The 72,089-nt window shown below is 42.4% G+C and overlaps 1 protein-coding gene across 3 annotated transcripts; it reads left to right on the top strand.

Annotated features, from left to right (window-relative positions):
* The first annotated feature begins 21,763 nt into the window (after positions 1 to 21,763).
* Positions 21,764 to 54,052, top strand: Eif4e (eukaryotic translation initiation factor 4E). Of its 3 annotated transcripts, none has more exons than XM_021158454.3 (8): positions 21,764 to 21,991; positions 22,954 to 23,000; positions 39,606 to 39,712; positions 40,990 to 41,085; positions 43,548 to 43,611; positions 44,177 to 44,290; positions 46,879 to 47,018; positions 48,866 to 54,052. In XM_021158454.3, the coding sequence occupies exons 2-8, from the start codon at positions 22,983 to 22,985 to the stop codon at positions 48,978 to 48,980; spliced, it is 654 nt and encodes a 217-aa protein (XP_021014113.1). In that variant the 5' UTR covers positions 21,764 to 21,991; positions 22,954 to 22,982; the 3' UTR covers positions 48,981 to 54,052. The 3 variants fall into 3 exon arrangements, with proteins under 3 accessions (XP_021014113.1, XP_021014112.1, XP_085691614.1); XM_021158453.3 differs by lacking the exon at positions 21,764 to 21,991 and adding an exon at positions 22,132 to 22,327; XM_085835488.1 differs by lacking the exon at positions 21,764 to 21,991 and having other exon boundaries at positions 22,764 to 23,000.
* The last annotated feature ends 18,037 nt before the right edge of the window (positions 54,053 to 72,089 follow it).

Genomic DNA, 72,089 nt, shown 5'->3' with positions numbered 1-72,089 from the left:
TAGTGAATTACTACAATCAAGAGCCACAGATAAACTCACATATCTAGGTGATGTCACAGTTTGCTTTCTAAAATGCCTATAAGATTTTAAAAATGTTCCTGCTCACTTTTTAAAAGATTTATTTATTTTATCTTATGTATTATAGAAGTGTTTTATCTGCATGTATATTCTCCACAAGCATGCCTGGTTGTCCTGATTATTACCCTAATGGTGATACACAGTTGTGCACAAGCTACAACCAACCTCTTATGAGGACTACTGCCAGTATCTTGTTCATAAACACAGATAGTTGTTCTGGCATCAAACACACAAGAGAGCTTTCCCACACAAGTATTCTTGTAAAATATCACCTATTATAGTTGGTGTTTGTTGGTTTTTTAAAAGATTTATTTATTTTATGTATATGAATATACTGTTGCTATCTTCAGACCCACCAGAAGAGGACATTGGATTCCATTACAGATGGTTGTGAGCCACTATGTGGTTGCTGAGAATTGAACTCAGGACCTCTGGAAGAGCAGTCAGTGCTCTTAACCACTGAGCCATCTCTCCAGCCCGCTCTGTGCTTTTGTCTGTCTCAAAAATATGCATCCTTTGAGGGCTGGAGAAAGGGATCATGGTTAAGAGTACTCATTGCCCTCAGAAAATTGGACATAATACTACCAGAGGATCCCACAATACCTCTCCTGGGCATATATCCAGAAGATGTTCCAACTGGTAAGAAGGACACATGCTCAACTATGTTCATAGGAGCCTTATTTCTAATAGCCAGAAGCTGGAAAGAACCCAGATGCCCCTCAACAGAGGAATGGACACAGAAAATGTGGTTCATTTACACAATGGAGTACTACTCAGCTATTAAAAAGAATGAATTTATGAAATTCCTAGGCAAATGGATGGACCTGGAGGACATCATCCTGAGTGAAGTAACCCAATCACAAAGGAACTCACACAATATGTACTCACTGATAAGTGGATATTAGCCCAGAAACTTAGAATACCCAAGATACAAGATACAATCTGCAAAACACATGAAATTCAAGAAAAATGAAAACCAAAGTGTGAACACTTTGCCCCTTCTTAGAATTGGGAACAAAACACCCATGGAAGGAGTTACAAAGTTTGGAGCTGAGACAAAAGGATGGACCATCTAGAGACTGCCATACCTGGGGATCCATCCCATAATCAGCCTCCAAACACTGACACCATTGCACACACTAGCAAGATTTTGCTGAAAGGACCCTGATATAGCTGTCTCTTGTGAGGCTATGCCAGGGCCTAGCAAACACAGGAGTGGATGCTCACAGTCAGCTATTGGATGGATCACAGGACCCCCAATGGAGGAGCTAGAGAAAATACCCAAGGAGTTAAAGGGGTCTGCAGCTCTATAGGTGGAACAACAATATGAACTAACCAGTACCCCCAGAGCTCGTGTCTCTAGCTACATATGTGTATCAGAAGATGACCTAGTCAGCCATCAGTGGAAAGAGAGACCCTTTGGTCTTGCAAACTTTATATGCCTCAGTACAGGGGAACGCCAGGGCCAAGAAGTTGGAGTTGGGGGGGGGTGAGGGGGAGGGGAGTGGAGGGGGAGGGTTTGGGGGACTTTTGGGATAGCATTGGAAATGTAAATGAAGAAAATACCTAATTAAAAAAATGTAAAATGCAAAAATAAATAAATAAAAAAAAAGAGTACTTGTTGCAGCAGAACCTCATGGTGCATGCCTTTAATCTTAGTGCCTAGGGGTAAGAGGCAGGTAGGCCAGTCAGGTTTACAAAGTGAGTTCCAGACTGTTTGTTTGGTTTTTGTCTTATTTATTTATTTATTTTTAATTTTTAAAATTTTTTTTTTTTGGTTTTTTTCAAGACAGGGTTTCTCTGTTTAGCCCCGACTGTCCTGGAACTCACTCTGTAAACCAGGCTGGCCTCGAACTCAGAAATCCTCCTGCCTCTGCCTCCCGAGTGCTGGGATTAAAGGCATGTGCCACCACTGCCCAGCTAGAAGAACATTTTTAAAGATTTTAAAATTATTTTTAAATTTCATTATATATATATATATGTATATACATATATACACATATACATACATATATATATGTCTTCATGCACACCAGAAGAGGGAATCAAATCCCATTATAGATGGTAGTGAGCCACCATGCAGTTGCTGGGAATTGAACTCAGGACCTCTGGAAGAGCAGCCATTTCTCTTAACCACTGAGCCATCTCTTTAGCACCTATGCTGGAATTTGTAACTGCCTTGCTCTTGGGTTGGTCTTGGGCAGGTAGCCACAGCTGCTAGGAGGCCGTATGTAACAGCCATGTCCTGTCCAGAGGACAGTATTCCACAGCACTTGTCCTTATCATCTGGCTCTTAATTCTTCTCAGTCCTCTCCCATGGTGCTCCCTGCACTATGATGAGATGGGGGGATGACACGGCATGTAGCCCTAGTCTCAGCAGTCTGAACAGGTATGAGTCTACATTATCTGTTACCCACTGTAGTCAGAAGCATCTAGGATTAATATCGAGATCAGCAGAAATCTACTACCTTTTAGAGAGGAGCTATGTTTTAAAAAGGAGTATGGCTTCACTTGGACTCTTTCCAAGCGCTGGGTCTCCTTCATACCTCATAAATCAGAAATTTTCAGTATTTCTTTTCATTTTCTCCTCTCAGTCCTGTAGTCATAAATTTAGCTTTCTCCCTGTAACAGTGATTCTCATCTTTTGAGGACCTACTCCCTCCCCTCTTCTTCTAAGCATGGGATCTTCTCACAGGACCCTTATCCTGGCCTCAGACAGGGAGAGACACAGGGAGGTAGAAAGGGAAGCGTCAGTGACACTGTGGGCATAGAAAACTGACCTTATGCCAGTCAAAGTCACCCTAGTGACTGATGATCCCGCGGGAGCTGCTCCCCCAATGACCAACAGACTGTTGGCATTTGAACGTAGGGACTGAACTGTACATAGTAGGGTGTTTAATAGCATCTGGACAGTCCATTCCGAAGATGCCAGGGACAGCCTTCCCCTGAGTGCTAACAGCTGACAGAATCTCTCAATTGCTCTCTAGAGAAGACAAATAAATAAATAAATAAATAAATAAATAAACAAACAAACAAACAAATAAATAAATAAATAAATAAATCAAACAAAAGCAAAACCCACCCCAGGTTGAAACCTGCTAGCCTGGTACTTTTGCTAATCTTCCTTCTAGTGTGAATTTAAGAATGAACAGCCCCAAGTAGCCTTAAGTGGATGTCCACTAGAGGGCCACCGGGAAGAACCCCTTATTCCAAGGTTAGAGTAAGAGCATCTTTTTCTGACTAGCATGGGGTGTAAGTACTTAACTGCTCCAGTCAGTGTACACAAGCTTCAGGATGAAGAGCATGGAGTGGGGGTGGGGGTGGCGGTGGGGGTGGGGTGGAGAAATGCATTTAAGGTGGGAGACACAAGGAATGTGTGCTCTTTACATGCTGAACTGAGGTTCTTGCATGCATCTACAGCAATGTGCACTAACAGCTTTGTGTGTGCGCACGTGTGTGTGTGTGTGTGTGTGTGTGTGTGTGTGTGTGTGTGTGCTAGTGCATGCATCCAATATATACATATACTCAAATATACTGTACACATTTTAGGTTATAATGCTTTTTGCATAATATTTATAAGAAATAACACCAAACACTATCAGCTGTCTTCTTTACAATCTCTATTTATTTTACATCTTTATTATGTATTTATTTAGAATGTAGCGGTCAGACAGCAGCTCGTGAGAGTCGTTTCTCTCCTCCCACCAGATGGGTCCTGAGGATGAGGTTGACAGAGATTGGCTTCACACACAGAACCATCTTGCCAGCTGAGGGCTATCTCATTTTGTATTGACTACAAATAATTCTGTTTTGTAGATAAAGAATAATTTATGACCAGTACTTCGGAGTCTTCAATGTGCTTAAAAAGCATATTTTAAGCTGGGCAGTGGTGGCTCATGCTTTTTTTAAAAGGTTTATTTATTTATTGTATGTGAATACACTGTAGCTGTACAGATGGTTGTGAGCCTTCATGTGGTTGTTGGGAATTGAATTTTAGGACCTCTGCTCGCTCTGGTCAGCTCTGCTCACTCCCAGTTGGCCCCACTCTTTCAGTCCCTGCTTGCTCCAGCCCAAAGATTTATTTATTATTATATGTAAGTACATTGTAGCTGACTTCAGATGCACCAGAAGAGGGTGTCAGATCCCATTACGGGTGGTTGTGAGCCACCATGTGGTTGCTGGGATTTGAACTCAGGACCTTCAGAAGATCAGTCAGTGCTCTTACCTGCTGAGCCATCTCACCAGCCGAAAGCTGTACCTGTTTTTGTTTGTTTGTTTGTTTGGTTGGTTGGTTTTTATTTTTGGGTTTTAGGTTTTTGGGTGTTTTTTTTTTTTATTTGGTTTTGTTTTGTTTTTCAAGACAGGGTTTCTCTATATAGCCCTGGCTGTCCTGGAACTCACTCTGTAGACCAGGTTGGCCTCAAACTCAGAAATCCACCTGCCTCTGCCTCCCAAGTGCTGGGATTAAAGGAGTGCACCACCACTGCGGGGCCTAGGCTCATGCTTTTAATTCCAGCACTTGTCGGGCAGAGGTAGGGGGATCGCCAGATTCAAGACCAGCCTGTTCTGCAGAGCAAGTTCCAGGACATCCAGGCCTACACAGAGAAACTCTGTGACAACAAAAATGAAAGAATGAGAGATAAAGAAAGGATGGGAACATTTTTAACAGGTAGAATGGTTCGATATACACAAATCATCTTACACGTGGGTGTGTTGAATAGATTCCATAAGAAGACTTGTTAGGTATACGTGTCAGTGTGCATACAATTCTCAGAGACTGTGAAACATCCTGGACAGATACCATACCCATCAGCATACTCCCTGCCTCCATTCTCTGTCAAACAGTTAGTTGTCAACCTCTTTGTACTGCAGTAATTTCACGAACTATAATGTCATTTTAGCTTTTGTATTTTTGATGAATGAGGTTCAGTCCTTCACAGTGTTTAAGACTGTGTAATTTCTCCCCTCCCCTTCTTACTTTCCTTTTCTCTCCGTGTCTTGTTCTAGTTTTTAAGATTACATTCATTTATCTATTTTCAGTATGTGTGCATTGTGGTATCACAGTGTCCAAAAGGAGGCCGTCGGGCAACTTTCAAGACTTGGTTCTTTCCTTCTGCCAAGTGGGTCCCAGGGATCAAACTGAGGTCCTAAGGACTGGCAGCAAGCACCTTTCCCCTTGAAGCCATCTCGCCAACCCAATGCCTTGGTCTATTTACTTTTGAGTATTTCATTTCTTTGCCCATTTTTCTATGACTAATGGTCATTTGTTTATGACGTTGGAAACTTGTTGCATGTTGGAAACTACCTACAGCAGTTTGCATTAGTTGCTGTGTGTGTGTGTGTGTGTGTGTGTGTGTGTGTGTGTCTTAGGGAATTATTTTTTGTGCTATAAATTGTACCTTCTATTTTTAAAAACCTCTTATTTGTTTATTCTGTAGGTTGTTGGTGTGTGCTACAGTGGTGTTATGTGTTAGTCAAAGGACAATTTGAAGGAACCAGTCCTCTCCTTCTCACTCTGTTCTGGGCATCAAACTTAGTTTTGTTGCACCTGGGCAATTCTATACAAGTCTGAGTTTTACACACACACACACACACACACACCAACATTGCTGGTGAATAATGCTGAAGAATTCTTGACTTCCCACCATCGCTTCAAGATCCATATTATCAAGGATAGATGCTTGCTTTCTCAGAATGGCCAACTGCAGCATATTGCAACACATGGTGCACAAAACCAACTTCTAAAACAAGAATGTCCGGTTATTCTGTCGTCTGTTAGCTGTATGCCCTTGGGCTTACTAATGTCTCTGTGAGGCTCAGTTTCCTTATCTGTAAAGTGGGGGTTTTAGGACTGAATGAGTTAATCCTTGTAGCAGGCTTACAGTGGAGCTTGTCATCCAGCCAAGGCTCTGCAACCCTGGGCTGTTAGCATAATTGCCTCTGTGAGACTGGAAGCGACAAAGTGATGAGACTCTATCCCGTTTGGCAATTCTGTAGGCCTTGGCATGTCATTTAGAAATCATCTCAGTCTTGCTGAGAGATTGAATTCACCGCTAATGCTTTTTCTTACTTTTTCTCCAGTTTAGTCTATATTTGAGAAATATGTTTAAAGTTAAAGATATTATTTTTAATGTGGAAAATTATCTAAATATCATAAGAGCATCTATAAAACAATAAATTATGTTTACCATACCCCAGTGGTGTAACTATTATGTTCTTATGTCAATCGCGGATTTTTGAAGGTTTATTTACTTTATTATTTTTATTTATGTGTAGGAGTGTTTGGCCTCCATGAATACATGCTCAGTATGTGTGCTTGCCTGATGCTGCAGGTGAGATGAGGGCATCAGATGCCCTGGAACTAGAATTACAGAGGGTAATGAGCCCCCAGGTGTGTGCTGGGAATCAAATCCGGGGCCATTGTAAGAGCAGTAAGGGATCTTAACTTCTGAGCCATCTCTTTGATCCCTGTTTTTATTATTTTAAAATGGTGTGTTTGTGTGTGTGTGGGGGGGGGAGAGACAGAGAGACACAGAGAGAGAATGCGTGGGTTCCTTCGCACTGTTGAGTTCAGGTGCCTGTAGACTCCAGAGAAGGGCACCAGATCCCCTGCAGCTGGGATTTCTGTGAGCCTCCGGTGTAGGCAGCGGGAACCCAGCTCTGGACCTCTGGAAGGGCAGTATGTGCTCCTAACCGCCAAGTCACCTGTCCAGCTCCTCCTTCATAGCCCTTGGAGGAGGTTGCTGAAATCTCTGGGAAGCAGAAGGGAGGTGTGGGGCCAGCACTGCTCCGTCCCTGTAACCCTGAAGCAGCTCCCGGGCTGTTCTGACTCAGCTTTTTTTTTATTGCAGCAATAACAGCCTATGATACCTGCCCTGTCCTCTTTATTTCTTCTCTAATTGCACTTCGGGACCTTCATCGCTTTGTTCATCTAAATTATAGCAACAGCAGCCTAATTGGCCTTCCTGCGTTCAGTCCTTCCTCCACACTGCTGGAAAGTGTGTTCTTATAGCACAAGCCTAATTATGACACTCTTCATAGGCTCAGCGATTGCTCTCCGTGGACTATAGAATAAAATTCAAATTGCCTATTTCCTACAGAATCCAAGGTACCCGGGTTTTCTCGCCAGAGTATCCTTTACTACATGCTACATGCCACCGATTGTGAACGTAATATTGGCTTAACAAGCAATTTTGGGTCAGCGACCAAGAGACAGGATGGAACCTACCTACAGATATGAAAAAAAGATACGTTGTGATTTCACAATTATTAAACAGTAAAGCTATAAATCACCTGATACTTACAGTCACCACTACAGGACAGTATCAGGGTAATAAGAAATGGGTGGCATGGTAACCTGAGTAATTGGGGGAGAAAATAATAAGGGGATTATTTACAGACACAAGCAAAGCTTAGCAAGCAAGTGGCGAGGCTGGCTTTGGAGAAATGGGGGTGTAGGACAGCCTCTGTGTCATTGCTGCACCAAACTACCCAGCAAAGCCCACTTAGGGTAGGAGTGGTTCATTTTGTCTCACCATTTACACTGGAGGTTCTCAGTCGCAACTGTGGGTTGTGATCCCTTCAGGGGCCGCATATCAGATATCTCTATCACAATTTATGATAGTAACAAGGAAAATAGTCTTATCACTGGGGGAGGGGCGGATCACCACAACCTGAGGGAGGAGCTCTATTAAAGCGTTAGGAAGGTTGGATTTGGATGGACGCAACCCATCAGGGTAAAGAAGGTGTGATGGTTTGAATATGCCTGCTCCAGAGAGTGGCACTGTTAGGAGGTGTGGTCTGGTTAAAGTGGCCTTGTTGGAGGAAGTGTGTCACTGTAGGGGTGGGCTTTGAGACCCTCTTAGTCAGTTCTCCTGTTCGCACAGAGAACTGAATGCCGTATGGTGCTCTCTTTATCTATCTTTCCTTTCCTTTCCTTTCCTTTCCTTTCCTTTCCTTTTCTTTTCTATAGATTTATTTATTTATTATATGCATATGAGTACACTGTAGCAGTCTTCAGACACACCAGGAGAGGGCATCAGATCCATTACACATGGTTGTGAGCCACTACGTGGTTGCTGGGATTTGAACTCAGGACTTCTGGAGGAGCAGTCAGTGCTCTTGAAAGATCCTGACAGAATGTAAAAGGACACAGAAGCCCTGAAATTGGCAAGATAGACGTCAGTGTTAGCAGAACTAGCTTCACTGATTTAGAAAAATAGAGGTGCACAATGCCCTGGCCAGTCCTTGAACCTGTGTGTCTGCCAATGTTTTGACCGTTTCTTGACCCATGTGTGTGCCCACTGATGAAGCCCATTGCCAGGTGTTTGTGATATTGGTTGCTGAGAAAGAGTCGGAAAATCTCCCCAGCAACCACAGCCCGGCCAATCCTGAGTTGCTACACCTGCACCAGACTCTTTCCTTGTACCTCTCCCATACCCATTTCTTGAGAATAGACATTGTTTAGATCTGGAAATCCCCTACTCTCCCTCTTCTCCTTTCCCCCCTGAGGGCCTATAAAAACTGGGACCTCTTTTTCCTCGAGGTCGACTCTTCTACCCCTGCGTGGGATATGAGTCGTCCCCAGAGCTCTGGCTTTCCCCAATAAAGCCTCATGTGGTTTGCAACAAGCTTGGTCTATCGTGAGTTCTTGGGTGTCCGCTATTGTCCTGAGGCCTGAGCAAGGGGCTCCTCTCAGAGTCTTTCACTCTTAACCATTGAGCCATCATTTCTCCAGCTTTTCTTTTTTTTTCCTAGTCTTTCTTTTTCTCGTTTCTTCCTTTTTTTCTTAAATTACATATATTTAAGGGTTTGTATATGAGGGCACATGCATGTTTGCATGCATGCTCTCATGCACACACACTAGGCACACTTTTGTGTAGGTCAGAGGACAACTTGAGGAAGTCCATTCTCTCCCTCCACAGCCTTGAGTTCAGGTTCCCAGTTTGATGGCCAGTGCTGAGTCATCTCAACAGCTCTTCTTTGTTTCTTTTTATTCAGTCCAGGATCATGGATGGTAATAGAACAGTGCTTTGCACACTAGGGTTGGCCTTTCCTCCTCAAGTAAGCCTTTTTAGACAAGAGTCTCCTAGGTCACTCTAAATCCTGTTAAATTGACAATGAAGATAATTGCATGCCAAGGAAGAAACATCTGAACCCAGAGAAGGAAGTGTAAGGCACTGACTCAGAACCAGTGCTTCTCAGCTTGCACATGAGTAAAAATGCAACTGTGTATACACACAATTGTAAAAGGGCAATTAAAAAGAGTAAGAACACCGGTGAGATGACCCAGTCTCTGTCTATAAAGGCATTTGCCAGCAACACGAAACTTGGAGATCTGAGGTCCATCCCCGTGACCCAAACGGAGGAAGGGGACTGACTTCCTTACAGTGTCCTCTGATCTCTCTGTCTCTGTCTCTCTCTCTCTCCCTCCTTCTTTTTTGCTTTCTCTCTCTAGTTCTCTCTCTCTCTCAACACACACACACACACAATACTCACTCTCTCTCTCTCTCTCTGTCTTGCTCACTTGTTTGCTCTTTGACAAGTAATATTAAGAAAGACCTTTACTGTTGGAATGACAAGAATTTTTAGAAATAAAATATGGTTTTGACCTTAGGTTTTAAAAAAAAAAATCACAATTCAATTGTGTCTACCAAAAAGTACAGTTATTTTTAAGCGAACTTTGATAATTTCTACTTATAATTCGGGAGGAGACTGTTTTTTTTTTTTTTTAAATTTCCCATGAATTATTAAAAGCCTACAGACTTACGAGTACAAACAAGGCTGCTTTAATTCCAGGATACTCGCTGCTCAGAGAGAACTCGGGAAGCAGAGTCGTTCAGTAGCACCCCAGACTGTTGTCTGCCTTTGTGCCAGATTCAGTCTTGACATCCTGGGGGATGTGGAAAGCTGTAGCATCCTGACTTATATTGGGGAACAAATCCCAGAGGGCAAGTAAGATGTGAAGTGGTGAACTCGTAGGCTTTTGGTCCTCCGAGTGCTAAATCACTCCGCCTTGCCACGCCTCTCCGGCTGTTCCTTAAGTGATGAATTCCTGAAGATTTACTGCTCTCTTCTGCCCCGTCACATCTTTTAGGTCCATCCACTCAGATAGATCTAATAAATTGGAATTACCAGAAAGGTAATTCCATGTGCAGAAAGGAAGGGGTCAAGGTCTTGGTTCCTTTTCACCCGGGGGTCTCTGTGTTTTCTATAACATTTGCATGCGGGGAGATACCAGGAGGTGCAGTCTTTGCCAGGCACATAATAAGGAGCAAGGGGCACTAGGGCTCTTACCCTCACTTTATGAAAAGCAATCCCTTTAGTGATTCTTACCAAAAAGGAAGGAGGGAGTCACTCTGAAGTGAAATTTTGTCTCAAGTTGGAGTAGCAACTGATAGGCTGGCTACAGGCTTGTAAAACAAAGGTCACTTCCTAGAAACCAGGCAACACATTGCCTACGTGCCCCTGTCTCTTTGCAACATGCCTTGTTCTGTAGCTCTATAAATGCTAAATCTCCACTCTCAACATTCCTGTGACAATGACTTAAATCATTTGCTATAGGTCTATCTCAGGATCGGGGCCACAGTAATATTTTTACAGGCTGGAGAGTTGAGGACTCAGTGGTTCAAGAGCCCCAGCTGCTCTTCTGAAGAACCCGGATTCAGTTCCCAGAACCCACACGGCAGCTCACAACCGTCTGTAACTCCAGTTCCAGGGGATCCAGGGGATCCAAAACCTTCACACAGACATACGTGCAGGCAAAACACCAATGCACATAAGATAAAAATGAATACATTATTCAAAGAAAAGAAATACTTTTACTGTTTTCTGGTCAAAATTTTTACTGACTGGAATTCCTCTCATGGTATATTTTTCTCGGAGGGATATCACATAGAACCACCTTACCTAGTATTTCTGCTTCGATGTTATTTGTGTGTTGTCTTCTTTAAAGAGTAGAACCCCACCACCACCACCACCACCTCAATTTCAAAGACATAGAATGCATGACATTACATTCTGTAGATTCTGGTGTGCTGTTCATTAATTACACATGATATCTGTTTTGCTCTCAGGACACCACGTTCCTGTTACTACTGCTTAAAAAACTTTGAAAGAAAATTGGGCCTTGCTGTTTACTTGTTTTGAAATACTACAAATGCATCTAGCCACATATTTCTAAAAATTTCAAGCACCTACCCAAGCACAGAATGCCAGCATCTTTCCGTGACCCCTTGGCCTGCTCGTCTCTCACACATTACTGTTGATGATACATTGATGCATATCTTTCCTGTGTTCTCACATTACCCCTGGAAAACAGCCTTCTCCTTCACTCTGTTGTTGTCATCTGAGATCATTCATTTTACAATGTCTTACTTGGTCACTCTGGCTAATTACTCCTCTCTGCATGATGTTAAGCTCTTGTCTGGGGTCATCTTGTGTAGCAGACACTGCTTTGCTGGCAGTGTGTCACTCCTCCACTTTCCTGTAACCAGTTCCTCCCCCTTCCAACTCTCTGACTCAGAGAGAAGGCTTTTGGTTATTGCAAATGTCACATCTCACTTTTAGGTAGAGTTGCCTGGGCCAAAAGTTTGGCTGGTCCTGCCACCCATTCCTGCCACCCATCATTGATTGGTCCAGGTGTGAGCACCCTGAACTATTCCTTTCTTTGGATGGCTCTAAGGATTTACAGACAATGGGAATCGGCATAAATGTTGTGGCAAAGTTGTCGCGATGTATAAGTGAGATTCAAAATCCTTGGCGGTCAAGGTTTCTTCCAGTTTGGAGAAAGCCAGTTTTCAGTGAGGGAAAGACACGCAGTGCCCAGGGAAGAGGGGATGTTGTGTAGCCATTCGAGTTCTCTGCCTCTATTTCCACTACTGTGTTTGTTTGTTTGTTTTAGTTATTCCCACTAACAGACGGAGTGACTCTTCTGCCTCTGCTGTGCCTCTGAGGAAGACATCTTCACTTTAGGGAGACCGACCATTTACTCCTCTCTCGTCTTTGAAACACTGCTTTGCTTAGTCGTGGTAACAAGATATTTTTAATTTTATTATTTTATGCTGCTGTCGGAATCAGGAATCTTTCTGGAATAAGCATATTCAACACGAATGGAAGAGAGGAGATGTCACCAGTGGAGCCGCGTCAGGAACCAGGACAGATCCTGAAAGGCTTCCATTCTGGGTCCAGTTTGTATCCTTACATGATATAAGGTTGGGGGGAGGGATAAGCAAGAAAGATTTTACAGAGGCTTCCCGGCCCTCAGCAGGTTGTTAGGGGCAACCACCATTGTTTCAGCGGTGTCTCCAGGTCATTGTGTTCCAGGTAGCGAGTGAAGCCATGCTTGGCAAACACACAGTACAGGCAGTGCTTTGAGTGAATCACTAAAGAAATGAATAAATCAGTAACTAAGGGCTTTCTAGCTTCTTCTACTTCAGTGTGTGTCTGTGCACACGTGTGTGTGCTCACATCCCAGTGTGTACACGTGGGGGACAGAAAACAACTTTTGGATGCCAGTTCTCTCCTCGACCCTTGTTGAAGAGTGCCTTTTGTTTCTGTGACTTTGTGTCCTCCAGGCTAGCTGGCCAGAAGACTCTGGGCCATTCTCTTATCTCTAGCTCCCATCTCTCCATAGGAATGCTGGAACTACAGATTGACCTACCACATCCTGGCTTTCTGTGGGTCTAAGGATCTAACCCAGCTTGCACAACACATGCTTTCATCCGCTCAGTCACGCTGCTGGCCCAGTAACAAAAAATGTGCGGCTTGTCCTTCAGTTTCCCTGACTGTTCAGAGCTTTGTGTTTCCCATTTGACCCTCAAAAGCTGTAAACCCGGAGTGGGGCTTATTCAGGGGTTACTCATGCACAATCAGGCAGGTTAGACCCAACCAAGGAAACAGGGCTAATAGACAGTGTGCAGGCTTCAAAAATTTCTATTTTCAATGAAACAGAGTAACACATAGTCCCTCCTTCTTGTATGATGCCCATATTTTTACAGCTTAAAATACATCTTCCATCAGTTCTGCTTGCATTCTCTTGGTAAGCTCTAAGTCAAACTAATTACAATCCAGAGTACTGATTTTGTTTTTACACCAAAAAACTTCGAGAAAGTTTAACGTCAACATTAATTTTTTTGTTGTGGTTGTTTAGTTTTTGTGACACCCTCAAAAAACACGATCTTGCTATGTTGCATGTAAGCAATGTTATGAATACATAAAAAAAAGTGACGCTCACTCATTGTGATGGATGGTTTCACTTGTCATCTTGACACATTTTAGAGTCACCTGGGAAGAGTCTTGATGAAGGATTTTCTTTCTCTCTCTCTCTCTCTCTCTTTTTCGAGACAGGGTTTCTCTGTGTAGCCCTGGCTGTCCTGGAACTCACTCTGTAGACCAGGCTGGCCTCGAACTCAGAAATCCTCCTGCCTCTGCCTCCCGAGTGCTGGGACTAAAGGCGTGTGCCACCACGCCTGGCTGATGAGAGATTTTCTATATCTGGTTGGTCTCTGGGCATTTGTGAGGGACTGCCTTGATTACTAAAGTAAAAATGGGACTCTCTAGTCCACTGTGGGCAGCAGCATTCCCTAAGCAGGGATTTTGGACTGTATAATGGTAGAGAAGGGCTGAGCACACACCCCTCCTTCTCTTCCTGCTCTTGACTGCAGACATGACTTCGTTGCTTCAAATTCTTTCCTTAAATTCAGTGCTTGACTAGTACTGAGAATCAAGAATCATAAGCCAAGTAAATCGATTCTCCCTTAAAGTTGTTTTTGTTAGGGCATTTCATCATCACGATAGAAATGAAATGTGGACACTTGTGAAGCAAATATTAATACAATTCAACAGGAGTCACTGAGCAAATTTTAGCAGTTTTTTAAAAAAAGATTGTTTATTTATATGGGTACACTGTAGCTCTCTTCACACACACCAGAAGAGGGCATCAGATCCTATTACAGATGGTTGTGCACTACTCTGTGGTTGCTGGGAACTGAACTCAGGACCTTTGGAAGAGCAGCCAGTGCTCTTAACGGCTGAGTCAACTTACCAGCTTGGTAGTTTATCATAATTATTAAAAAATGTGTTACTTTTTTTCTGAATTCTTTTAAAAAGGTTTTATGCGGGGCAGTGACGGCACAACACACCTTTAATCCTAGCATTCAAGAGGCAGAGGCAGGGGCATCTCTGTGAGTTAAAAGGCAGCCTGGTCTACAGAGCAAGTTACAGGGCAGTCAAGGCTACACAGAGAAACCTTGTCTTGAGAAACCAAAATGAAAAAAAAAAGGTTGTTATATATATGAGTGCTTTCTTTGCACGTATGTAAGTTCAAACATGAGTTGTCCTGCATGCAAGGACATGTTTTTGATTGCTTTCTGTTCTCTCTCTCTCTCTCTCTCTCTCCCCTCCCTCTCTTCTCCCTCTCTCCCTCCCTCTCCCTCTCGCTCTCTCTCTCTCGCTCTCTCTTTTGGTTTTTCGAGACAGAGTTTCTCTGTGTAGCCCTGGCTGTTGGCTGTCCTGGAACTCACTCTGTAGACCAGGCTGGCCTTGAACTCAGAGATCCACCTGCCTCTGCCTCCCAAGTGCTGGGATTAAAGGCGTGCACCACCACTGCTCGGCTTGTCTTCTGTGTTCTTTCTGTAAAGTTGCTACTAGAAAACACTAAACCACTATAAAAAAAGAATTGCTAACTCGTAGGTGTCTAGTGAAGTAGCTGGAGTAGACAATATAGCATATAGAAAGTCTTGGTAAAGGACCATAGTCACCCAGACAATTCCCAAAGAATGGTATTTCCTAAGACAGGCAGCCCAGTCTTGGGATACAGAGGACATGCAGTCCAATGGGTAGTCTTTTTAGTCTCTACCCCAGAAGCCAAGTACCCTTTTAGAACATGCCAAAAAAATTCAACTAATGTGTGTATATATATTTGATTTTCCTGATGAGGCCTGCATTCAAATAAATACGGGAATATAGGTTTATCATTATGGTTGCTAATGGAGCCTGAAACGACAGGGTGAATTAGTTGGGTCCTGAGGCAATATCTCCAAGGACTGGATTTCTGCTTCCACACCAGGAGATCTTGTCCCTGGAACAGTTGGTCACAGTCCAAGTATTGCCAGTCTACACTTCTTATGGATGTCAGGCAGCTGTTCCTAATGAACACGCACAATTCGAGAGCTGTGTTATGAAGGCAGTGTACGGAACAATGAAGACTTGTGTCTTCCACACCTAGATTACATTCTGGGTACCCAAAATGAAAATTAAAGATGGCTATTGTTTTGGACCAATTTCCTACTCTGGACCCCAGCAACAGTCCATCATGCCAAGGTTCCGAGTCACCCTAATGAATCTAAGCTGTTTATCTAATCTCTAGAGGAATCAGGACCTGAGAGATAAGGGCCCAATTTCCAAAAGACCAGACTGAGGTAGGACAATAGTGAGATCTTTCTACTTTAATCCTTCCACTGAAATGGACTGATGCTTGTCAGTTCCTATTGCCATTTCCTGTCTCACGTGGAGAATAACTCTGAATAACCCATCTGCTTCTGCCCTGTTTCTGCTTTCATCGGCCCATGTCTATGAATCACTTGTCTCATTCATTGGAGCAGTCCTGTTTTATAGAATGAACTGTTATTTGATGCTAGCATTGAAAAGGGACTCAATCAAGACCTGAAATCCAACTGTTTTATTTTGCCCCTTGACAAGTGTTTGCAATCTTGGTTTCTTTCCAAAGGTTACTGATTTAGCCCGTGTATTTTTAATTCCTTCCATGTTCCAATCGTATAAATTACATTTACCTAACCTTATTGTTGGGCTAATACTATAGCTACTTACATGGATCTTTCCTGTTGCCCAGAGATTCTTTTTCTCACTATTTTGGAGCATAGTCATCACTATGCAGTGCAGTTATACTCTGGTCAGCCTCATAGACTGGTTATCTGTAGCCCTATAGCTCATAACTCTCCCTCACCTGGAAACCAGACATGCCCACCTTAGACTGCTGTTTTGAATGAGGTCCTCTAAGACCACACAAATGCATTAGCAAAACAGCTAGCATACCTAGTAGGATTGTTCTGATACTTTTTCTATTGATCATTTTATCTGTTTACATCTCAAATGATATCCACCTTCCTGGTTACCCCTCCACAACCCCCCCATCCCATCCCCCCATCCCCTTTGCTTCTATGAGAGTGGTCCTCCACCCACTCACCCACCTTACTGCTCTAGCATGACCCTACCCTGGAGCATCAAGCCTCCACAGGACCAAGGGCCTCCCCTCCCACTGATGCCAGATAAGGCCATCCTCTGTTACATATGTGGCTGGAGTCATGGGTCCCTCCATGCATATATATTCTTTGGTTGGTGGTTTAGCCTCTGGGAGCTCGAGGGAGTCCTGTTAGTTGATACTGTTCTTCCTATGGGGTTGCAATCGCCTTCAGTTCCTTCAGTCCTTCCCCTAGCTCTTCCACTGGGGTTCCTAGGCTCAGTTCAATGGTTGGCTGTGAGCATCTGCATCAGTATTGGTCAGGTGCGGTGCGGGTAGAATCTCTTAGGGAACAGCCATACCAAACTCCTGTCAGCAAGCGATTCTTTTGGCATCTGATCGTTACTTAATTGACCCTAAGGCTAAGCTTTTTAAGAAAAATGACGTTTGGGTTTCCCCTAAATATTACATGATGCCCACAGATCATTAAAGAGCTAGTATCTTTAGGAGCAGAGGTGATCAACAATTAAAGAATGTTTGGTATGATGTCAAGCTTAGAGTAAGGGCAAAATAAAGCAGGGTTGGGACAGAGCAATGGGGAAGCTAATTTACAGGGGTGAGCAAGGATGGCATCTCTCTGATGACACAGGACAGAGGCTTAAATGAAATGAGGGAAGCAATTACATGACTGTGTCACTGATCACCAGGATTCCTCAAATCACCATCAGGATGCCTTGAGTTGCCATCAGGATGCCTCCAACAACATCGGGATGCCTCCCTCACCATCAGGATGCCTCCCTCACCATCAGCATCCCTCCATCACCATCAGGATGCCTGCAGTGTTTGTCGCTGCACCATCATGGTTCTTAGTCACCCTTCTTATAAGGGTACTGAATTAGTTCTACTTCTGTAACTTAGTATACCAACCAGATTTTAAAAATCCAGGAAATGCCTATACTTCCTGTGTCTTTAAGCAGCTTTTAGCTGATTACATAGCTCCTATCCCTTAGTACCCCTTGGAGGCTTTCTTGTCAGGCCTGAAAATGAACTTGTAATCAGAAGGGCTTTGAAGAGAGCCAAGGAGACGGTTCAGTGGGTGAAGGTGCTTGCTGGGTGAGCCCGATGACTCTGGGTTTGATTCCAGTGTCTTCTGATCTCCACACTCACTCCCTGTCACCCAACTCTGCCACCCAGCCTATCACACACAGACACATCAAAAATAAATTTTAAAAATTTCAAAGAATAATTGGCACTATCTGGAAGACCGAGTTGGAAGACAGCAACTACACTGTGAAAGTATGAATCTGGAAGTTGGGAAAAATGATTTGGTTGCATCACTGCCTGTGTGGGCTTCAACATGTCACTCCATAGTAGTACCCTGCACATATTTAAACACCAACAAATAAATGGGAATGACAGTGGTTCACAGATTTAAAAGTCACATGAAATAATGCATATGAGAAATCCTTGGCATGGTATAGGAGCCCAATTCACGTTAGCTGATCAACATACTGCATTTTACTAAAAGGAGAAACAAGAAATTTATGTTGCCACATGTGCTGGCACACAGTCTCAGTACTCAAGAAACAGATGAAAGAGGACTAGGCAGTTTTGGGCCGGGCTACACAGTGAGTCTGGCCTGGTGGCAAAGGTCTGTAATGCCACCTATGTGGGAGAGACTGATATAGAATAGTGCAAATTTAAGGCTAGCCTGGGTTACAGAATGAATTCAGGGTCAGTCTGGGCAACTTAGTGAGACCCTTCTTAGAATAAAGAGTAAAACGAGGGTCGATGGTAGCTCAGTGGTAGGACTCTTGTCTAGCATATTGTGAGGCTGGGGAACTGTGGAACCCGAAGGAGCCAACTCAGAGCAGGAATGAAGGTTCAGTTGTGTCAAAACCTAGAAGTCCTGCCTCAAGAAGAGTGGGCCCTCCCTCCCTTGCCCCACACCTTTGCCACACCAGAGGAAGTCACATAGCTGCAGCCAGGTTAAATGACCCATCTTCATGTAAGGTCATATCCACTAAGCACCTGGAACTCCTCCTTATGCAAATGAGGCGTCCTCAGCCAGCACCCTGGTCCTGACCAATGGTGTACACCCACCCTGATAGCCCCTACTCACCTCTAAAGGTTTAAATAGCCATTGTCTCCTCCTCCCCCTGAAATTAGAAGAGCTGTCTCATTGCAGCCTGTCTCTGGTGCCTCCCTGACACCTGGGGTCTGTCTGATTACCCCAGATGACCCTCGCCTCACTCTCACCTGCCTTACTCTTCCTCTCAGGCCACCAGTCATGATCACAAGAAGACATTATGGTTGGGCAAGCGGAGAAGGAATGACAGCATATGACAAAGAGAATTAAATGGAAAATATTTATATCAATGTAATATCTTATCAATCTAATGATCAGTAATGTTGAATGTGGTGTTCGAAATCTATTCTAAACAAAACACATGAAACAGTCAGTATTCTTCACTGTAACCAAATAAAACAATACTATTTCCCCATGTAACTCTTGAGAAAACCAAAGCGTAAATTGACTTAAACCATCTAGCCAAGACAGTAAGCAGTGGATTTGTAGTGTGAGAACTGACACCACCCTAGATGTTCTTAGCTATAGAAGTAATTTCTAAGACTATTTTTTATGTTGAAGACACGATCTTGAATCTTTCCTAAAGGAAAATTACCCTCATAAAAGTAGATCATAAATTATAGTACAGGCAGTCACATCTCGAGGGAGAGTGAACAAAGAGATGTATAAACTAGAAGTTGGCTTAGATTATTTCTAGACATTACTCAGCATACAATATTGAGGTCATTTATTTGGTTATACAATTTCTTGTATCTCAACATCTGCTTAGGACTTATCAGGAGCTATGGATGTCTAAAGTTTTGAAGCTTGCTTAAGTAAAAACAACAATGAAAACCCTAGTTAGCAAGCAGAAATATTTTTAAATAGACCATAGCAGGTATGATGAGTTTCAACCATAGTTGAAAAGTCTAGCAAAACAATGACGTCAGTCATCTAAGTCAGGGAACCCCAAAGAAAAGCATACGACAGAAACAACCCGTGTGTTCTGTCAAATTATGTGAAGTCTTTTTGTTTGTTTGTTTTTTGTTTTTTCGAGACACGGTTTCTCTGTATAGCCCTGGCTGGCCTTGAACTCCCTCCTGCCTCTGCCTCCCAAGGGCTGGGATTAAAGGTGTGCACCACCACTACCTGGCTCTTATTTGAAGTCTTAACACAAGTTAAAATGGTAACATACCAGACTGAGGAATGTATTATATTGAGAAGCTATCTTCATTATTTACTAAAGCTCAGTAACATTCGACCAGGCCAGGATTATAAGGACTAGTTATAGCGACACTACACTGGGCCAAAGTAGTTCTGTGTGATCTAGACAACCCCATCATACAGGCCAGCATTATAGCATCTCTCAACCATCTCCCTGGTTTTAAATTAAACTTTTGCTTTCTTTTTCTTTTTCCTTAGGCTTTCTGAGATCAGGTTTCCTTGTGTAACAGAGCCTTGGTTGTCCTGGACTTGGTTTGTAGATCAGGCTGGCCTAAAACTCTGAGAGCTGCCTGCATTTGCCTCCTAAGTGCTGGGACGAAAGGTGTGCGCCACCACATGCACAAGCATGGGTGTGGTAGTAAGGTGATGGCTGGGCACAGCTGCCTGTGGCTTCAGCTGCAGCTTCTTTGGAAGACTAGATGGGAGGATCCTATGAGTGTATGAGTTCAAGACCACCTTGGACAGCATAGCAAGACTCTGGGTCCACAAGCAAATGAATAAATAAGCAAAATGAAAGTGATTGTATACAGGCAGACACAACACATAAAAATCTAGCCTCCATATATTTGACAAGATGAAATCTTAAGTGTTTACACTAGGCAAACACATCTGAAATGTATAAATAGTCAATAAATCATATACAGATATGGAGATGAATTAAACTATAAAGAATGGGGCAAGCCAGGCAGTGGTGGCACACGCCTTTAGTCCCAGCACTTGGGAGGCAGAGGCAGATGAATTTCTGAGTTCGAGGCCAGCGTGGTCTACAGAGTGAGTTCCAGGACAGCCAGGGCTACAGAAAGAAACCCTGTCTCGAAAAACCAAAAAAAAAAATGTACTGTAAAAACGCAAGTCCTTTTCTTTCTTTCTTTTTTTTTTTTTTTTTTTTGAGACAGGGTTTCTCTGTGTAGCCCTGGCTGTCCTGGAACTCAGAAATCCACCTGCCTCTGCCTCTGCCTCCTGAGTGCTGGGATTAAAGGCGTGCACCACCACGCCCAGCTGGATCCTGAATCTTAAGCAAGCTAGGCAAACATTCTACCCCTGAGTTATACCTGTAGCCCAAAATATGAGTCTTCACTGACAACAGAGGAAGAAGGTTAAAAAAAATACAATCAAATGTTATTTTAAACAATAATTTTATATTGGTGATTTTCAGGCTTGTCAGGATATTTTCTTGCCAATGGATTGGTTTGTGCTGTAACCCTGCAGCTCAAAACAGGACATTTAGGTTGTCTTTTTCCTTTCTTTGGATAGAAATTCTCCTGTTTCTTTGGCTGGCCTAGAACTTGCCATGCCACTGAATTTAAACTCCTGATCCTCCAGCATGCTGGGTTTATGTGGTGTTGGGGGAATCTAGGGTGGATGAGTACTCTATCAACTGAGCTACAACCCAGCACCTAATGCTGTCTTCTCATAGAAATTAACCAGACATCACTTTACAGACAACAGAAAATAAGGGGTCAATTGTAATTACTTTAGTTAGTATTAACAGATTTGTACATAGAAATTCACCTATGTGTTTAGTTCGTAGAACTATGTCTACTTGAGAATCTACTCACACCGACTTAAACAGCAGTTTTCATTTAAAATCACTTCTGCCATCCTGGTAAACAAAAACACGAGCAGGCACTGGCTTTGAGTTCTTCTTACACAGCCTCAATTATGTGTTAGTCAACCCAAGCATCCATTATGTACTCAATAATAGCTATGACACAGCTCTGGACAACAGCAATGCCATGGAGAGGCAGGCACGAGATAGCCTGCTTACACTGCTTTTCCTGGCGGTAACATTTTTAAGCTGCGTGGAAGCCAAGAGATCCTGGCTCCCTCATTAGGAACTTTACCCAACAGTGCCTTGACGGCCTGGTAACTTAGAAGAAAATGTAGCATGCCAGTTCTGTTTGTTAGTAGTTGTTATGAACATAAGTTCATGAACACGAAGTTTCTGTTGAGAGCAGCTACATTCCCTTTAAAACTGCATCGGTGTACGCAACAAAGTAAACAAAAGAAAAATTTAAGACACTGTTAAGGCTTGGGGATATAGCTCAGTTGGTAGAGTGCTTGCCATGTGCTCAGGAAGCCCTGAGTTCCATCCCTATCTCAGCAAAAAAAAAAAAAAAAAAAAAAAAAAAAAAAAAAGCGCTCTCCCAACCCACCCACCACGCCCAGCACACGCCAGTAATCCCGATACTTTGTGGAGGGAGGTGGAAGCAGGAGGATCGACAGTTCAAGGCCATCCTCCCCTACACCTCAAGTTCAAGGCCCACCCTGCGCTTCAAAAGACCCAGGGTCAAGAAGCAAGATTGTTAAAACAGCAGCGGAGGCGGAGGGACCTGGTCCTTAAGGAAGGCGCGCGCTTGCTTCTAGATTCCGAAGCGTTTTCAAAGCTGGTTACAGTCCTTACCACAGCACACCCTTGTGAGGTAAGTGTATTATCATCTTGGGTTCATAAATGAAAAAGTTGAGGCACTGAGCGATTAAGTCACTCGCCTAAGGAGTATGAGTCAACGTCAAGAGTCATAGTTGACCCGGTTTAACGACTCCTGACCTTCAGTCCAGGGCTGAGTCAGCGGAGCCCCGAGTGGCTTCCCTGGCTGGCACCTGGACGTAGGCTATTTCCGTCCACGTCCAAGCAGAATACTGGAACCGATTGGACAGAACTTCCAAACTTTCACGTCCAGCAAGATTCACCCCTGACGCCTTCATCTCAGGACTGGGAACAGGAAAAGCCGACGCGTGCACTCCCCTTCCCCAAGCGTGTGAGTGGGTACCGTGGGGCAAGCCCGCCCACCCGCTTGGGCAGCGATGGTAGCAAGGGACCACCCGCGTTAGTGGACCGGGGACGGGGGAAACGCAGACCGCATCAACGACTCTCCATCGCCGCCTCTTTCGGAAACCAAGAGAAAATGGTGGGAGGCGAAAAGAAAAACTAAATAAAAAGCAACTTGTCTTAGGACCTCAGCTAAGCAAATGAAGCCTTCTTGCGTGTTGCTGAGCCTGCAGTTCTCAAACCTTCTAGGAAAGATGGGAGGACTGGGCGACAGAAGGCACAGCAGGAATGCCCCGCAGTGAGTGCAACCGGAGCTCTGCCCGCTGCCCCGCAGAGGCCTAAAACCAACTCTGCAGGAAGCGCCCGCGGCGCCGGGAGCCGCGCACCCTCGCCAGCGACCACGTGATCACTTTTTTTTTTTTTTTTGGAAGAAAAAAAAACTTCTTTGCCTTAAGAAAAAAAAAAAAAGACTCCACTTCCCAGAAGCCTCTCCTTCCCCAAGCAGCTGCAGTCTTGCGCAGGCGCCGCTAGGGCCAAACGGACACGTCCGTCACGTGGGCAGGAGCCGGCCAATCCGGTTTGAATCTCATTTTTTTCCTCTCGCCCCCCCTTCAGGAGCGGTTGTGCGATCAGATCGATCTAAGATGGCGACTGTGGAACCGGTGAGTATTGCCTTCGGCCCCCACCCCCGAGCTCCCCGCGCTCCGGCTTCCTCCGCTCAGGGACTCCCGCAGGACGGCGTTCCCGGCGCGCACGGCGCCTCCGGCCGCGTCCGGTCCCTGCCCGCCCCCGGCCTGACCTTCCGCGGGCAGCCTCGGCGCCGGGAGGCTGGCGGCGGCAGCGTGGAGCGCACACGCCGTGTGGGGGCCCGGGCACCGGGGCGGTGGGGGGAGGGGCGCCGCGCGGGGCCGCGATGCGGCGGGCGGAGAGCGGCTCGGGACGCGGGCGCGGGGATCGGCGTGGGGTCTCGGGGGGGCGTGGGGTGGGCAGCTCCTAGCGGGCACCGTGGCTGGTGGGGCGGGTGGGCGGCGAGCCGGCCCGAGAGAACCGGAGAGAGAGCCCGGGGCAGCGGCGCCTCGCCATCGCCGGCGACCCGCCGCCGGGGGTCCTCGTGCGGGCCGCGCTCTGGAGCTGCGGAGGAGGGTGGGCTGGCAGAGCCCACCGATGGGCGCGCGGGAGCTGGGCGGGCGGGGCGCGGCGAGCGCGTCCCGCGGGGAGCCGGGGGCCGGCGTGGCGTTGAGTAGGGGAGCACGCTCGGGTCGTGTCGCGCACCTCCCGGCGCCGGGGACAGGGGCCGGCTGAGGTGGGGATCACATTGTCCTGGCCCCTCCATGCCGGGACTGGGCTGTCATGGAGGAGGGAAGGGGGAGGAGCGAGGCCTACAGATCGCGGCCGCGGGTCGGCTGGCCGGAGACCTGCATTTCACACGCGCCGGGCTTTCCATTCATTCATCCTCCCGGCGCAGCGCGCACGCCTCCGAGGACCGGGTAGATTCTTCCGCTCTTACGCCACGAGATCGTCTGGGAGAGAGCCAACGAACACTTAATTTTGGAAATAGGAACTTTCAAGATTACCTTTTCTTAAATTAAAAAAAAAAAAAATTAAAGCATGGTGGGGGCAGCAGCGCGAGCCGCGAGTTGCGTGTGGAGGTCAGAGGACAGCTTTTGGAGTCCCGAGGATTGAGATTCAGGCGCTTTTCTCGAACCATCACTTAGGCTCATCAGCATTTGCTTTTCCATTTGATGTTTCCTTCTTAACTTTATACTGCTTCCCTCTTTTAAAGCGCTATTTTGAAATTAATTGAAGCAAGCATCACGGCGGTAACTCCGGTAGCCCTAAGGTGGTGGGTTTTTTTTGTTTGTTTTTGTTTTTCCTGTCATGGTTTGGGTTTGCCAGCAGCTGGCTCACTGGCCATCCATCCCAGGTTTTTTAAGGAATGTCACACCTGTGTGATAAAGTCTCAGGCGCATAAAGGCATAGACTAGCAACCAGAAACCTCTGTAGAACACCTTTGCCAGATGTTTTAAAACTCAGCGATAGACTGAATATGAATAATTTGATATGTTTGCAAAATGGCCTTATCTTGGCAGAATTCAAGACAACTTTTTTGGGAGTGGAGACATGATTTACTTGTTCTTTATTGACGTCAGTTTTCCTGGCATTTTGCAAAACTGCATCATAAGTTGTTGGTGAAATTAACTTTAGAATATCAATGTAAGAGCAAGAGGGGAAGCATTTAAATGTGACCTAAACTCTTGACAAGTTCTCCTGATTGAATCTTCTACCGTTCTCTACCAGTGTTAGAGGGAAATATTACAGATGATAATAGAGGCAAAGCTAAGCAATAAAACAGCAAGTGTGTTGTATGACATCTCAGTTCCACTTAAGCCTTGGATTGTGCTAAAGCCACAATGTAGTCATTGGATTTTGTTCTGAGTCAGTACTAGTTTTGGGTGGGTACAAAAGGGATATCTAGGATACAAAGTTATATTAAATGTGGTCTGTGCTTTTGTCCCTGGTCAGTGTCTGGGTCAGAGGTGAAATACTCCTCCTAGTGATGGCCGGGTTGATTGTGGATAGTGTGTGTAAATTTAAGGACAAGAGAAACCTAGAAACCGAACAAGTGTGAAGGATGAAACTTCCTAGTGATGGCCGGGTTGATTGTGGATAGTGTGTGTAAATTTAAGGACAAGAGAAACCTAGAAACCGAACAAGTGTGAAGGATGAAACTTGGATGGAAACTAGTTGGAGACAGTATGCGAAATGACATTGAGGAGCTAATTTTCTCTGTCAGTACACCCTTGCTAGTCATACAGTGCTCTTTGTAACATTTGTAAGATTTCCTTTTGGAGTTGAGTGGTTGCTGTGGCCTTCTTTAATCCCAGCACTCAGGAAGCAGAAACAGTCTGTTCTACACACCTAGCTCTAGGATTTCCTCCAAAGTAACCGATTTGTTTGGGTGCTTGATTTTAGCTTGAGTTTTAGGGCCTGGTACATTTACTAATTTCATTCTACCACTAAACTACATTAGTACTTTTTCAGTTTTACGTAATTAAAAAAAAGATGACTTATTCTACTATTGGATTACAGTTGAAGCTTGTAAAAATTAAAAATCTTATTTGGTCATTGCTACTTTCATTTAGCTTGTGAGTTTTTTTGTTTGTTTCGGTAGTGTGCATGTTTATATTATGACTTATAACTGTAGCAAAATTAGGAAGTAGCAATGAAAATGCTGTTACGGTATGGGGCGACTACACTCTGAGGAACTGCATTAAAGGGTCACAGCATTAGGAAGGTTGAGCACACTGCCATAGAGTCATGAGCTGTTGGTTTTTCTCCCCCTATATACATACCCAACCTTTTATAAGCATTGGCCAGATTTTTAGTCTATGGAATTTTCATAGTCATTTTCAATTTGATGCTACATGGTTTTAATTATTTGAGCTTAGTAATGGCTTACAAGTATAAATTGAGAAGTTCAAAGGGGAACATTATATTGTATTGCTTCACAGAACTTGTGGACAAAGGCTGCTCTCCTGGAATTGTGGCAATGTCAAAATTAGGCTGAGTAAGGACGGCAGGCAGGACAGTGTCCCCACTGCTCCTAGTGGCTTGGTCTCCTTTCAGATAGCTTGTTCCTATGCTGCTCTACTTTTTTCTTGTTATTCATTAGAGAATTCTTTCATTAGAGAATAATTTCTTGTAGTTTTCATTTTTGGTTTTTGTGTAGCCATTGTTGGCTTGGAACTTACTATTTAGGCCAGACTGGTTAACCAAAAACTTGAGGTGGGGGTGGGAGTTCTTCCTGTCTTCCCAGTGTTGGGATTTACAGGTGTACACCATCACACCTAGTCCAGTTCCTTTATGCTTAGAAACTTGCTTTTAAAATAAGACTTAAAAACACAGAAGCCTGCTGTAATTCGAGCACTCAGAAGTGGAGGCAACAGAATTTTGAATTTAGCTTGGCCTACATATCAAGGTCTTATCTCAAAGCAAAATAAAATCCAAGAAAAAAAGGTCCAGTGAGATAGATGGCTTTGGGGTAAAGGTGCTTGCTGCCAAGCCTGAGGATCTGACTCAGAGCTAGAACCCTCAAGTGCAAACAGAGGAGGACCTCTTACAAAGTCGTTCTCCCACCTCCAGGTCCACACCAAAGCAAGCGCACACATAGAAAAATGAGTAAGTAAATATATACTAAAAGCTCTTTAAAAAGGGCTAGAGAGGTGAGCTCATCAGTTAAAAGCAACTCTAGAGGACCCAGGTTCAATTCCCAGCATGCACATGGCAGCTCACAGCTGTCTGACATGCGTTCCAGCTCGAGTTTCAGGAGAGCTCTCACACCAGGCGTGCATGTGTTGCACATATCTGTGCATGCAGGCACACTGTGCCCATACACATGGGGGGAAAGCTTTGAAAGAAAACAGGAAAAGAATAAAATGTAATGTGCTTATCAATGAAAAGCAGATGGGTTGGTAAGCCAACTTTGACAATTTCTTTTTCTTTAGTGAGGAACCCATTTTCTTAGTTTATTAATAAACCAAACTTTGGGTGTTTGTTCCAAATTTCACTTCAGTTTATACTCTGAATCTGTATGATTGCTTGACTTAGAGAAATTAAATCTGAATGTACAGTTTACACAGTTATCTAGAATCATGTAAAATGAGTCAGGTTGGCTTAATCCAGATTGAACATAGAAAGTCCCAAGCAAATTACACTTTCATGAAACAATTTCTAGAACAGCAGTTCTCAAACTGGGGGTTGAACATAACCCTTTCACAGAGGTCACCTAGGACCATTGGAAACACGTTTACATTATTCATAACAGTAGCAAAATCACAGTTATGAAGTAGCAACAAAATAATGTTATGGTTGGGGTCACCACAACATGAGGGGCTGTGTTAAAGGGTCACGGTCTTAGGAAGGCTGCAGGCCACCGTAGACTAAGGATCTGAAGCTCAGCAGCAGCACCAGCAGCCCTGGAGGGGAAGCACATGTGCAGTAGCTGATCTGGCCTTTCTCCTTTTCATGCCCGTCACACTGGAGATGGCTCTTCTGTGACAGTGTGAGTTGCGCCGACTTTCTCAGGAAATGGCTCAGAAGTGGAAATGAGCTTGGCTTATATAGTTTCATTTAAATTTCCCCGTGATGGAGAACATTGAAATTTCTCAGTCCTGAAAAGTAGGAATCAAATATCCTAAAGTGATCCTGATTTTTAAATGTAGCATTTATAGATGATTGTTTTCACTGTGTGGACTTACTGTTTATACAATGAAGGTTCTGCAGAGTAGGCACTTCTGCACGCACTGATCTTTACTGCTGGGAAATTCATGACTGTCTTGTAAGTTGTTGGCTATTAATAAGCAATGGGAAGCCTGTGATCACAGCCTCAGGTACTGTCTCCTTTCCTGTCCTTATCATAAAAATCACTTCTAAAGAGTCTAGTCAATCTAGAGAAGAAAAGATTGCCTTTCATCTCAAAAATAATCATTTTTGTCTTACAGTCAGAAGTAAGTAGTTGTTGGTATGTGATGGTGTGTCTGTGTCTCTTTGTGTTTCTTTTCCACCTATATTGTAATTTAAATGTTTATATATTCCATGGAAACTGGTGGGAAGCGTAGTCACACTGTGTTGAGTGAATTTAGTCTAATCATGACAAGCCTGACTACTGTTTCCAGTAGTATGGATTTAGTGTTCTAAGCAAATAACTTAAGTGTGTGTGTGTGGGGGGGTGTTAATTACTGTTTGTAACAACTGTTTACTTTTGTAGTAAACAGTTTTAATGTTTAAGTTTTAAGTTTACGGTTTAAGTTTTAATGTAGGCAGGTCTTTATTAACTGCTAACTTAGTGTGTGTCAGACATCCCAGTGGGTACTATATTCATTTAATGTAGTTTTATAAGCAAGTGTTCTTATTTCACAGATGAGGAAACCAAGGGATCAGAATGACTTGACTTTAAGGCAGCCACTTCCTGAGTGTGTGTGTCCATCCGTCCCCTTAAGCACCACATCACCATCTGTCTCCTGGGGATACAGGATACCTTCAGAAATGGAGCTTGATATCAACAAACTTATAGGGACTTAGCTGCAGCTCTGAACTGAACGTTGTGTAGCCAACATTTACAGCATGTTGAATCAAACAAAGCATAGGGTCTAAGAAAATAGCTGGAGACAGCTCAGGCCTCAGAGTTGTGTAACTGCACATTCTGCTGGATACTTGGGATACTATCCAGTACAATACAGACGGCTCAGAAGGATATGTCACGTGTTATTTAGGGAGTAATGACAGAAATATGTACAGTTTTAGAATGGGCTTTACCTTCAGTATCCTCAGTTTGATGTTTGTTGAATTTGTTGATAACAAACCCACAGACATGGAGAGCTCCTTGTATAATAGGCATGTTTTAGTTTTAGTACTTGGTCTAGAGCTTTGTAGGTAGATTTTAAAAGATAGCAAGTGACTGCTTCCCTTCTCCTGACTTCTTGTTTACTTCTTAGAATATTTTACTAGTGGAGCCAATTTCGGTGAATTATAAAAAAGAAACCAACCCACAAACTGCAATTTACTTGTAAACTAAGCAATTTTAGTGAGACGTTTGCTAGGGTGAAACAGCTATATTTGGGAAAGTTCCATCCATAGTGCATATTAACATTTATTTAAGCATGTTATTGCAACATACATAGTAGAAAGGTTATGAATTATATGTACATATAATGCATTTAATGCATATAGTAAATATAGACAGATATACACAGGTATATATTTTTCTTTTGAACTTCTATAGTTTATTTTCTTATCATTCTGGCTTGTGAACTCTAATAGTATTTAGCTTTTATTTTGCTTTTATACTTTTTCTTAAATTATTAATCCATGCTCATGGTCCAAAATTCAAATAAATTCCTTTAGCCTTCTGATGAAGTCTGTGGTTAGATTCTCTAGATTTGTTTTCTTTTTGCATTCATATGGATATAATCCATCTCTCTATATATTTTTTGGTTTTGGGGTTTTTTTTTGGGGGGGGGGACAGGGTTTCTCTGTGTAGCCCTGGCTGTCCTAGAACTCACTCTGTAGACCAGGCTGGCTTCGAACTCAGAAATCCGCCTGCCTCTGCCTCCCTAGTGTTGGGATTAAAGGCGTGAGCCACCACGCCCGGCCCATCTCAATGTTTTTAAATGCATTATATAAAATGCACATAGTTACAGAAAAAAAAATTATTTCGTTGTATAAGTTGCTGTAAAATGCCTAGTCCTGGCCTTATTTCTGTTATTGAGACAAAGTCTCACTGTATCTCTGACTGACCTAAAACTCAAGAGATCCACCTGCCTTTGCCTCTTGAGTGCTAAGATTAAAAGTGGGTGGAAGATTAAAATTAATCATTTAGTGTTGTATGAAAATGATGTTGTTTTCTGAGTTAATATTTTTCTTCTCTTTTTAACCAAATGGGCAGTTAAAAATCCAGATTTTGTACAGGGATCTACAACTATTTAGGATTTCAAATGTTGCTGTGATGAATATATGAGGTTTTATGTAAAGTACTTAGTGTTTTAACAACAAATTGAAAAGTTAAAATGTTGCTGGTTAAGTGAACTATGTGATAGTTGGTTGTTACCTAAAATCATTTAGCTCTCGTTCAAAACGTTAACGCTTCACATGGAAATGAAGGGCTAGAGAGGCGGCTCAGAGCTTAAGAGCACTTGCTGTTTTTCAGAGGACCTGGATGTGGTTCCAAGCATGGCAGCTCACAACAGTTTAGGGTATACAACACCTGCTCTCCACAGGCACCATGCACTCATGTGGTACACACACCTGTGTGTGTGTTTGTGTGTATGTGTACAAAGTGTTTATGCACATATTAATGGAATTTGTATAAGTGCCTATCACTAAGGAAATTATTTTTAATCTATTGTCATATTCTAACACTTTTTAAAGAAAGGCCTTCTTCGTGGTTTTTATTATTCATGTGAATGTTTGTGTATATATGTGTGGGTATATGTGTGTATATATGTGTGGGTGCCAGAGGAGGCCAGACAAAGGCATCGGATCCCCTGTGGCTGCAAGTGCAGGTCAGGTTGTGAGCCACCGTGTGTGCTGGGAATTGAACCTGGGTCTTCTGGAAGAGTAGCAACTGTGTGTATGTGTATTCTCCATCCGTCCTTGACATTCATTTGGAGAAAAAGGATTTTCCCATTGCCGACCGGTATCGATTGCGGATAGCTTCTTGGTTAGTAGTAAGAGCCAATGTCTGCTTCTCCATCTTAGTGCTGGGGCACCCTGTCTAGCTTGAACCTGTGCAGGCCTAGTACTTGCCGCCACAGTCTTTGTGGGTTCATACGTGCGTCGATCCTGCCGAAGACACTCTTCACCTCTGGATCTTAAAGTTTTTCTGCCTCTTCCACATAGATCCCTGAGCCCTTAATGAAGGAAGGATTTAATGAAGAAATCCCATTCAGGATTCTGCAAATTGTCTAGTTGTGGGTCTCTGTTAATTCTCTGATATGGATTGAGTGAGGTACTGATCTCTTGATAGCATGCAGCGTACCTTCCTGTACCCTGATGCTGGTCAGTTGGGGTGAGGCTTTTAGTTAGGCACCTGCTGGACTGTGTTCAGTGACTTCCAAGTGCTTTCTTCAGCAATAGAGCAATCAGGTGTGGAGAGCAACCAAGGAGAGAGCCTTGGCAATAGCCTGTGATTTGGGGTGGGGGTTGGGTGTCGTTAGGATCCCTTTGGCCAGTGGCTCAACAAGATGTAACCCATTCCTGTCACTGGAGGTTTTATTTGTTCCAGCAAATCACCCCACCCACCCACCCTCCATGATCATGCAAACAGTTCTAATTAAACTCAGTGTGCCACAAAACATTAGACAGAAAATAGGAGGGAGATTGGGAAGAACCGCTTACTCACTGGGAGTGGGAGATAAGAGAGGGCAGTGGGGTGAAAATGTCAGAGTAAGTGAATAAATACGTGTGCGGAAGGAAAGGCTTTTGAGACCTTGGTAACTAAGCAGTAGTATACCTGTCGTTTGGTATTTTTGAGAAAGTATCTGTAAATCCACGCAGTTACTGTCCCGGCTCTTTCCCCTCGGGTAAGTGTTTTCATCACCATGCTGGTGCTTCATGAGCTTCTTACAACCTCGGTTACTTATGTTGTCCCATAATCCTTTTCCCTTGTAATTGTCAACTATTTAACTTGGCCACTGTTGGTCTCATGAGGGTGGTAGCCAACAGCATTGCAGCCACAGACTTGTAGTGACTCCAGAAAGTTCTCTGGGATAACTTTGTTAATAAGAGTTAGTCTCCTGTGGTGTTTTTCTTTTGGCAATTCTTTTGAGGGGTTTGGTGATCCAGGCAAAACCAAAACCCCCTTTATCTTGGTCAGTTTCACTGTAGTGCTCATAACTCTTCTATATTTTTATTTATTTTTAGTTTTGATACGGGCCCAGGGGCAGAGTAGACTGATATTGGCCTCCGGTGTACTTGAGACACAGGACTTAGCTTGAACTGGGTGGCATGGTGGAGGTGGTGTCTGAGCTGAGAGATGGAGGACAGAAGGAGAAAGTTAAACTTAGGCCATCTCAAGCCAACCTGGGGAAGACTGGGATCATGACAGCTCAAATCCATCATTTCTATTAGTATTCATTCATTTTTTTTCTTTTTTCTCTTTATGCTTCATTGGGATTTACTAGGCTAATTATTTTTTGGGGGGAAATTATCTATTTCTAGTCTTTTAGATATTAATTTTAGTTAGAAGGTGTTATTTTTCTTCTCCTCTTTTTGTCCTTTGAATGTTTTTGTTTTGTGTTGTGTAGTTCTGGCTGTCCTAGGACTTGTTCCGTAGACCAGGCTGGCCTTGAACACAGATCTGCCTGCCTCTGTCTTCCAAGGGTTAGGTTAAAGGTGTGTACCACTGCCACCTGGCTGAATGATCTTTTTCTTATAGCTTCCTGTAATTGTTTTATGTCCATGTACATTCATAACATCTCTTTAGGTGTGGTGGGGAGGGAGGGTGGCTGCGGGAGAGAGAGCAAGCCTGCGCACACTTCTCAGCCTGTTTCCTCTAAGATTGTTTTATTTTTGAACTCAGGATAGCAGTTCCAGTAGCTTGAAGTAGGGAAGGAAATTGAGGAATCTAGCTTCTTTAATCTTTAACTTACCTCCTCTTTACCACAGTTCTAATGAATGCCAGCTTGATCTGCATTGATCTCTTTGTTCTTTTTATACTAGTGCATTTTGATCACTTTGTACTATAGTTTTAAATAATTTTTTTTAAGATTTATTTATTTATTATATGTAAGTACACTGTACTGTCCTCAGATACTCCAGAAGAGGGCATCAGATTTCGTTAAATAATTTAATAAATAAATTTAAATGAGTGTGTACAGACATGAGTGCAGCTGACTACAGAAGCTAGAAGAGGGCTTTGGATCCCCTGAAGCTGGAATTACAGGTGGTTGTAAACCACCCTACGTAGGTGCTGGGTACCAAATTTCAGTCCTTTGGAAGGTAATAAATGCTCTTATTTGCTGGCCACCTCTTCAGCATTGTGAAGGTTGAATATAAAGAGATAAAACACATGGAGATAGCACATTGCCTGGTAGTAACTACTTAATAATGATTAAGTAAAAAGTTTTCAGGAGGCTAGATATGATGGCTTATATTTGTAATTCCAGCATTCCAGAGGCTGAGGCAGGTACACAGTGAGGCCCTATTTCAAACAAGAAACAGCAGAAAGTGAAAACTCATAGTTTTCATGAGATGTGAGGTTGAAGTTCTCATTTTTAAAATCAAAGTGTGGTTTCTTTGGTGTTCACCTGTCCTCATTCGCCTGTTGGGATGTTGAATTTGTAACTTAGGTGTGCACTTCTGTCTGTTGTAATAGTGTTTCCTTTCTATCATGGCACTTGAAGTAGAGAATGAAGAGGGGATGGGATGAAGGGGGACGGGAGCTAGGCTATCCGTCATGCTTTGTCCATTAGTTACTAGTGGCGTTGAACTTGCTTTTCCTCAAGGTTCTGCTGGTAGGGAAGAGTTAGCACCAGAGTCATTTGAGTATAGTGATCATGCAGGTAGCTAGTTCCAAACAAGTCACCAGTTTCTTTTTTTTTTTTTCTTTATGTAGCCACACTTGGTGTATGCCTGATTGAGCTGGAAGAGTTGGTCAAAGAATTGAGGGTAGACAGAAACTATTGAGTTATAGAGCACAGGCTCCAGGCAGGTTAGGTCATTACTCCTGTGATGAGTTACTGAGATATGAATGATAATGATTCAGCTTCTGTAGTTTAAATTTATTTTTCCTTATGGTAAGATTAGAAGGACTAGTCAGTCAGACCACCCCAGATCTTGGGAATCTTGTTTGATATGCCTCCCTTACTCATCTGTGCCTCTTCCCAATTCACAGCACTGAAACTGCCCATGACTAACTGTAGTTGTCAGCTGTCCATCACTTGCATGCCAGACCCCTCTTTATTTTGCAATTAAGGAAATTGATGCTTATAGAGAGTTTTAATCACTTAAATCCCTGTTCTAGAAAAGTTTCACACTAATTTAAATGAAAGGAATTGTCACATAGGGACTAAAACTGGATTTGGACAATAGATTCCCTCTATGCACACTTTGTAATATTTCCTCCTAGTCCGTCAGAAATAGGTAGATCTTGGATTGCATGTGATGCTATTAGGAAAGCTGTAGTGAGGGCAGGGCTTGGAAAACAAAAGTTGTCAGATGGAGCTTTGCTTATAGCCACAGAAAGTTGGATGAGCATTATATACATCAAACACTATTTCTTTGTTTTCTCTTTTCGATCTTTAGTGTGGTGCTTGACTTCATTATCCATTATATTCCTCATCAATAAATAGTTCCGCTCCATATTATGTTCTAGCCATTCACTAGTTTTATCAAGGCAGAAAAATACAGAATTCAGGCCAGAAGTATGGAAGCTGCAGAACAGGGAAGAAGGGAGCAGGATTGCCATAGTAGAGTGACTCGAGTGTTGGGCTTTTGCTCTGGGAGGGATAAAGTGATTCCTTCTAGTGGCTGGCTACCCAGAGGTATTAAGTACACATTATTCAGAGAGGAGAGGTGAGCAGGATATATCCTAGTTCTTTCCTCTTTTCAAAATCATAACATACTCAGTACAATCTCTACACATATAGCAATACCTCAAATATTCTCAGAATAGAAAGCCTTAGGGTTTTACTGCTGTGAACAGACACCATGACCAATGCAACTCTTGTAAGGACAACATTTAATTGTGGCTGGCTCACAGGTTTGAAGGCTCAGTCCATTATCATCAAGATGGGAGCATGGCAGCATCCAGGCAGGCATGGTGCAGGAGAAGCTGAGAGTTCTACATCTTTATCTGAAGGCTACTATGAGGAGATGCGCTTCCAGGCAGCTAGGATGAGGGTCTTAGAGCCTACACCCACGACGACACACCTGTTCCAACAAGGCCACACCTCCTAATAGTGCCACTCCTTGGCCAAGCAGATACAAACCATCACACCATGAAACCATACAATTAGTTTTGTTTGTTTGTTTGTTTAAGAAATGGTAAAGGAAGGGGTGGAAAGGTGGTTTGGTGGTATAGACTTCTTCTATAGTACTTGAGTTCAGTTCCCAGCATTCACATTGATACAGTTTGTAACGCCAGCTCCAGGAGGGATCCAATGCCTCTGACTTTGGGCACTGTATTCATGTGCACATAACCCACATGTTTTGTTTTTAAAGAGGATTAAAGTTTATAATTCTGGAACCATTCCAGATACAAGGACATGCAAGGTCTGTAATAGAAATGCCCAAAGATTTGACCCTGGTACATTCATTGAGATCTGACAGTGGAAGGAAGGCTTTGCAGCTATTGGTTCATCTAGGCCCAGCAGTGATAGGTGCTGCAATACCCATCTGATGAAGAGAAAAAGAAGGTTCAGAAAATGTTACATACTCAGAATTACACAAAATGAATGGCAGAGCTGGGGTTCCAGATGGCTGTAGATCTGAATTGAGCCCAGCATATTCTACATAGTGGTGAAAAACTTGTGTTGTTGATAGAAGTCAGGTTTAGTGAAGCATATCTCTGGCACTTGGATGGTAGAGTCTCATCTGACCTCTGCTACCTAACCTTTTTGAGGCCAGCTTTTTTGAGACCTTGGCTCTAAAAAAGGTACTGCTTTTACAAATGACAACATACTCTGAAAAATGTATGTGACTGATTTTAGTAGATATGTAATTACTGTAAAATGCAGTAAATGTTTCCAAATGTTCGTTTTACATTTCAATAGCTTAACTTCCCTGTCGACCATCACAAGTATGTAGACCAGCAGTAAATATAGTGTGCAGGTCGCACTTGGAGTTACTGCTTTGAATCTAGGAAAGCCATGGACTGAACGGAGCGATTTTGTATACTTCAAATGAAGATTAAGAGTTGTGTGATCTTCCCTAAAAGGAAAGAGAAAGCCTCAGTTCTTGGTGGGGTGGAGGTAGTAGACACAGATCAGGGGCATTTCCAGAAGAGATGGTTTAAATGCGTATCCACACTGCAAGTTAGTGACAGTTTGGACAGTAAAACCGTGCACCAGCTTTGAAGCATACCAGGATTTTGTGAACCAACACAAAATTGATATGATGAAAGTGAGACTAAAACTTCATCACATTTATTAGAGAAAACAGCTGCAGGAAACACTTAGCCAAATAACATTAGGACTGTGACACATTGGTAGTATTAACTTGTTGGTGTGATAGTTTTTTACAGAATGTTGAGAAGGCTTGAGGTTTTGCAGCTAGCTGTTGGATTTGTCCTGCTCTTCTTGCAAGGCTTTTACCTTTTTTATTTATTTTTTTATTTTTTACAACTTTCTGCTGTTGGTACAGCAGCTTACTCAAGTACATTACTGAACATTGTATTTGACCCACATAAACTCAGCTGATCGAAAACCAGGCTACCCTTTGCATTTGAACTGTCGATATTTTTCTCTTCCCTTACTTGCCACTGATATTTAATCTCTTTGATCTGCTAGTTAGTGGCTTCCACTGCTTACCCAACAACTGAGGTGTACTTTCTTAGCTTGACATCCGAGGCCTTCACAGTCACTGCAGTGTACCATCCAGACTCACCCCACTTTCAGGGACTTTGGTTTTGATCTTCTAGAGTAAACACAATCCAGCCTTGGATACATACATCCATGAAGTTTGAAGTTTGTTTTTAAACATTTTATAATTGTATTACAGTCCTATCATCTGTACTCTGTAGGAAACAACCTTAAAAATAAGTTTGTATTTAGCTGCATGTCGTAGCATATAATTTTAATTCCAGCATGCACAATGCAGTAGTAGGCACGTCTTCCAGTCCAGCCAGGGCTACCCTGTCTCAAAAAAAAAAATAAATAAATAAAATAAAAAAATTAAGGGCTGGAATGATGCTTTTGTGGTTAGGAGCACTGGCAGTTCTGCCAGACAACCTTGGTTTGGTTCCCAGCACCCACACTGCCATCTGTAATTTTAGTTCTAGGGGATCTGATGTGTCTATTGTGCACATAAATATAGTGCACATACATATGTGCAGCAAAACACTCATACATATAAAGTAAATCTAAAAACTTTAGATGGGATAATTTTTATCTCAATGCTAATTGTGGTTAAGTCTTTGCCTGGTAACTGTTACCTGAATTGTCTTTAGACTTAAAAATCTTTTGAGTATTTAGTCACTTAAATTCTTTACCATGCAATATTTGATTAATTGGTAGATTGTGAGCTTAATACGTAGGCTCAAGATTGTGTTCTCTCTGAAGAGTGAAATTTTATTTCTGGAGGCTGTTAGTCTATCGATAGAAGTCTTGACACTATCAAGATTTGTTTTATATTTAAGACTTATACCTTGCCCATAATGCCATGACTTTTATTCCTAGGATATGACTTTCTTCTGGTTTAATCTGAAAGCTGACAAGGACTTGAATTTCCTCAACACTGTGCCCCAGAGAATTTGACTGTGTTCTCTGTAAACTGCGCAGTCATACTATGACACGCCCATAGGACCGAGGATCTATCTATGCATGACTTTGTGGCTCACTTTTCTGCCCCTCATTCTGTCTAGTGCATTGTTGGCAAGTCCATCACCACTATTACCTTCTCCAAAACCATGGAGCCCCCCCACCCAGTGTGTGTCTGTACAGCACTGTGATTCTAAGCTAGTCAGGGAGAGCATGCTGCTCTGTGACTCTGCTCTCTTTGCATACTTAAGTTGGCTACTGAGGGCATGTTAGTGATTTTACTTATTAAGGGGTTGACCATATGTAAATTTTAGGGTCTTGGTTAGTCTATATAAATGTTTACATTTGTTCAGTTACTAAGTTCATAATGTATGCTTAAGTACCATGGCCTCTGATAATCTAGTGAGCAAAATCAAGCATAGTTAATGTGTTTGTATGTGAGGGTGGGGTGAATGTCAAGAGAACTTGTGGGAGCCCAGGGGTTGAAATCGGTTCACAGACTTGGTAGGGAGCACTTGACCTGCCAAGCTCTCTGACCAGCCTCTATTTATTTTTAAAATGGTATCTGTCTTAGTGTGTTTATTGTGGTGTATGCATGTAATGCTGTCTGGACCCATACCTGTTTAACGTAGTCTCAAAGCTAGCTGCTTACAGGCCAGCTAGCTTTGAGACTGAGTGGTTCTTCTGCCTCTGTTTCTCATCTCATCTGAGAAATACTGGACTCAGAGATGCTTGCCACCGTGCTGGACGTTATGTAAGTTCCAGGGATAGAACTTTGAACATCAGGTTTGGGTTTGTAGTATCTGATCCCTGAATAATTTTTATGGGTGCAGAGAATAAAGCTTCTGAACATATTACAGGCTGCTTTATAAAGTATGTTTTATTTGTTACTTTTTTTTTTTAAGATTTATTTATTGATTATATGTAAGTACACTGTAGCTGTCTTCAGACACTCCAGAAGAGGGAGTCAGATCTCGTTTCGGATGGTTGTGAGCCACCATGTGGTTGCTGGGATTTGAACTCCGAACCTTTGGAAGAGCAGTCGGGTGCTCTTACCCACTGAGCCATCTCACCAGCCCATAAAGTATGTTTTAAATTGAGTAGTTATCATTTCTAGTTGAAGTCTTTTAGCACATACAGCCTTGTCATGGGTCAGTTTAAAGCTGATAGTTGCACTGGGAGTATAATTCATGTGTTATCTAAGACATACAAGAAAAGGCTTTAGGTTTGATGCCTAGAGCCGAGGAATATATAAATTAAATAAAAATACTAAAAATGGAAGCTGAGAGATGACTGAGCATTTAAGAGCTCTGGCTGCTGCTCTTCTATAAGGACCCTGGTTCAATCTCCAGCTCTCACATGGCTGGAAATAACAGCCTGTTCTGGCCTTTGGTAAACATTGCACTCTGGGAATACACAGATACACTCCAGGCAGAGCACCCACACATGTAAGAATACATCTTTAAAAAGTCTTTTTTTTTTTTTAAATCTGATAACCAAATATAGTTGTGTGTATGGGGGTGGGGGAGTGTTCCCGCACTCTGTGTTCTAGCCTTTGCTTTAGCTTCTGGTGGCTTCCTTGGCTATTAGTTAAGATCAGTTTATAGCAGGCTGAGGAAACAACAAGGGGACAAATGGGAAACACTTAAATTATTCCCAGACTCCTTTTACATAGTTTAGGTGACTATTATGCATAGCCTAAAAGAAGACTGAAGTTAAGTCAGTGTCCACCTTCTTTCATTATTGCCTGTTGAGAATTCCAGACAGCTGTTCTTTCAAGCAATGAGTCTGACATGAAGTTACCAAGGACTTCTGTATTACTGGCTCGATCTCTTTTATTTTTCACCATTTCCATGTATTTGTTAAACTTGTCAGAGTATAGCTTTAAGCCTTTCTACCTCAGTAACGTAGAGTATGTCTTTATTGTTGGTAGACCTGGGAATAGAACCCTCTGCTCCCTGCATGCTAGACATACGCTTGTCTGTTGCCTGTGCCATCAGCTCTTATGTAATACTTTAACATCGGTAAGAACGTCGGATCATTGAACTTTATGCATACTCTTTGATGATTTTAAAAACGTGCAACTAGGAGGGCGCTGTACATTTTATAAAATCACTTAAGCTTGAGAAACTTTGTCATGAAGCAATAGAGTAGCCAGATTCTGCTAGAGAGGGTCTGTCATTTGTCTTAGAAGTCAGCTGTTCTCAGTCGCTGGATCAGGTTTGTTTATGGTATTGTTGTCATAGTTATAGTTAAAAACTTAAAATCCTACTTAATATTATTTCCCATTAGGAAACCACCCCTACCACTAATCCCCCACCTGCAGAAGAGGAAAAACCAGAGTCTAATCAGGAGGTTGCTAACCCAGAGCACTATATTAAACATCCTCTACAGAACAGGTAAGCTTTCTGCTGAGGAGTTTTTCTGACTTAGGTAAGAAGGGTGTGGTGAACAAGATAGGTTTACAGAGAAAAGTTCGGTATGACTGGTTTTAGATGCGCTCAGTTGTCAGCCTGTAGAGGATTCTTGTTAAAGGAGAAGGAAGGCCTCTGAAGGAGATAGACATACACACAGGACAAAGCGGAGGCCTCTGGGAACATGGCTTATTCAAGGTTTCAAATGCATGTCATAAAATACAAATATCAATTTATCTTACCTTTTTTGTGTTATTTATTTTTTTAGATTTGTTTTTATGTGTATGAGTGGTGCTTGGCCTGCATCTGTGATGTGCAGCGAATGTGTATAGTGGCTGTGGAGGCCAGGAGAGAGCATTAGCTCCTCTGGAACTAGTTAAAATAATTGTCTGAGCCACCATGTAGGTGTAGGGAACTATATATGGGTTCTCTGCAAGAGTAGTCAGAGCTTTCAACCACTGAGTCACCAGTCCAGCCCTTCTTGCTTTTCTTAAAATCTTTACAGCTTAGTAATGTTAATTACATTTACATTGTTGTATAACAAACCTATTTCATCTTTAAAAACATATGCATTTTAGAGCCTGCTGTGGCAGCACATGCCTTAATCCTAGCACTGGGGGAGGGGTGGTCTTTAAAGTCCAGCCTGCTCTGTAGAGAGGTCCAGGACAGCCAGGGCTACAAAGAGAAACCCCTTGGAAGCCCCTCCTCCCCCAATGTATTTTATAAAAACATTATTTTTGTGTGTATGTGTATAAACAATGTTTCATGTGGCATAGCACAAATTTGAGGTCACAGCTGGCTTTTACAGAGGTTCTAGGCCCTCCCTGCAACCACCTTTGCCTGTCCTGTGCAGTTTCCTTGGTACCATTTTCATCTTTTAAACTAAAATTAGTTTATTAAGTAAGTTGCTATCACCAGCTGTTCAGTCCTCAGCACCACTTTTGACCTCTCCAAACCTGATGACCTTAGGTACCTCATGTAAGTAGACCATGTGCATGTGTGGGGTAATTCACATAGGCTTACACAAGAGATCAGTGACACAGCCCTTCTGCCTTTAAGAAGTATATATCAAATACCTCAAAAACCATTCCGTTTAGACTTTGTCCTTGTTATACTGTGTCAGATTCCCTCTTTAAGGTTGGTTAGTTTTCCATTGTCTATCAGTTCTACATTTTACATCATTCTACTTCTACTCTTTGACTGGTAAATAAATCAGCTATGAATATGGGTAAACAACTTCATATACTGGCTTTTATTTTCAGGTGGGCACTCTGGTTTTTTAAAAATGATAAAAGCAAAACTTGGCAAGCAAACCTCCGATTGATCTCTAAGTTTGATACTGTTGAAGACTTCTGGGCGTAAGTAACTTTAAGATACTTAAATATACTTTTAAGTTGTATAATTTTCTTCTTATATCATTCACAAAATGAAAGATGAATATCTCTTCACAAATGTTTGAATTGGTAGTTATGCTTTATTTTACATTGTTGAGTACGTACGAAAGCCCTATGTTTCAGCACTCTTACAAACAGCAAACACATCATTATATTTCGGTTTGATTACTCTGTATTCCTCATCTTCCCATGAGAATCCTCTATTATTGTCCTAGAATTTTTTGATAGCCTTTTGGCTGTCCGTCTCCTGTGCAGTCACCTACATATATTTATGTCATAACTGGATGCTAAAAGGCCTTATTAAACATCCCCATTTCTGCAGACAGCTTTTATTATCATATCTGGAATTTTGCTATCAAAAGATGAAGCTCATAAAATTTAACTTTCAGAGCTGTAAACTCAGGAATAGCAAGACAATGATATGTCTGTAATCTTAGGTCATTAATTTTATTGTAATTTATCAAAGAGTAATCAAAATGTTTTTTAGAGAAGTTAACTTGGATCATAAACTTTTCAAGACTTACAAATAGAATATAAACTGAAAGTGTGTGTTTGTTTGAGATAGGATGTAGCTGAGTTTTTGAGGATGTCCTAACATTGTAGAACTTGGAATCCCCCAACCCTAGGGGCTCATGCCTTAGATGTTTTGAAATTTATCTTAAAACAGTAGTTTTTGTTTTCTGAGGATCAAATTTGAACCTTGAACATGATAGGCAAGTGCTTTACTATTGAGATGCATCCTGGTTCACCCAAAGTTGAATTGTCTAGATGTTTTTAGAGAACATAGAGGGAAATACTTTTTGAGACTATGAGAGGCAAAAGTTGGAGAAGAGTTTAGTTACCTCACAGTTACTGTTCTATATGCTTATATTAGGCTCGTAGGTGCTGAGTTTAGTGACTAACATTTTCATGTAACTTCACACAAAAGAATAGACTGTAGTCATTAAGTTCATAGCTGTATTTTTTTAAGGCCACAATCAGTATTCAGTGTGTTTCCAATGCCTGTACTGATATTTCTCTGCAACAGATATTAGGTATTCATTGCATCATTGAGAAAGGCAACATGTAGAATACATAAAACTGCTGAATTCAGTTTTTTCTAAGAACATTATGGTTTTGTTTTGGGTTTGTTTTTTTTTTTTTAAATGAAACAAGTATATTTCAGCTCTTCTAATTACTAGAGGTGGCTGTCTAAATTGGAGTTCTTGAAAGGGTCAAATGGTTTTTGTACTCACTATGTTTACTGCAAGACTTTTGAATAACTCTGAAGCCTTCTTTACACACACAAAAAGTTCTCCAGTTTCTTAATAAGGAAAGAGGAAAGGCTTGAATCCCATGCCCACTCGCATGTGCTCTTGGACTGCATTCTTGGCTTTTACCTGTTTATATAAGCCTGGTTCCAGGATTCCTTTAGTGGAGCACAGCCCCACATGGTACTTAGTGTAAGCAAATGCCCTGGGAACCGGAGCTGAGAGATTGGCCAAGAAGGACGGAGCCTTTACCTTTCTGGATGGATTAGGCCACCTCTTGATTTCTCACTACTTTTTAGAAGGTTTTACAGAAACATTTCTTCAGTCCTTTTGCTTTAGTCTCATCCATGTAATCTTAAGATTCTTAGGTTGTGGTTTGGGAACTGTCAGTCATTAGACACTTAACACTGTCGTATTCGAGGTGGATTATACTGTGCAATGTGGTAAGAAAGATGTAGACATCTTTCTTAAAATTGTCTGAAATATTTCTAGACAAAGTTAAGGTCAGCATAGAACATCCCTCATGTAATGTCATTCAAGGTTTTTAACTAAGATAAACTCTGCTGTCTATTGGAGAAGAGCAAATACAGTCACCGATGTGTACTTCAGTTTTACACAAGAGATCAGTGACACAGCCCTTCTGCCTTTAAGAAGTATATATGAAATACCTCAAACCATTCTGTGGTTTAAGTATTTGGGAAATAGCTCAGAACTGCAGGTCTACCTGTTGGTAATGCCTTTGATCCTTCCTGTGCCTGAGCTCCCCATACTGGGGTGCTGACTGATAGGAACCATTTTCAGAGAACCACTGCCGTGTTTATACTTGGACACTTGCAGAGGTAATAATGTTGATTTACTGAGCCATGCAGTACTGATGGCTTGTTTTAATTTTCTTAAGTGCACATGGCTGCATTGAGTTAACAAATGTATCAAATATTTTTAGAGTAGTCATTTGAGATAGTTGTTTGTATTAGTTTACATTATAAATTTCTTTGAGTGTAATCATTATTTAGACCTGTTTTGTCCATTTCAGAAATTAACTACAGAGTCAAAAAAAGAAAAACAAATCTACATACTTTTATGTTTTTCGTATTTTCCAAATGTGTGTGTGTCTGTGTAAGCACCCAAACCCTGCATTACATATTATGTTTTTAATTATTATTTTCTTTTACCTAGTCTATACAACCATATCCAGTTGTCTAGTAATTTAATGCCTGGCTGTGACTACTCACTTTTTAAGGTATGCCTAATCAATGATTGTTTATATTTATTACAGGACCAGACCATTCAGGTATTTGTAAAAACTGGCCACAAATTCAGGCAGTTGGCTTTACCAGGCTTGAGTACAGTGCTCTGTGGTATGATTTAGTTACTCATGGGAACATCCTGGGATTGACTCGAGCCTTGCTAATTCTGTGCAGCCCTTCCTGGATATACTTGAATAGACTGACTTCGTCAGCTAATTTTAAACCCATGAGATATTTATAAACAGACCTTTGTCAGGTGCTAGGATGGACATTAGTTAGCTCAAATTACACAGTTTTTAATGTAGCTTCTAAAAGGTTTCTGCTCGGGAATTTTCAGAACCTTTAGGTGACATGAAGCCTTGCAGTTGGAGAATTCACGAGGAGGTGGGACGCTTGCGCAGTTGCATGCCTCTGGCGTGTAGTTCTTGTGTATGTTTAAAAGCTGTGCCAGTGGCCGGGGTACAGGGAACAAAAGAAAAGTTGTCAGTGTTGCTTGCTGAGTCTGATACTGTCTCTCAAAGTACCAGTGCTGTCTAATGCTGCCTTCTTCTCCTGCAGGATGGTATTGAGCCTATGTGGGAAGATGAGAAAAACAAACGAGGAGGACGGTGGCTGATCACACTGAACAAGCAGCAGAGACGGAGTGACCTCGATCGCTTCTGGCTAGAGACAGTAAGGCTTTAGGATATGTTTGCCTTTCTCTGCTTACAGCCCCTGTTCTAAAGAAGCCCTTGTGCTCACGTGGCATCACATTTATTAAAACCAGAACGAGTAGAAATTGGTACCACGCTTGTGCAAGGATGACATATAAATCCCTGAAGCGTTTTGGTATTTGGACATAGCTGGAAAGTATGTTAAGGAAAATAAGCCAGATTTGGGAAGAATATGGCATGTCTTCTCTCATGTGGAACTTAGGTTTTAAATACACGAGTGTGTTATATAATCTGTATTTGCAGGACAGTGAAGACACGTACTAGGATAAGACAGAGTGAAGCACCGGAGGCTGGGGGTCAGATATGGGGGGGGGGGTGAGAACAAGCTAGCAGAGATGCTGTGAGGAAACCCACACCTTTATACTAACCTGAAACTACCATAGAATGCAATTACACGTACAAATATGAGGGGGAGGGTCTCAGTGTGACCTTTCCTGTTGAATAACAGTCACAGCCCTTGCTCTTTGAGGACAGGGTTTTACTACCCAGCTAGGCTGCTGTTGCAACTCAGGGTCCTGCTGCCTCCAACTTTTTGATTCTAGGCATGTGCTAGTTGGCAAAGACTTTTTATCCATCCTGTGCGTATCTCAAACATGTGAGTCCAGTGAATGATTTCTATCATTCCACAAGTCATAATGATTGACAAACTAGGTGCAGTGGTGCAGTATTTTTATCCCAGAACTTGACAGGCAGAAGTAGGCAGATCTCTGAGATCGAGGCCAGCCTAGTCTAGAGATTTCCAAGACACCCAGGGGTACAGAGAAACCCTGTCTCAAAACCAAAAAAATAAGCAAATAAAGTAAAATATGAATGACATTCACTTTACCTCTGCAATCAGGTCCCCCCTCTTATTTCATTAGTCAAAAATAAAAGGACTTTATATTTTGTGATTAATGTAGACTTTTTACAACCCATTTATAGTTTTACTGTAATTAAAAATTCTGAAAATTTGAAATTAGTGAAGCAAGTGATGAAATTGTTGGTTAATATTTAAAACTAAATAACGTGTTATGATATATTTTAGCACTTTGGTTTTATGAGCTACACTATGAAACTATCGGCATTTTCTGTGGTCAAGTTCTAGATTGTAATTTTGGGACTGAAGTTCATAGTTAAGGCTTTTTTTTAACCACTTATACACAGTTCTGATTTACAGTTAGCCCTGACTAAGTGAATAAGTACTTACATGGATCAGTAACATTTTATTAAAGCAAAGATTTAATCATGGTTTTGGAGGAGAGTGTGAGTAAATAATACCATTGTGGAATGCCGTAGGCCAGTCAGTGGGTCTCAATCTTCCTAGTGTTGCAACCCTTTAAAACAGCTCCCCAGGTTGTGGGGACCTTCAACCAGAACATTATTTCATAACATAAATTTTGCTGCTTTTATGAATTGTAATATATATGTCTGTGCTTTCTAATGGTCCTAAGCACCCCCTTTAAAAGGATCGTTTAACCCCCAAAGGGGTTGTGACCTACAGGTTGGGGTGCTGCTGCTGTTGCTGTAGGAAAAAGGACATTTCAGTTTTATAGGTTGAAAAATAATGTGATGGATTGAGTTACAGTTGCTCAGTGTATTTAATGCCACTGAACTCTACTTTGAAACTGGTAGGAAATGGCAATTAATGGAAGCATAGATATATTGCTGTCATTGCGATTACTGCTGGCAAGCTAACTAAGCAGCTGAGCAGACGATGTTGATGAGGTCACCTCTGTGTGCGCCTAATGCATAGAAAGAGGTAAAACAGTTGACAGGGTCTCTCTGTGTAGCCCTGGCTGTCCTGGAACTCACTTTGTAGACCAGGCTGGCCTTGAACTCAGAAATCCACCTGCCTCTGCCTCTCGAGTGCCTGGATCAAAGGCGTGCGCGCCACCACTGCCCGGCTGAATTTTTTTTAAGCCAAGAGAAAAAACAATGTAAACGAGTAAAATATAGGCATTTTAAAATTGGTTTTTGGGACTGAAGAGATGGCTAAATAGTTAAGAGCACTGGCTGTTCCTAACCAAGGAGGTGATTAATATTCAATCCTCATTTCCCACTTGGCTCACAACTGTCTGATTCCAGTTCTGGGTGATCTGACACCCTCACACAGACAAACGTGCAGGCAGAATACCAATATTCATAAAAATAAATAGATTGGAGTTTTTGTTGTTTTTTATCAGTTCTTAAGCTGCTCTGTGATTCTGCAGGTAAGGGTGCTTGCTTCCGAGTCCGAGTACCTGAGTTTAATTCCCAGAACTCACTCTTCTTGCATTGATTTGCCACAGCATGTGTGTCTTGTCTCCATTCACAACAGAACAGCAGCAACAACAAAACTGAGTCAAAACTGAGTTGAATCTTACTCATTTGCTTTCTTTTTTGTCTCTAGATCAGGATGACTACAAATTTGGCAATACTGCCTCTGCCTGACCAACTTAAGATGTCAGTTCTTGACTTAGAATCCGATTTAGTTTTATAACTATACATAGAAGAGTCCTGGTGCTTTCTTCTAAGTTGTTGATGATATATATATTCAATGTAATTCGTTATTTTTTGTTTTATTTTTAGCTGCTGTGCCTTATTGGAGAGTCTTTCGATGACTACAGTGATGATGTGTGTGGAGCTGTTGTTAATGTTAGAGCTAAAGGTGATAAGATAGCAATATGGACTACTGAGTGTGAAAACAGAGATGCGGTCACACACATAGGGTACGCTGTGCTCTCCTCCTGCTTCCTTGACCCTCTGTTAACTTACGTGTAGACGTCTTTTATGTGCAGCTTTAGACACTTGGCGTTTATAAACTGTTATTTTCTTTATATGTTTTCACAAACAAAAGTTTGGATTCTGTTAATGTTGAATGTGTTTGTTTTTCATTTCTGTAAAATGGTTTTTGCAGCAGGATTGTGTGGGAACTGTCTACAGCAGGTGAATTTCCATGAAAAGTAGCATGCCTTAGTTCCTGTCCATATTTAGAGCCCATGTGTTTAGAAGTTTCTCTGTTTTTTTTTTTTTTTTTACAATTCACACACATCAATTTTGTTAGAATTCTCTTTGATTACATGCAAATCAGTAAGAAAAACCAAGCTAGATTCTAAGTGGGATTACAGGGATTCATTCATTGTTAGCTTGTCATTTTTCATCTTGTAGTATAAACATCGACCTTGTAGCAATGTTGTATTTTTTTTAAAAAAAAAAAAAACAGAAATTAATTTGTTATAGAACTTTTTGTGTCAATATTAGATGTTTTGAAATCTTTAAAACATTTTAACCTCAGTTATTCAAGGAAATATTTTTTTATTGCTTCCAGTTGATACACTTTAACTTCTCATTGCTAGCCGGGCGTGGTGGCACACGCCTTTAATCCCAGCACTCGGGAGGCAGAGGTAGGCGGATTTCTGAGTTCGAAGTGAGCTCCAGGACAGCCAGGGCTATACAGAGAAACCCTGTCTCGAAAAACCAAAAAAAAAAAAAAAAAAAAAGAACTTCTCATTGCTTTGTGTGTATGTGAATACATTTTTTAATAAAGAGTTTTTTTAAAAAACCTGTTATGATATCATCTCATACTTAAAAAATACCTGTTTAGAAGAACTGTGATTCTGCCGGGGGTAAAGCTCGGTGAAAGTGGGTCTTTTAGTTTTACTGTTCGTTTTTAAAATGTTCATATTGTTTCCTGAGAATTAAACATTCAGACTTCTTCCAAAGATTAAAAATTAAGTTCTCTGCTCTCTTCTGAGGTGCTTGTTAGCCTTATTTCATACTCACAACCTAGCCTCACAATTTTCATTTTTTATAGCTCTTGGTTTTTTTTTTCAACCTTTAGATGTGCTTCATTCCCTGAAGATTAAACTGTTAATACCTCGACATCCCTCTATCCATCCATTCACCTATCCACGCCTCCAACCCACTTGAGGCAGGATCTTTGCATACCTAGCCCTGGCTGTCTCAGAACTCACTAGAGATATCTGCCTCTGCTCCCCAAGTGCTGGGATTAAAGGCGTGTGCCACAATGCCTATTCCCTTTTTTGGTCTTTTAAGGAGAGATTTCTCTAATACTGCAGATAAGCTTTAGACTCTCTGAATTTAGTTGATAGTCATATAGTTAAACCATATTTAGTTAGTATACATCACATTTTATTTTTAAAGTAATCACAACTAATTTGAAAATTGGTTTGTGAAGTTGGTACATAAAGCAAAATAGAATTCATATGTAAATACAATTTTTATTTTAGTTTTTGAGATAGGCTCTTGCTATGTTAACCAAGCAATTGCTGTGAGCCCATGGACTGATCCTGATTTGCTTGTTACTGATTTAGTAATAATGGTATCTTTTTATAAAAACAAACCTGGTGGGATTATAGGTATCTGTAATGTGATTAAAGTCTGGCTGTGAAAGTAAAGACTAATTTTTAATTTTGCTAGTTAATACTGAAAGAAAATTAACACATTTCGACTTGCATTGCTAATGTAAAGACTAATTTATGATGGATTTATAGAATACATATACTTTTTCTTTTTTAACAAAATATTAATGTTTCTTGTCTCCCATGTCTTGTAGGAGGGTATACAAGGAAAGGTTAGGACTTCCTCCGAAGATAGTGATTGGTTATCAGTCCCACGCAGACACAGCTACAAAGAGCGGCTCCACCACTAAAAATAGGTTTGTTGTTTAAGAAGACACCTTCTGAGTATTCTCACAGGAGACTGCGTCACGCAATCGAGATTGGGAGCTGAACCAAAGCCTCATCAAAGCAGAGTGGACTGCACTGAAGTTGATTCCATCCAAGTGTTGCTAAGATATAAGAGAAGTCTCATTCGCCTTTGTCTTGTACTTCTGTGTTCGTTCTCCTCCCCCACCCCCAATTTTTGCTAGTGTGTCCACTATCCCAATCAAAGAATTACAGTATACGTCACCCCAGAACCCGCAGATGTGTTCCTGGCCGCTCTGTAACAGCCGGTTAGAATTACCATGACACACACATTTGCCTTTCCACAGTATTCGAAAAAGAACTTGCATTTCTATTACCTTAGCAGGAAAGATCTGGTTTTGCTCCACTCCATGCAGGAGCGGACTTTGCTGGTGTGAGAGTCTGAGTACAGCTTTCTAGCAACCTTCTGTTTCCTTTCACAGCATTGTCCTTGCTGTCCTCTTGCTGATGGCTGCTAGATTTAATTTATTTGCTTCCCTCCTTGATAACATTAGTGATTCTGATTTCAGTTTTTCATTTGTTTTGCTTTTGTTTTTTTCCTCGTGTAACATTGGTGAAGGATCCAGGAATATGACAGAAAGGTGGAATAAACATTAAATTTGTGCATTCTTTGGTAATTTTTTTGTTTTTTGTAACTACAAAGCTTTGCTACAAATTTATGCATTTCATTCAAATCAGTGATCTATGTCTGTGTGACCCTAAACATAATTGTGGACTATAAAAATGTAACACCAAAATTACATTCCTAACTAGAATTCGTAGGTCTGCCTTTGTATCTCTATGCTGTACTTTAACACTTTGTATTCCTTAGGTTATTTTGCTTTGGTTACAATGGCTCAAGTAGAAAAGCGGTCCCATCCATATTAAGACAGTGTACAAAACTGTAAATAAAATGTGTACAGTGAATTGTCTTTTAGACAACTAGATTTGTCCTTTATTTCTCCATCTCTAGAAGGAATCTGTACTTCGTATTGCAAGGCAGTCTCTTGTGTCTTCTTAGAGTGTCTTCCCCATGCACAGCCTCAGTTTGGAGCACTAGTTTATTATTATGTTTATTACAATTTTTAATAAATTGAATAGGTAGTATCACATATGTAATTAAACTGATGTGGCTATCTTTTTTAATAAAGTTAAGGCACAGTTTCTCAGCCTTAGGTTAAATAATGTACTTTGACTATGTTAAAGTTCATGAGGATTGGGGTTTTGGTGTATCACCATTTGATAGGAACAGCGGCTAGAAACTGATTGTTGGGTTAAGATGTTTTTACTTAATGGCCAGAAAATTAGCATAAGGAAATGCGTTAGGAACATTAGTGTTACTATCTGAATAAAACACAATAAACAAGTATTAAGAACTACTTATATTGGTCAATTGTTGCAGTATGGTTTTCTGTAAACTTGAAACCTTGATCTATTCTTTGTATCATTTAAAGCAAACATGAAGACATTTTGTCTGCAGCACATAATTGTATAGTTCAGATCCTGTGAGATGAGGTGTGGCTGCTAACGCCGAAGGGTAAGCTGAACTGTGGATAGCACAGTGGAAATCATTGGCTGAGAGAAAAATGCTCTTTAAGTGGTGGTTGTTATGAATTCACACTGATAACTTGATAAAGATCCTTATAAAATACATACGGAATAGCGTTGCTCTTATTATGTACTTCAAGAATGTATAACTGACTGCTCTTGTCGTCACAGATGACTCCCTGTTCAGTGCTTTGGAAATAGCGATGCTCACAATCTCAGCATTCTGTACCTAACGTCTACTGTGTGGATCATTCAGATATGTTCCATCTTTTGACATTGCAACATGATATGGTCTATGTTGGGCTGCATTCCTGGCTGTCTTGTATGAGACCCAGGTTGGATCCCTGAAGCTGATTGATACAGTGTACAGGCATGAAAGTGGCTGGTGATGAGACTTTGTTACCAACATGTGGGATTCTAGTAGTTGTATCAATTAGAGATTAATGCTCATATTCCTTTTAATTCATTTGTAAGAAGTATCAACTTTAGAAGTGAAAAAAGAATCATACAGTTTTTAAAGTTAAAAACTTTGAGTAGGATGTATCTTTGTTACAGAAAGTTGAAATAATTTGTAATGGATGAATAATTATAACGGAAAAATGAAAAACTGGACAGAAGGATTTAGTATATACGATATAGGAATTAAATAACTACAGCACTTACGTCCTTGTGAATAATTCTTAATCACATACTTCCTGAAGATGTAAGACCTAATAGGTTGTAGTAAATTACTTCCAGGTAGATTCAGCTAGTAAGCTAGGCATATAAATAGCCAGCAAAGCTAGTCACAAATAACCATGGAGACTAAGGTACAGCGTTAAAGTATAAATGTTTTTATAGGTGCTCTAAATCACCATCTAAGATAGATGATAGTGTTCAACTTGACAGGAATAGAAGCTCTTGAGTGCTGCTGGAGTTGCATTTACAAGGTTAAATTTAGTACATGGCCTGTATGGTGGGTACATATCTGTAATCACAGTGCTGAGATGGAATGACCATAAGGCCAACCTGGGTTACATAAACCCTTTATCAAAAAGGCAAGGACCAGGAATGTGCTTCCTTGAGAGTGTTTGCCAAGCATGTACTATGTTGTGTGTGATTGCCAGCACTGTCAGGAAGATGAGGTGAGTGTTGGGTCTCTGTGTATCATGTATCTCATGACTCTTCAGTGTGGAGTATTATGGGGCAAGTGGATAGATACTCTCATTTGGCACCAGCCCTCTAAATACACATCAGATTGATGAGTATACCTTGAGGCCAGCCTGGTCCATAGTGCTAGTTCTAAGACAACCAAGGCTACACAAACCCTGTCTCGAAACATTGAATCCAAATGAATCCCACTGTGGGAGGATCCCTAAAAGCCAGCGCATACAAATGCCAGTTTGTAACACCCCCTCCCCTCTAGCTGTGAATTACTAACCCTAAGCTCTGGTCATTCCAGTCGTGGGTTTGGTTTGGTTTTTTGATGTGTATGCATGTTTTATATCATGTGTGGTGCCTGAGGTGGTCAGCAGAGGGCATGAAATCCCTGCAACTGAAGTTAATTAGCACAGTTGTGAGCCACCATGTGAGTACTGGGAATCAACTGCATCTTACACAAAACCAATGACTCTGCTTACTCACTGCAGAGCCATTACTCCAGCCCCATGGCTTTTGTTTATGTGATGGTATGTTCATTTGTTTTTCATGACAGGCCTTCTATAAGTCCAGGCTGTCCTGGAACTCACTGTAGACTAGGCTGGCCACCAGAATAAGTGCTATGATTAAGGTTGTGCCCCCAACACTGTACTTTGGATTTTCTTTCTTTGGGGGAGAGGGGAGCTTGGTGTGGTGGTGCCTGCCTTTAATCCCAGCACTCAGGAGGTAGAAACAGGCACAGCCTTATCTACAGAGGGTAGCTTGATCTACAGAACTATATCTAGAACAGCCAGGGCTACACACAGATTATATATATATATATATATATATATACATATATATATATATATATATATATATTGTTATTTTGAGACAGGTTTTCTCTGTAGTCTTGGCTGTTCTGGAACTCATTCTGTAGACCAGGCTGGCCACCTGCCTCTGCCTCTGCCTCCAGAGTGCTGGGATTAAAGGTGTTCACCACCACTACCACCACCCAGCTTTGTATTCTCAAATTAAGACTCCATGGTCTAGATGGCAATAAATATTTAAATCAATGTAAAAATCACTTGTAGAAAAAATGAAAAACACTATCTTAAAACTTAAATGGGAGAATGCTTATTACCTGTATTTTTTTGTGGGTTTTCTTTCTTTTCTTTTGAGCTTAGGTTCTACACAGCCCAGAATGGCTTTGAACCTGCCTCAGCCTCCCAAATGTTGGGGTTACAGCTGTGTGCCTGCCTTGATCTTGTTTGTTCCTTTTGAGACCTGGTGTCATTTCATATCTCTGGCTGTCATGGAAGTCAGATCATCTTATTGGCAGAGGATTGGAATTAAATGGCATTCACTACCAACCTTGCTTGCTTTTTTGGGGCACGGGGGGATTCTCTAATTGACAAAATAGGGCTTTAAGAAGATTTTTAGTTCTGGCAAGTACTTAATGGGAGTCTCCTGGTGATGGGAGTAAAGTAGGCTACTCTAAAATGGCAAACAGGCATTTAGAACATGTGCAGTGGTATACCTCTTCTCGACTTAAGGGAACAGTTGTGCAGAAAATACTTAGTATATGTGTGAAGCACTGAAGAGGCCGAGGCTGGAAGATGGATATTTCCAGCACATAGCTAACTCGGCTACATACTTACATAATGTGTACTATACATAGCTCCTGTCTCAGAATGGAGTTTAGGTTCGGATTCTTTAAAGGCCACTTACATCCTACATTTTGAGACAGTACTTAAATGCCATTTGTCTTTTGCCATTTAAATTTGCCTAAATATTAGAAAATGAGTCTGTCAGTGACTTCTAATAAATCTGCCTTTTAGAGCTTACTGTGGACACAAATCCCCTGGCAGCTTCACCTGTGACTGTCTAAGGTGATGCCGGATGATTTGGGATCCTTGGGATCCAGGTACTGCTTTCTGAAGCTGTGATAGGTTGTGAAGTATGTGTGAGTCAGTGGGGTCGAGCATGGGAGTCACTGACTGTGGGTGGCTATTTTCTGCCAGTTCCTCCACAGCCACATCTCAAGTGCCTGTTTGCTCTTGGTGGGTAGCGGCAGTCCTGCACACACAGGCAGCACATTCCACCATCTCCCAGAGTTCTTTTCCACAACTGTTGCTACATTGTTTCTTTTTTTTTTTTTGGCTACATTGTTTCTCAAGTGGGCTTTTAAGGTCTTGAATGACATGATGGAGTTCCTTTCAGACAAGTATCTGAAGAGCAGTTGTTTGACAGCAGTTAAGAGTTACTGTTCCTTTTGAATCAGGTAGTGAGATGCACCTGAGTGTTGCCTGTCTGCAGAGATGAAAGCATAAAGCATTGTTTTGCAAAGTTTTTCTTAAAAGTTACAATAAAAAGTACGTTTTGTTTCATGACCCCATTTGTATACGTGTATATACTAAAAGGGTATCACATGTGACGAGATGTTTTCTGTGCCAGTCTTTCTCTCTTCTCTGTTGCCATTGATATCCATGGAGTATACCATAAAAGGTATCCATGCGGTAATGGGGCTGTGGAAGTTCTAAGGAAGTCTGCCTTATTAGTGTTTTATTGTGGTGAAGGAACTCCATGACCATGGCAAGGCATTTCATGGGACTTGCTTATAGTTTCAGAGGTTTATTTCATCATCGTGCAGGGAACATGGCTGCATGCAGGAAGAGACACTTAGATTCCAAGCGCTCACCTAAAAGCTAAGTGTGGCAATGTACAAACACACTTGTAATCCCTTTGTGCTGGCCAGCTGGTCTAGCTGAAAAAGACCCTATGTCAAGAAATAAGACCTCATAAAAGGCTGTGGGAAAGAACCTTCCGGGAGCTGACCTCTGACCCCCACCCCACCCCCAGGCCTGCATTTACACAAATACAAAGTATTTTTAAAAGGACTCTCTTATAATGAGAATTTGAAGCTATTGTGAAGGAAGGACTTGGCTGAATCAGTTGTGTAGAAAATGGTGTATCCATTTTCTCCATTCCTTCTTTACCTTAGCATCCTACCATAACAAAGCATCCTAGTGTTTGGTGCATGTACATATATGCAGATAACACTTTCTCTCTCTCTCTCTCTCTCTCTCTCTCTCTCTCTCTCTCTCTCTCTCTCTCTTTCTTTTTTTGGTTTTTCAAGACAGGGTTTCTCTGTGTAGCCCTGGCTGTCCTGGAACTCACTCTGTAGACCAGGCTGTCTACAGAGTGACAGCCTGCCTCTGCTTCCTAAGTGCTAGGATTAAAGGCGTGTGCCACCACCGCCCGGCCACATAACACTTTTAATAAACATTTTGTTCCATTTATTTCAGAACAGACGTTTTTATTTTGCCAAACTGATGATAATCTTCAATTGTCACTGCCTACTTTGATCATTGCACTGTCCAGTAGGAGAGCCTTCAAGCTGGCTGGCTTCCCTTTCAGCATGTTTGTAATCATTCTTTGGATTTACTTTCGGGGTCCAAATGGGTTTCCTAGGTTCACCGGGGCTCATCTTATGCCTTGCCTACTCCAGTCCTGACATTTTCTCCATGGAGGTCTCATGCCTTGAGTGTACAGAATGTAGGCCATTGATGTTCCTAAGCTAAGTGTCATTGCTGGTTACGTTTTCTCTGCAGATGGAGCTAGATTGAAGTATATATTTGTACGTACCCATATACACTACTGTTTGTATAAGCCTTAATACATGTTGGCACCTACTCCTGTCTCCAACTCATTAATGCAAAGTGTCACGTGATTCATTTCTACCTTGTGCAGGGCCCATGACTGCATCCCTTAACCCCCCCTCCCCCTTTATTATTTTTCTCTTCCTCTCTGCCCCCCTCCTTTTCTGTATCCTTTTTCTGCTTCCATTTCTCAGATCCTGCTTTATATGACCAAAGAATTCTTTCCTCTTCCCCCCCCTTTTTTTATCAACTGTTAACACTAGTTTGAAAAAAATAAGAATTTCATCTCTTGAGTGTTCATCTGTTAAGTTTTCTTTGCTTTTTCATTTGATGACTGATTTCATTTGGTTTCATGCATTTTTCAACTTTGCTGTTGCTAGACTTGTGCACCATAGCAATCATACGTGTTCTTCTCTGAAGTCTGTTGCTGGGCTGTCTCAGCTCGTTCTCTGTGCACAGTCTGAGATGCTGTGAGTAGTTTAGACCATTCCCAGCCCATGCTGCTTCCACTTGGGAGGTTTTGACTTTATGTGGGGAAGGTAATGCATACTCTTGGGAGCCTCTTGGAATTCTTACCTGGGCTAGTGAACTGCAGTGAGCAGCCCTCACGATCAGCCACTGTCACTGCTGACAGCGAGGGATGCACTCTTCTGTGTGGGCGGGCTTTCATTGCTTTTTGAGTGTGTGTGTGTGTGTGTGTGTGAAAATGCCATTAACCACAAAACACCCACCTGTGTGAGAGAGAGGTCCTACACTTCATTGTAAAGTATGCTTTGTGTTAAAAGTTTTTCCCTACCGTTGGCTTATTTGCTTTGAGCTGGTTTAAGGTAGGGTCCGCTGAAATATGGTGGTTGGTTAGGTTAGGTTAGGAATATTTATGAATTCTGAAGATGTATTGTGACAATTCTACTATGCATTAAGATGTTTAGGTCCAGATGACGCTTTTTTAGGTCTTGTCTGTCCAGTTTCCAGAGGAGAAATGGAGCGGTGAATTGCACAGCTCTTTCCCCTTCCATTGCATTATGGCTTGAGGAAGGGGCTTACTTTGCAGTTAGTGGACTGAAGGTTCCATTGGAGATCAGTGTTCTTTAAGAAACGAATATTTTTGGCAACCTCAGGTTCTAAACATGGGACCCCACACTAGGCAAGCATTCTACCCTCAGCCTCGGTTGTCATTTTTAACCTCTTCTAAGGTCATCTGTCTCTACTACCCAAGACGATTTAGTTTGCCTCTGTTGTTCTGTATATGGGCCTCTTGCTGTGCCCTTCCACACAGGTGAGACAGAATCTTCTTTTGTAGAATCTTCTTCTGGAACACTGGAACCCACTGTAGACCAGGTTGGCTTTCCTCACAGATCCCTCTGGCTACCAGCACTGAGATCAACTGTGCCACAGTGCATGGCTATGCTTTTACATCATTTCTATTTCACTTTGTCTGTATTTTGCTTAAAACTATTTGGATTCATCATACTTTTCTCTGAGTAATTTAAATCTTCAGAGGCATTTTTAATTTTTCTATTTTAATTAAATTGAGCTGTTCTGGAGCTCATATAGACCAGGCTAGGTGGTTGTTTGTTTTTTTTTTTTTTTGTTTTGTTTTGTTTTTTAATGATTTATTTTCTATATAAATATGCTGTCACTGCCTTCAGGTACACCAGAAGAGGGCATCAGATCCCATTACAGATGGTTGTGAGCTACCTACCGTGTAGTTGTTGGAAATTGAACTCAGGACCTCTGGAAGAACAGTCAGTGCTCTTAACCACTGAGCCATCTCTCAACCTCACCAGGCTAGTCTTGAACTCACAGATCCACCTGCCTTTGCCTCCACAGTGCTGGTATTTAAGGGCATGTACCCCACATGTATGCAGTGCCAATGGAGGTCAGAAGAGGCCATGGGATCCCCTAGGAATGGAGTTACAAACAGTTGTGAGGTGTCTTGTAGATACTGGAAATGGATCCTGAGTTCTGGAAGAGCAGCCAGTGCCCCTAACAACTGAGTCCTCTCTCCAGCCTCTGCGATTTAAAGACTCCATAAATGCAGGCAGTGATTCATCACCAGGCTAACGGGGATATTGTCATACATGTGTAACTTCACACAGATTCACAAATGCCATTACCAATCTGCACATGGCCCCAAGAGTAGAGAGGAGTTCCATTTTATTCTTAGCTTCACTGGTTCTGTGTGTTTGCTCATTGCCTGTTTACTCAGTCAGCAAAAACATGCCACGTGCATGTATGTATAAGACATATGCTAGAGTTAGCAGGTGCCTGCACGTCACGAAGTTTAGGGCCTGCCAGGGAAACTGTCCATAAATGCACACAGTAAGATAAAGGTCCATGCTGTAAAGATATCCAGAGCGCGGGAAGCAGTGGGAGCGCCATGGAAAGGGATCTCTTCTCAGCTGGGTATAGGCAGATTTCAGCATTAAGCCCATGCAGCTGTAATAAGAACCGTGATGAGGTGTTAACTGATGCTCTTAGTTCCTCAAGTCAGATGGATGAAGAATGGTTTGCTGGCTGGAGAGGCTCCAGAGGATCTGTGATAGGTTCCCAGCAGCCCACACCAGGTGGCCCACAACCCCCTGCAACTCCAGCTGCAGGGCTTCCTTTTCTAGCCTCTGGATGCCCACACATGTGTGGGCATCCATAACTAAAGGATAAACCTGAGAATGGTGAGCTGTCGTCAGCTAACATGTATATGCTAATTTATAGTTCTGTGTGTGGTAGCCTTTTGAACATACTTGCATAAGGGTGAATAGATTTCCACTTCTGCCTATTAGTACTTAATTTTCTTGCACATTTATATTCTTGACCCATTTTTCTGTTGGGCTTTGGTTATCCATGTATGTGTTATATGTATGTATTCGTGTGTATACATGTGAGTGTGTCCATGAATGCACGTGCTTATGGAGGTCAGAGGTTGCTGTTGAGTCTTTCTGAATCTTTCTCCTCATCGACCTGCATAGCTTTGGACTTGAACTGACAGAGAATATGAGGAAATGAAGAAAGGACAGACAGACACCTGGACAGAAAAGCTGGGATTGAATGGACCATGCTCTCTGATGGAAATGAACCAGGAGAAGCCCAGAAATGTTTATTTTATATAGGTTTTTATTGCATATAGGCAAAGGAGGAAGCAGGTTTGGCTAATCTCGGTGGGGGAGTTCTGCTGCGGAGCAGTCTCAGGACATAAGCACCCAGGAGGCAGCTGCAGACTACATCTGTGGACTCAGTGTCCTCGTGGACTAGGGAAGACTTTGTTAGGCTGTTACTCCCATGGGTCTGAGGCATTGACACAACAGTGCTCAGGCCAGGGTCAGGATTGAAGTGGGATCTCTCTCTCTGAATCTGCAGCTTACTAATTCTGCTACTCTAGCTGGCCAGAGTTCTAGGGACTGGTTGTTTCTAAACCTGCCTTCCCCCAAATCTGCAGAGCTGTTGTTGCAGCGGCGAACCGGCACTGCCTGCTTTCTCTCATGAGTGCCAGGATCTGAACGCAGATCCTCACGTTTGCACAGCAGTCACCTCCCTGCCCATCTGTTTCCTCAGCACTGCAGATCACTCCCTTTCTGTTACGATTAAGAGCTAATTTGATATATATTTAGCATTATACTTTTACAGATAAATATCACATTAACTTTTGTTAGGGGGGTTTTCACTCACAAGTTGTGGACTGTGTGAAGTTAAATATATTTCCATGTCAGCAGAGAATACAGATTTATGACCACTGTGTCTCCATGTATGTCCATCTTTCTGTGTATAAAGCTTCTCCTCTATGACTTTTGAATATGATACACACATTGCCTGAGGGCAGCAAAAACCACCTTATACTTGAAGAATCAAAAGGGTTTTTTTTTTTTGGTTTTTTTGGTTTTTGAGACAGAGTTTCTCTGTATAGCCCTGGCTGTCCTGGAACTCACTGTGTAGACCAGGCTGGTTTCTACCTGCCTCTGCCTCCTGAGTGCTGGAATTAAAAGCGTGTGCCACTACACCCAGGTAAAGAAAAGCTCTTAACTTTTGCACTTCGATTACTCGTCTATAGAACGTGATTACAGAAAGAATACGGTGGAATTGTAGAAAGCATGTGTGTGGGAGTTAGCATTCTAAAATGTAGATCACCAGCTGATGATGTAGCTGGAGGAGACCGCTACATTACCGGCAACATTTTAGTCTCGCAGGGTCTGCTACCAAGCCAAGATAATATCTACTTGCTGAGTGAAAAAAAAAAAATTGAGAAATGAAAATGTTTAGAGGCCATGGCAGTCACTGACCCCATCTTAGCCAGATAGAGTCCTCAAGAGACAGGAAAGAACTCAAGCTCAACAAAACATGTTTGATTTAAAAAAAAAAAAATCAGACACCTCTCTCTCTCTCTCTCTCTCTCTCCCTCCCTCCCTCCCTCCCTCCCTCTTCTCTTTGTCTTTTTCTTTGTGGTTTCTGCTTTTTTTTTTTTTTTTTTTTTTGGTGATACAGGTCTCAGTAATTAGTCCTGGCTGACCTGGCTTTCCTAGTGATCCTCCTGCCTCTGCATCTCCAGTGCTGGAGTAGAGGTGTGTACCATCCGTGCAGCAAAGCTTGTGTGCCGTAATCTTTGGACTGTGAGGCTGTGTGAAGCTTTGGGCGGGTTTGGTTCTTGGCATCTGTATGGCACTTCATTACTGCCTGTAACCCCAGTTCCAGGACATAAAACAACCTCTACAGGCACTCAAGCATGTAGCACAAAGACATACACACAGGCCAAATAGTCACACACATTAAATTAATTAAATTTAATAATTGAAAAACAAGAAAATAGACAACCGTGGTGGCATATGCCTTAACCCTAGAAGTTGGGAGGCAGAGGCAGATGGATCTCTTGCGTTCAAGGTCACCCTGGTCTACAGAGCAAGTTCAAGACAACCAAGAATACACAGACAAATCCTGTATTGAAAAACAAACAAAAATACATCAAGAACAATAAATACTACTTGGTGATACCTGTCATTTAAAATTACCTTCATGCTAGGATATAGCTAAGTGGAAGGGCCTCGCACGACATAGACAAGGCCCTCGGTTTAATCCCCAGCACAATGCATATACACACACACACACACACACACAATACATTTAACTTTAAGTTTCAGTCAGGCCTACCTAGGGTTCAAGACAAGCTCAAATGAAGACCCGTATGTTCAATTGTAAAACGTTTTAATAAAGCTAACAAATCTAAAACATTTCATTTTCTTTAGGAAAGATATTTGGGTTTTGTGTGATGAACTATAAATGTCAGTAGAAGACTGACTTTGCTGGTGACATGTCTGAATCATACCTGTGGTGGTTGGGTGAGCAAGAAAGACACATGGCTTTGTTTAATGTTTGTCTCTTTGGTACAGTTCTCTCAGGATTTTTTTTTTTTCCCCCCGAGACAGGGTTTCTCTGTATAGCCCTGGCTGTCCTGGAACTCACTTTGTAGACCAGGCTGGCCTCAAACTCAAGAGTGCTGGGATTAAAGGCGTGTGCCACCACGCCCGGCCTCTCAGGATCCTTATTTATTTTGATTCTACTTTTTATTTATTCAGCCATCCTATGGTTTTTTTTATATCTTTAGAAATTTTTATATTGAGTATTAAAATTATTGTCATGTATTCAAAAAGTTGGCTTTTCAAAAAATTAGGTGTTTTGTTTGCATGTATGTTTGCACACTAAAGAAGGGCATTGGATCGCATGAGTCTAGGATTACAGCTGGCTATGGGTCCCGATATGAGTGCTGGGAATTCAACCAGGCCCTCTGGAAAAGCGACCGGTGCTCTTAACCACTGAGCCATCTCTCCAGGCCCTTCTAAAAGTTGTCTTTTAAATTATTTGTTAAAGTTAAGATACATCATGAATATAATGAATGTTTTAGCTTTAAGTAAAATTTAAGTAAACATTTAACTTCTTGAAACTCTAGTTTCTCTAAACTCCTAAGTGTCATTACATGGTTCATATAAATAAAACGATTCAATCTGAGTGTTGGGTGTTTATCTTGTTGCTAATATAAAGGATCAGCAGTATAGTTTATATATTCCTTTTCTTCTTAGTTCCCTCCCTCCCTCTTGGGGTTTTATGGCTCTGAATAGATAGCATGGCCATGGCAACTCATAAAGAAAAACATTTAATTGGGGGCTAGCTTACAGTTTAGAGGTTTAGTTTACTATTATGGTGGGAAGCATAGTGGTATGCAGGGGGAGCTGGAGAAGAAGCCGAGAGTTTTTCATCTGGATCCTTCTGCAGGAGAAAGGGACTATAGGCCCTCTAGGCCTTCCTTGAGCTCCTGAGACCTCAAAGCTTGCCCCAGTGACACACTTCCTTCAACAAGGCCACTCCTCCAATAATCCACTCCATAGAGACTCTGGGGACAAATCACCATACTCCTCCTCCAGCCCCCTTTATCTCCCTCCCTCCGTCCACTCCTAAATTCCTTCCCTTTCTGCTGGTGACCAAACGCAGGGCTTTATTCATGCCAGGCAAGTCTACCACTGACCTTTATCTTCAAACCATGTTTTTTGTTTGTTTGTTTTTGGTTTTGATACAGTCCTAGATTGTGGTTTCGAGACCTTGAAATTCACTATTTAGCCCAAACGACTCAAACTCATGCTCCCCCTGCTCCAGTCTCTTGACTGCTGGGATTACAGGCATCTTCCACCATGTTCAGACACACATTCCAAAACTATTTAGAAACAAATAAGAGTAGCCATGAATCTTGCCAAGGTCACTCGGTGTGGCTGCTATTGGCAGTTCACGCTATGTTTTCAGAATCTCCTTTCCTCTGGTCTCTTTAAGCCGCAGCAGCTCCTCCATCTCATATTACCTAGCATCTTCCTGATTCACCAACTTGTTGCTCAATCATTCCAAATGCATTTCCACAGGTCACATGTATAGCCTAAGGCTTGGAAAGGGTCCCATTAAGCTGCTTAGTAGGTGCTGCCTGTCACATAGTGTATCACCAGCAAGCTCATACTCTGAAGCCTTGGGACAATGGAGTTGGATGGACTGCATTGTGACCTTGTACTTTTCTATGCACCTTGCAGGCAATTTGTAGGGTAGCTCTTTGTTATATGTCTGTCTTCTCCAATAACTTTTTACCTACTGCTTGGACATTCTTGTTTGAATTCTATCATGGAGACTTGTATAAGAGACTTCAAACAAATCATTCCCTCTGTGTTTCTTAGATGACATTTTTCTACAGAGAATTTTCCTTCATTAATACTGAAAACTTAAAATTCTTCCCTAAAGTCAAGATCAACTTTAACTATTTAATTTATTTATTTATGCATATGGGTGTTTTGTCTGCATGTATGTCTATATATCATATGCATGCTTTGATGATAAAGATGGTGGTGGTGGTGATTGTGTTTATACATGTACCTTGGGGCCCATGTTGAGGTCAGAGCACAACTTTGGGGAGTTAGTTCTTTCCTTCCACCATATTGGACCAAGGAACAAACTCAGGTCATCAGGTTGGTGGCAAATGCTTCATGTGCTAAACCATCTCACTGGACCCTTGTTAGATTTTTGCCCAATTTTGCTTTGCTTATAGAATGAGTTTATCTCTGTTATCTTCTTTTGCTGTAATAAGGCATGATGACCAAGGCAAATTAAAGAGTTTATTTGGAGCTTATAGTTTCAGGGAGTTACATTCCATGACCATCATGGCAGGCAGGCGGGCAGGCAGGCTTTAGAGCGGTGGGTGAGAGCTTACAACTTTGTCTGTAAGCAGGAGGAAGAGAGTAATGGTGTAGTCTTTTGAAGTTCCCCAGCCAGCCCCCAGTAACACACCTTCTCCAACAAGGCCACACCTCCTAATCCTTCCCCAACAGCCCCACCAACTGGGAACAAGCATTGAAGTATTTGAACCTATGGGGGCTGTTCTCATTCAAACCACCACACAGTAGCAACCGCCCGCCCCCTTAATTTCTATTCTCTGGAAGAGTTTGGAAGGTTAGAATTATTTCTGCCTGAGTGTTTAAAACAATTCATTTTGCTCCCTCTGTGTTTGGATTCCTTTTCTAGATGTGATAGATTCATAGCGATGGACTCTTACTCCACGGGAACCGGACCTTTGCTTTACACAGTCGTTAAACTGTATTTTTTTTTTCTCTTGAAGTTTGTTCATTGAAATCAGAGTTTCTGACACATTTGCATAAACTTCAAGCACATCTGCTCATCTCTTTTAATGTTTCAGACTATGATGTGAGATCATCCGAAAGTCTCGATCTTATCATGCTTTCATCTTGATTTGATCCAACAGATTCATCAATTTTATTAATCTTTACAAAGAGCCAACACTTGCTTCATCAACATTCTTGTATATTTGTCTGAGCCCATTTTTTTTTATCTTTACCATTTCCTTCCTTTTAGTTCATAACTTCTGAAGATTTGCGCTGAGCTGTTTTATCCTTAATCCTTTTTTCTCAATATAAAATTCCCTTTACCCCGCCCCCCTGGGGATCGTCAGGGCCATGAGTCTGAAGTACTGCCTACTGAGCTTAAAAGGCACTGGCTAAATTCTCTTACTTTAAAATATAAAATTCAATGCAATATTAATTAAAATGGAAATTGTGCAAAGTAACAGTGACTTAATTATGTATGGAAATAAAAATTTAAGGACAGACAAGATAATCAGGAAAAGGAACTTCTGAAGTGAACTTGTTTGGTCAAGCATTGAGATTTATTTTTGCATATCGGGAATTTTAAAATGGTGAGTTTTGGGTACAAAAACCAGAAAACAAACTAATAGAACAGAATGCAAAACCCAGAAGTAGACTGATGTATTTATGAACACTTGATTTTTGACTAAAATAACATTGCATGAGTTGGGGAAAGACCGCTTTCTCAGCAAATGGTTTGGGCAAGATGTGATACTGTGTGCAAAAAGTTGAGCCTAAACTGATAATGGTCACAAACAAAAGGCAACTCCGCTTGAAAAAGGAAGGGCAAGCAGTGGGGGCCTCGAGAAGATGATTCTTCATGTCTGCTGGCAGCGCAAACGTTTTAAGAGACAGAAACACTGATGTTAAAAGTAATAATTTGTAAATATTAAAATTCAGTGTTCATTTTATAAAAGGCCACCAAGATAAGTAAAAGGTAAGCAAAAGAAAACCATATACCCAACCAAAGACATAGAGCCAGACCCTAAGAAGAACTCTTACAGATTGGGTGGTGGCGGCTCTTGCCTTTAATCCCAGCACTCAACTGAGTTCAAGGCCAGCGTGGTCTGCAGACCGAGTTCCAAGACAGCCAGGGCCAAAGAGAAACCCTGTGCCTTAGTTAGGGTTTTACTGCTGTACACAGACACCATGACCAAGGCAATTATTTTTTTCTCTTTTTTAAAGATTTTTATTTATTGTATGTATATGAGTACACTGTCAATGTCTTCAGACACATGGGAAGAGGGCATCAGAGCCCTTTTATAGATGGTTGTCAGCCACCATGTGGTTGCTGGGATTGAACTCAGGACCTCTGGAAAACTAGTCAACGCTCTTAACCACTGAGCCATATCTCCAGACACAAGAAAAATCTTTATAGGGACAACATTTAATTGGGGCTGGCTTACAGGTTCAGAGGTTCAGTCCATTATCATCAAGGTGGAAACATGGCAGCATACAGACAGATGTGGGGCTGGAGGAGCTGAGAGTTCGATCTGAAGGCAGCTAGGAGAAGACTGGCTTCTAAGCAGTTAGGACAAGGGTATTAAAGCCTATGCCCACAGTGACACACCTACTCCAACAAGGCCACACCTCCTAATAGTGTCACTCCTTGGGCCAAGCATGTTCAAACCATCACATTCCACTCCCTGGCCCCCATGGGCTTGTTCAAATACATAAGTCTATGCAGGGAGACCTAGCCACAGCATAATAAAAATGTACATTTAGTTCAACTTTTAAAGTCTCCATAGTCTATAGCAGTCTCAAAATGTTAAAAGTCCAAAGTTCAAAGTCTCTTCTGAGATAGATCCATCCAATAATTTAATTGTAATCCCAAGGCAAGACAGGAAACCAGCTGGGCAAACCCCAAACTCTGCATCTCCATGTCTGATGTCAAAGTGGTCTTCACATCTCTAACTCCTTTTTCATTTTTTTTTTTAATACAACAAACTTCTTTCTACTGGTCTGGTTCTACTCCCTGTTAGCAACATCCTTAGCAGGTATCCCATGGCTCTGGGATCTTTAATATCTTGAGATCTCCAAGGCAACTTCAGCTTCACAGCTTCTTATCCCATTGTCTGTGATCCACACATGATCTTCTGGGCTCCTCCAAAGGGCTGGCATCACTTCTCCAGCTCTGCCCTCTGTAGTCCTCTAGGCTCTGGCTAATTCTACTCTACTGCTGCTGCTGCTCTTGGTGATCATCCCATGGTACTGGCATCTCCAATAAGCTGGGGTATTCAACTACAACTAGGCTTCACCAATAGCTTCTCATAGGCTCTTTCATGGTGCCAAGCCTCAACTTCTTTGCATGACCCCTTTAGTCCTGGGCCATCAACTGCACCTGAGGCTGCAACTTCACCAATGGCCTTCCCTGGACTCTCACAGTGCCAAGGCTCAGCTTCTCTCCATGATCTCTTCAGACTTTCAAAACTGGTACCACCTGGGTGATTCTTACCCATTGCCAAGTACAGCTGCAGCACAAGGTACAACCTTGGCTATCTCTGGAGCACAGCTTCTCTGTGGTCTCAGAAAACAATTCCCAGAATATTTCACCTCAGTGATGCTGGTCTCTTCTTAATCACAACTAATTTCTTAGCTCCAGCTAACCAGCATCAGTTGTCTCAGTAGTCCCTTCTCTTTTTTGTTTGTTTGTTTTTGTTTTGTTTTGTTTTGTTTTGTTTTGTTTTGTTTTGTTTTGTTTTGTTTTGTTTTGTTTTTTTCAAGACAGGATTTCTCTGTATAGCCCTGGCTGTCCTGGAACTCACTTTGTAGACCAGGCTGGCCTCGAACTCAGAAATCTGCCTGCCCCTGCCTCCCGAGTGCTGGGATTAAAGGCGTGTGCCACTATGCCCAGAGTCCCTTCTATTCTTGACTCTTAAGCCAAATTCACATGACCAAAGCTGCCATGTTCTGGTGCTTGCTGGGGGTGACCATGGCCCACCTTATTCTATTACCAGCTTTCTGTTTTCCAACACCATCACTGCCTAAGCTTGGCTGTCCTGGAACTTGCTCTGTAGATTGACTTCTAACTCAAAGATCTACATGGCTTTGTTTCCTGAATGCTGGGATTAAGGTATGTACCACCACGCCTGGATTTAAGCTTTTCTTCATCTAGAACTTTCTCTGTCCCAGGCTGATTTTGAACTTAGAGATCTGCTTGGCTTTATTCTTCTGGGATTAAAAGTATGTACCACCATGCCTGGACCTACGTTTTTATGGTCACTGTTCCACAAGATCCCAGATCAAAAGTCTATGTCTTCCAGCCTCGAGATCTGGATCACAAGTGTGCCCTCCATTTCTGGGTTGTAGTTCATTCCAGATTAAAAATCCAGATTATTCCTTGTTCAACTGCAAATACAAACAGTAAACTTAGCTAGGTGGGATCCCACCCTGAGATCACCACTCCCTTAATCTTTTTATCTCCTTGAACACAGGATTCAGCTCCATTTCAGTTCCTGGTGTCCCTAAATTACTTGAACCATACATTTTATGTTTTTTCTTTCTAAACTTGCTATACTTGTTCTGAAAGACCCCCGAAGGGAGACCCTCACTCAAGTCTCGGGACAGCCGCGAACCCAAGAAGACACTGAGACCGAACCTAAGATGTAGAGAGTAAGATTTAATAAAGCAACAACAAGCAAGCACATGAACCAGAGCTCTGGGGCCGAAACTCATACACCAAGCTTGGTGTAGAGGAGAATCGACCCCGACCCAAATTTTTCACAGGCTTATATAGGAAAAAGCCAGTGGGGGGAGCAGGGCAGGGAAAGTACAAGTTTGCGTCACTAAGGGGTTTTGCCAAGGGTTTTTCCAAGGGGCTTTCCATAACCAAGGGGTCGTGTCCTATATTTGGCAATGTACCCGATCTATTGGAACATTCTGAGGTTTGTTCAAACCCTTATCTCAAAAATGTTCCTGGCACAGTCCTCAGTTGGGAGGGGTTGGACTAGGTTTGTTCCAGGAGACCCTTATCTAAAAAATGTTCTTGGAACAGTTTTCATTTGGGAGGGGGTCGGACTCTGGGGTGAAGAGTTTAGGAATGTACTCTGGGGTGAGAAGTTCAGGAGTGTTCCGGGAACAATCTCCAGATGGGAGGGGTAGGAGGACTCTGAGTTGAAGAGTTCAGGAAGAGTTCAGTAATTTTCCTCCTTCATTCCCCACTCCTTTTTAGTAAGTAGCTCTAATCTTAGAGCGAGTTTTCAGTCTCTTGGAGGACCCGATATTGTTGTCTTAGTACCATAACTTGCACTGCATTTATTCTTTCTCTAATAAAAGCTACTAACTTATTGAGAATGCAGGGGCCAAAAGTAAGCAAAAGCATAAGTGTAATTAAGGGTCCTGCTATGGTGGAGAGGAGGGTGGTGAGCCAAGGGGACTTATTAAACCAGCTATCGAACCATCTTTGTTGGCTTTCTCTTTTTCTTTTATGTATATCTAGGCGTTCTCTAAGTTTGGTCATAGAATCTTTGATTACTCCTGAATGGTCAACATAAAAACAACATTCTTCTTTTTTAGGGCAGCACAAAGTCCTCCTTCTTTAAGGAATAATAAGTCTAATCCCCTTCTGTTTTGTAACACTACTTCGGACAGGGAAGTTAAAGATTCTTCTAATTTGGTTATAGACTGTTCTATAGTTCTAAGATCAACATCCATAGCTGTACGTAATTCTTTATAGTATTGGGGAGTCTTAATTAAGGCAGCGGTCCCTGTACCTACTCCTGCTGCTACTCCCAATCCTAAAAGTACTGCCAGAGTTAAGGTAACGGGTTCTCTTTTCCAGCGGACCCGGTGATCAAACTTGTCTAAAAAGGAGCTATCATCATGATACAGGAGTCTAGGAATAAGTTGAACTAAAATGCAGAAATCTTTGGAACTATTAAAAACAGACATAGATACACAAGGAGTGAGACCGGTATTGCAAGCCCATACTGTGTCTATGGGGGGCACTAGATACTGACCACTTTTGTTAGGCTGGATGTTCTGGGTCTGATTACAAAGGTGCCCTTTATCCTGAGGTACCTGGCCTAAACAAAGCCCACTCCCTGAAACTGCTGCCAGAGTCAACTTTCTGTTTTCTCCCCAAAGGCATTGAGAATGATCTGAAGTAGTATTATAAGTCCTGATCTGAGCAATTCCTTCATAATAAGGGGGCCTAGAGGCATAGCATAACCAACATGATTGAGTCATATTAGGATTAGTCCTATTTAAAACTAAAAAAGCTCCTTGGACTAGACTGACCAGACGGCTCTCTGTGTCTAGGGGCGGTGGGGAAACTAAGGTTGGCTTCATGAGGGAAGTATTAGTCCCTAGGGAGGGTCCCACTGTGTTGAGCTGTGGAGTTGGTGGAGCTGGTACGGCCGGGACTTGTGGGGGAGCCGGTGCAACTGGGGGGCCCTGTTCCGTAAGGACTTTGTTGGGCCCTATGGGTGTTACTGCCAGGTCTCCCATCGTTAGTCTGATCGTGAAAATGAACCCAGGGTCTCTTGGTGGAATGTATACACGCCAACCCCACCTATTTCCTTTAAGCCAACTCAAACGATTTTGTTTCCCTTTCCCAGTGAATTTTATAAGTAGGGGGTTGCAGTATTTACCTTTGCATGGCCCTGGTGGGCTGTTTTTAAGAGCGCACCCATTTTCTGGATATTTATAGGGGTTTCTCTCTCCTTGGTTTGGCCTGTCATAAACACTACCTCTTTTTACCGTGATTAGGTCCCAATCAGAGGAAGGCTTCCAGTAGGCTTCCCCTGTCGTTTCACATGTCCATTTACCACAAAAATAATCTGATGCCCCTCCACATTCTTGTTGAAGCTTTTTGCTTTGACCCTGACCAGGGCAAACATAGAACTGTGCAGCTCTAAGATTAGCTCGGTAGAACTGCCCCGAACATCCATACGTGTTCCCTATCCCACTCGGAACGCACCGCTGTTCAGGGGGTGGGTTACTAAGATCAGTATGATCGGGGAGGTCCCAATTGGGAGATCCTGCTGCCAACTTACAGATGTCAGGGGTGAGATCAGGCCACCAAGTCCAAGGGGGATGGACTGCAGTGACTGCCCATACAATGTTTCCCTCCTCATTAAGCACTTCCCAAGACTGTTGAATTGGAGCATGAGGGTTGTGGTTCCCTAGGCTTAGGGTGGCACCCGCGACACAAGCGAATTTTAAGAGGATTGTCAGTAGCTGCCACCGTCCAGTTGTCTTCATGGTTGCTTCTACTCTGGCTAGGAGCCTTCTTGACGTGGGAGGCGTGGATCCAGGCGGCGATTCCGTCTACTTTTACTGCCATGGGAGTTGTTAACAGCACCAGATATGGTCCTTTCCACCGAGGCTCAAGAGTGCCAGTGCGATGTCGTCTGACAAGGACCGAATCTCCAACCTGGAACCCGTGGGGCACTGTTGTAGTCCCCGGTGCATAAGCTTCTTTGATCTGGTCCCAGATCTGTGTTCTGACAACTTCTAAGGCCTTTAAATGGGTAAACAGAGCAGAGGGTGAGGAAGAGTCAACACAGGGATCCAATATCCCACCAGACTCGGTCAAGGGGGGCGGTCCCCCATGTAGAATTTTATAAGGGGTAAGGCCGAAACGTCCAGGTGTGTTTCGGACTCTAAGAAGCGCAAAGGGAAGAAGGGTCACCCAGTCTTTACCGCCGGTCTCAATAGCTAATTTAGTTAGGGTCTCTTTTAGAGTCCTGTTCATTCTTTCTACCTGCCCTGAGCTTTGGGGTCTATAAGCACAATGTAACTTCCAATCAGTCCCCAATTGTGAGGCCAATCCCTGACTTACCTGGGCAACAAATGCGGGCCCGTTGTCTGAGCCAATTACCTTGGGGATCCCAAACCGGGGTAGGATCTCTTCAAGGATCTTCTTGGTTACCACCTGAGCAGTTTCAGACTTAGTGGGAAAAGCCTCTACCCATCCAGAAAAGGTGTCTATAAATACCAGCAGGTACTTGTTGCCATACATCCCTGGTTTAATTTCAGTGAAGTCCACTTCCCAGTAAACTCCGGGGCGATCTCCTCGTTGTCTCTTTCCTTGTTCTTTGTAAGGTCGGGCAGCATTGGTGAGAGCACAAGCCTGGCAGGAGTCAATTACCTGTTGTACCACCGAGTTGAGCTTTAAAATATAATAATCGGAACTCTTGATCAGCTGTAGGAGTTTATCAGATCCCAGATGAGTCAGTTGATGTAATTTTTGGACATAGTTTCTTCCTTCTTTTGTAGGTAAAATAATACGCCCATCTACAGTCCGCGCTAGCCCCCTAAAATTGAATTCCTGCGCCTGTTTGCGACAAACCATGGAATCTAATAGTTTAAAATCTTCATCAGAGTAAGTATAATTAGGACTGGTTGCCGGTGAGGGCTCTGGCAGGGGCCTGCCTCTTTCTGCCATGATTGTTACCCCTTGAGCTGCCTGCCTTGCTGCTACATCAGCCATCTGGTTTCCTCGGGCCACAGGATCCTGTCCTTTTTGGTGGCCAGGATAATGGATAATAGCCACTTTCTTTGGCATATGTATAGCCTCTAGGAGGGCCAGAATTTCTTCTTTGTTTTTAATGTCTCTTCCTACCGAGGTAAGTAGCCCCCTCTGTTGGTAGATGGCCCCATGGATATGGGTTGTAGCGAAAGCATAGCGGCTGTCAGTGTAAATGTTGATCGCCTTACCTTCAGCCAACCGCAGGGCTTGAGTTAGCGCCAGGAGTTCAGCCTTCTGAGCCGAAGTTCCTTCTGGAAGACCACTTGCCCAAATTACCTGTTTTCCATCTACCACTGCCGCTCCTGCTCTTCTTTTTCCTTCCACCACAAAGCTGCTACCATCTGTGTACCAGGCAGGCACACCTGGCCAAGGCTGATCAGTCAGATCCCTCCTCGTTCCAGTTTCTTCAGCCAGGACATCAGCACATTGATGTACAGGAGTGGAGTCATCCGCCAAGGGGAGGAGGGTGGCAGAATTGAGGATGGCAGGTGGAGCAAAAGTTACTCGATCATTTAGCAACAAACTCTGGTAGTGGGTCATCCGGGCATTAGTCATCCACCGGTCAGGGGGCTGTCGTACAATACTCTCCAGAGCATGGGGGGCGATTATAGTCACATGCTGACCCAGAGTAAGCTTGTCAGCGTCTTTAACAAGCAGGGCTACTGCAGCAATGGCTTTCAGGCAGGAGGGCCAACCGCTGGCGACTGGGTCAAGCTTTTTAGATAGGTAGGCCACTGGCTGCTTCCAGGGCCCCAGAGTCTGAGTTAAAACCCCGCGGGCTACTCCAGCCCGCTCATCAACATATAAGGTAAAAGGCTTAGTCAAATCTGGCAAGGCCAGAGCGGGGGCTGCAAGCAGGGCTGCCTTTATGCTGTCAAAGGCTTTTTGGTGTTCCTCAGTCCAGGTGAATGGGACTTTTTCTTTAGTAAGTGGATATAGAGGGGCCGCCAGTGTTGCGAACCCTGGTATCCAGAGTCTGCAAAAGCCCGCCGTCCCCAGAAACTCACGTACTTGGCGCGGGGTGGTAGGGGTTGGGATCATCATCACAGTCTTTTTTCTGGCCTCGGTGAGCCACCGCTTTCCGTCTCGGAGGGTGTATCCTAGGTAGGTCACCTCGGTACGACAT

The sequence above is a fragment of the Mus caroli genome, unplaced genomic scaffold (assembly GCF_978045245.1).
Source record: "Mus caroli unplaced genomic scaffold, Mus_caroli_1 scaffold_3, whole genome shotgun sequence".
Classification (NCBI taxonomy): domain Eukaryota; kingdom Metazoa; phylum Chordata; class Mammalia; order Rodentia; family Muridae; genus Mus; species Mus caroli.
Note: the sequence above shows the minus strand (reverse complement) of the source record. Positions and strands in the feature narration are given on the sequence as shown.

What these genes read in the sequence shown, in the direction of transcription:
- Eif4e (XM_021158454.3), top strand. An exon ending in ACTGTTGAAGACTTCTGGGC is followed by an intron (nt 41,086 to 43,547) that starts GTAAGTAACTTT and finishes TCTTTTACCTAG; the next exon opens with TCTATACAACCATATCCAGT. An exon ending in ATCGCTTCTGGCTAGAGACA is followed by an intron (nt 44,291 to 46,878) that starts GTAAGGCTTTAG and finishes TTTTATTTTTAG; the next exon opens with CTGCTGTGCCTTATTGGAGA.